The 64,920-nt window shown below is 38.3% G+C and overlaps 1 protein-coding gene across 1 annotated transcript; it reads left to right on the top strand.

The window, feature by feature from the left end:
* The first annotated feature begins 53,095 nt into the window (after window positions 1-53,095).
* LOC139123927 (C4b-binding protein-like) lies at window positions 53,096-60,360 on the top strand. Its single transcript, XM_070690075.1, has 9 exons — window positions 53,096-53,325; window positions 55,339-55,371; window positions 55,625-55,683; window positions 56,206-56,385; window positions 56,664-56,834; window positions 57,964-58,008; window positions 58,218-58,262; window positions 59,036-59,120; window positions 59,830-60,360. Exons 2-8 carry the CDS (start codon window positions 55,367-55,369, stop codon window positions 59,107-59,109), a joined length of 579 nt encoding a protein of 192 aa, XP_070546176.1. The 5' UTR covers window positions 53,096-53,325; window positions 55,339-55,366; the 3' UTR covers window positions 59,110-59,120; window positions 59,830-60,360.
* The last annotated feature ends 4,560 nt before the right edge of the window (window positions 60,361-64,920 follow it).

Genomic DNA, 64,920 nt, shown 5'->3' on the forward strand with positions numbered 1-64,920 from the left:
TGTCTGTCTTTCTGTTTTTCTATCTATCTGTCTGTCTCTGCCTGTCAATCTGTCTGGAATCGTTATTGTTTAAGATGGCGGGTACTATACGTGTGTCAATACCGAGGCACATTCCAAGGTCTATTAAATGTTATTTTTTAATTTAATTGAAATCAATTTATCAACAGTTATTTGTCGTCCTTCAGCTATTCTAACAATGGAAAGCAGTGAGTTGAAGCACACTAAAGAGGTGCAAGTAGTATAAAGACTACCAGTTCTGGACATCTTTACCCATGTTAAGCCCAAATTCAAAATAATAAGCACTTAACACTGTTTGTTGGGAGGTAACAAAGGTCCTGTACTCAAGCAAGCGATCTGGCCTCCTCCCCCTCTACTCCCATTCCCTTGCAGCGCATGACTAGCGGGGTTAAATGGACAAAAATACCCTAAATTCTTGTTTTCTTTCCACCACCCCTTGTTCTTTCCAATTAAACATCTGGTGGTAATTGATTGCCACAAATACAGCACTGTGAAAGGGAAAAACACCTGCAGGTAACCTAAATTGAGCTCTACATAGCCCTGCAGCTAGAGATGCATAGCAGAGGTTTTTTTAAATTTCATAGACACAAGCTCAGGAAAAGATTGTGCATAAAGCCTTGCTATGTGTTTGGTAAGGAGTTGATAAACCAGTTATCTCTCTGTGGTGTGTGTTTACAAAAATGATGCGTCAAAATATGGCACCGAGAGCAGAGAGCTCTCGGAAGACATCAAAGGGTATTTAAAGGAATACGCCTTGCTGATGGCAATTAAATGGCCTTGGAGGTGTGATAGCAAATGGCAATCTGTAAAGAGAATCGTGACTTATGGATCAATCTTAGTGAGAACTGCCCAGCAAGTATCGATCAACCATTTAGAGAGGGGCAGCAATGGGATGACCCACAGATAGAACAGCCAAGCAGAGATTAAACAACCATTTAAAGAGTGGCAGCAAAGGGGTTACCCATTCGTTAGCATGGTCCTCCCGCAGCCCGTGACTCCACAACCTCTCTCCGATGAAGAAGAGATTAATGGTAATGGTCTTGCCTTCCACCGCACACGTCATGCAGTTGTGAACTACCTTCAGAGCTGGAAGATGGATGTTGCTGAAAGGCATCATCTCGGAGCTGACCCCGAGCTTTCTTTGACAGTGCATCACCTCCCAATTGAAAAAAGGACCTCTACAAGTTGATGAACAACTCCATGGGGGACCTCTGCAAACGGACCCAACTGCCCAGATCTGCAAGTTCTGGCTCGTCCTCAAATGCCCCATGTATGTGGCCACGAGCATCCTGGATCTCTTAAAGCTCCTCATGTATGACTTATTCTACAACCAGATGAAAGCCCATTACGAGGGCGATGCAAGCTGTTCTTCACAGACAGTGACTCACTCCTCCTTGAAGTCCAGACACATGTCATCTACCAGGACATGACCAGGAGCTGGGCCTTCTACGACACGTCCAACTTCCCAAATGATCACTTCTACAGCCAAAAAGCGCAAGAAGGTGCTTCGCAAGATGGAGGATAAGTGTCTCAAGCACCCTATTTATAAGTAAATGGGTCTGCACCCCAAGGTGCAAACAATCTTTGGATCAGGGCACAAACATGGCCAAGGGCATCAACAATAGTGTGCCGATGCGACTCATCCACCACGAGCAGTTAAAGAGGCCCTGCTCAGCATGAGGACCTTCCACCATAGCATGGACGTGCTGCATTCTATAGGATACCATATCTACTGACAATGCTTGAAAAAGTCTCTCTGTCCCCCTTCAACAGCAAGTGCTGAATCCCCAAAATATCCCGGACAATCTAGCCCATGATCATATGAGAGCTGTCGAAGAAGCTGCCCCCAAAAAGGTGGCCACGGCCAATCAGATCCCTCAAAAAGGGGGTCACGTAAGAGGAAGTAGTGTACCTATGGCAGCTGCTTTATTTTTCCATCTGAGCAGGGACAGGGTGGAGCTATAACCACACCCTGCGGGCTTGTGCAACTCGGCAATCTGGCTGCAGACAACATAGTAGATGAGGCACACTGAACATAATGGTCTTTCAAAAGTTCAGTACTGCGACCCCAGCTTAACAGCACTTTTGGCTAGTTGCTAGTGATGACATCGAACATAATATCAATTTCATTTAATAAAATATTGATTGAACTCCGCTCGCATGCTGCTCGTGTGTTCAGGTCATGGCATGAATATTTCCATAACAACCCGTATAAATTCTTATGCACCACAAAATCAACTTGTCCATTGTTTTCTTATACTCAATTTAACTCGATGACAATTTGTTCAGTTTTGGTAAAGCTGTTATGTTTCAGCATATTTTGGCGCACTTGGCCAAGTTTGACACCGTTTTGAGCAGGGAATGACATGCAATCCGCAAGCATGCAACATAACATTGTATCTACTTCCGATTAAAGAATATTGATCGATAACATTTACTACATGATAATAGTGGAGACTGTGTGCCTATCACCTCTGTTATGTGTTATTTTTACCAATCACTGCAATTTTCATCGATCATTTTCAACCAAAGTCGTATAAAAGGCAACAATTGGACAGGTATTTGATCTGTACAACCTAAGAGACGCTTACTGATTAATATGAGTCAGTTAAGACCTATGTTCTGCATATGCAAAAGCAATCAGGTCGCCATTTTATTGAGGGCAACAATATAATTCAGTAATCGGAATGAATAGAATGCAATTAAAAAGGTTTTAAAGTTAAATTCAAAAATCTTAAACGATGAAAATTTTCATAGCCATCAAAGGATCACCATGCCATCTTTCACCATCATTGGCTAAGAATTGAGGAAGTTTATACGATGAGAAGTGTGCAATCTGCTCGGTACATTAGACGCCATTGTTTTTCATGGTGAAATCGAGCTTATTTTCCACATCATAAAATGAAAACAAATAAAGCGAGTCTCATGAAAAAATTCAATAATCTAAAACAATAGAAATTTTGTATATCAAGGAAAGGATCATCGTGCCACTTTTCACCGTCACTTGTTCAGAATTGAGGACGTTTTAGGGTGTCATCAGGCTCACATTTTCCAGCCTGATCTAGAAGATCATCCTCTTTCCATCAGCGATTATGCAGATTGAGGGTAGGGAAGGGCAGTAGCCTCTGGGAGAATGTGTTGGGCTCCATGTTATCTATCCCCAAAATGGAGCTCTTATTCAGTGCTAGGGTCTCACTGGGTGTCGGAGTCTGGTCCAGGAGGAGGAGGAGGTGGATGGGAAGACAAAGCAGAGTAGGTGTCGTCTATTATTTTTTGTCTAACAATTAGGCTGCCAACTCACTCAACTGGCCGCAAGTGTCCTGATCTTGAAAGACATAGAGAAATACAGCAAGTCCAGCATCGAGTCGACCACAAGCCAGTGACAAGCGACCAGAATTCAGCCTAAGTTCCAAATATGGCAAGTCACGGCTAATGTCTTTAAAGACAACAAGCCAGCCGCCAGCAATCTACTCGCCACAGACAAATGGAAAACACTATGTGGCTGCCAATATATATCAAATATTTATCCCGACCGCCATATCCATGTTTTGTACTCAAAGAGTGGGAACTTTCGGAATAATGCTTTTCTACTAAATCGAGTCTTCCTTTGCAACAGCCATTGCTATGGCTCCCCCAGAGTGAGGACTCTGTTCAAGGTGGGTTTCCACAGTCGCCAATCTCTGTCTTCAGTATTTTTCTACAGCCATCAAGTAGGCAATGGTCAACCCTGCCAGCAAAACTGCATTGTACAAAGTGGTGAAGAGGGTCTTGGTGTCCATAGTGCAATAAATAGGCACATGTGAAACTTGAAAGGCGATCTTTTCCCCATCGCCTCACAGGCCTATCTGCGGGGCAAAAATGATTCCATTTTGTATAGAGAATGCTGTGGAGTAGGAACAGTAGGAGGAGGAATACCCCTTGGTCCGCTGCCTGCAGCAAGTAGGCTGGAGGACGATGGCACTTAAGTTTTGTGAGTTACACGTCTAAGGCTCTCAAAGTGACTCTGGCTATCCATGCAGAAAGTAACAATCCTTGTACTACCACAGATCTGAGAGTGTGTAGCCTTCAGTGCCTCAGCCTCCCCCCCCCCAAGGAGCCGCATAATCCTAGGGGCCATTTTCCCTTGTTATTTCTGACGGCTGATTTTGGGCAACTACTTCCCCTCTCCACTCGACCAGCGCTCTTCCCGTTTGTGGAGATGTAATGTTCTTCATGTTTGCAGTGTCCACACGGTCTGCTGCCAGTGTCTCCAGTCTTCACCATTTGTAGTTCGGCAGCCCCCTGTGCATGTGTTACTTTGGCAAGGCCATCTCCGTCTATGCTAGTGTTTTTATGTCGACGTGTTTGACTGCAAGTAGGCCTGTGCTGATAATAAGCTCCTAGCGTAAGCCAAGCCCCTTCCCAGCTTATTCAGCTAACTTTTGACATGGAATTGTCGCCTAGATCCTTACAAAGGCCCTTTACGCAGTTGATTGGCAGTGGGTAGCCAAAGCCCTTACTCGTCAAAGAAACGAGTTCCTGACTTTGTTCTTGCTCATGTGGGTATGAACGCTGTCCTCAAGATGGCACAATGTTTTCTGATAAGATTGAGCTTCATTTTCTCGATTGCCTCAAGGGTGAAAGGCTTGCCAAGCAAGTGTTTCCTCTGGCCGCCCACCACCATGCAAATCAGGTGCAGCCTTTTCCTTAATATAGCCTCCAACGCTCCCTCTCCCAGAGGGGAGAGGCACGTTTTCGACCGTTGCTTCTACTCTTTGCAAAAGTATTATTGTGCAGTGATTTTTGTTTACAAGAAGCCGAAAAGGAGCCAAGGTGGCAGTATATAGGGCCGATGCTGTGAAGGGGTCAATCTCTATAGGTTGTACAGACGTATATTGCGATAAACTCTGTATGGGCATGTGAACCTGACATTCTCGTGTGCAGCTCATCAAGCAAGGACCGGACACCACCTTATTTTGCCTGTTTGGCTTCGGAGAGTATGGATCCAATAGTATCTCATGCATGTCCTCAGTTTCTTCTTTTTAGAGAGTTTGTGGGTTAGGAGAGATCAGAAGGGCTACCATCGGCATGCCCACTTACCCTACAAAGACTGGCGGTGCGAACACCACAGCTGGGACATAGATAAGGAGCAGACTGGCAGCCAATGCTCCCTTGGCTGAGTATATGCCATACTTGAGCTGACAATCTGTCTGCAAACATGCGACGATCCTGTCTCTGTATCGCCCTATAATGATGGAAACAACGCTACCAGAGCCATCGCAATGGCCAACACTCCTGTAATTTTTGCCTGATGTTTGACCTTGGGCTGTGCTGAGGAGTCATGGCCTGCAATCCCCAGGCTTGTGAGCGCAGCAGCAGGCTGCGTGAGCAATGGGCTTTTTTGTCCGATCAAAGGCTCGTGTTCTGTGAACCTGTCTGTTTTGGTGGGCTCTTCAATCTCATATGCCACGTTTATCTTCACTTCCGCGTTGATGCTGTCATTGTAGCTGAAACGCACTTTGGCGCAGGCGTACTGCAGCTCATTGTTGAACCCGTGACACCCAGTAATTATCAGCATTTGCTTGGCATCAGGAGCAGGGACAGAGAAAGCGGCGCCTTGGGACTTCTCGAGCAAAATCACATATACTTTCAGTAACAGTGCTGGGGTACTTATTCTTTTGTTTTAATTTCTGGTTCCGGAAATGATGCTGGTAGGGATTATTTGGTTTATAAAAAATGCTCCTTACGTGGGAGGATTGGAGGCTCGAATGGACGATTCCTGGGTGGTCAGTCTGCTTTTCCCTGCTGCTCTGGCTCCCAGTCGCCTAGCTTTTGTCGGCTGGCCAAGCATGTACTTTGAAAACATTCCCTAGTGTTACAAGCGGTCAGGCCATTCATTGACATAAGTGTATAGACGTAAGCAAATGAGTGACAAGGACTCCAGACTTATGAAGTGATCGGTTTATCACTAAAAAATTCTTGTCGCAGTATGATCAGAAATGAGCAAGGCATACAGCCTGGCATTGGCATAACACTACACACATCAATATGCTATACAAAATGGTCACTGATTGAGTACACAATCATGACAATACCACAAAATACTTAACCACATAACTCCTTACATAATTAAGGTTCCAAGACAAAAAAATGACCTGTTTAATCTAACAATTCTCTGGTGGTAATAAACTCAGAACCCCCGGAGGTTTTATATTTTCTAAAAGCCTAGATAAAGGGGAACATTTTGGTAACCAAAGTGTCACCATTGTTTAATAACTATCACAGGTCTGCATAACCTTTAAAAAATCGGTTTTCCCTTTGTTTGTCTCAATACTTTAAAATATCTGACTCAAACTTTCTGGAAAGCAAGCTGTCACAACGCTCATTCAAAGTGTGCCTAAGATTTTTTATATCTTTCTTATTTTTTATAGTTCACTTCTAAAGAAATCAGCTAAGGTTAAATTCACCACTCTGGAACTTGTTTTGGCATAAAAAGTGTTTATAAATTAGGAGACACTTTTTAGAAGATCCTCAGGACAGCTTGCACTCACACAAATTTCAGCCACATATCTCAAAGCATTGACAGAAAAAATTGTGAAAACCGATTTTTTAAGATTATTCAAATTACCTGCCACGTGAGAGTTATGTAAACAATGGTGATACTATGGTAACCAAAATTTGTCCCTACTTCTAGGCTTTCCGATAATGTATAATGTTTGGAGGTTCTGTGCTAACCACTAGAGAATTGTTAGCTTAAGAATGTCAAGTTCTTGTCTTGAAACCTTAATAGAAAATGTATGCAGTCATGATCCTTTACTTTACTTTAAAAAATACGTATACGTGCATCATGCTTTCGCCTTGACCCCCTTAGAATGGCACAACCTACATTCTCTGCTGTGCTGAGGAAGCACATTAGCTCACTTGGTAAAGCTATAGGCTCTTGATAAAAGGGTCGTGAGTTTGAGACATATGATGGGTGCTGCACGTTTCTCACCCAAAACACACAGACTCTCACACAAAACACATAGACCCATATTCCCATAAGAACGTTGTTAATATAGGTGTTAACATGCATGAAACGCTGTGTTTACCTGAACACCACAGTCATGTAAAACACTGTTTGCTGATTTCACACACACCTGCGTTCCTGATATAAACACAATTGCTGTGGGTGTTTAAAAGCATGGGAACACCGTTGTTTATCGTGGACATTACGTTCATCTAAGAATGGTTATTGCTGATAGGAGGACTCAAAAAGGTATAGGAGGACTCAGAAAAGCTGCAACTTGTGGTTCTCCTGAGTCCTGTACATTCGGGTCCAAGTTGAACGGGTCAAATCCAATGGCATATCCGGAAATGTCACTGGGTGATTTTAATTTAGGACTATCAGCTCTTGCCACACAGCTGTCAAGAGCCCATTAGCAGCCACTTGCTCACGTCTTCACCCGTCATCACATAAAATGTACCTTCGTCGAGCATATACAACTTAAATATAAAGTTGTTAGAGTAGTTTGTGGTCTAAAATTGATGGGGGTAGAGGGAGGGGAGAGGTCCGGACTCCTGCTTGAATTCCCCAACCCTTGCCCCTCCCACTGAAACGGTGATTAGGGACTTATTATTCCCTCACATGTGTGAACACGTGGGCTAATGCCATAGCGATCTCTGTATGTCTGTCTGTCGTGTGTGTGTGAGTGTGTGTGTCTGTCTGTCTGTTTACAAGATAACTCAAAAAAGCCTCAACGGATTCAGGTCAAATTTGGTATACAGGTACCATATGCTACTCGCAAGAACTGAATAGATTTTGGTTATTGTGGCATGCATAGTAATGAAGCTATGCAATATCGTTTTTTCCGTACAGTGGTTTCCCTATGGAGACGGTAATGACAGTGTAGACATATATCAAGAAATACTGCACAAAATTTTATGAAACTTTTCACAGATGACAATCACAGAACATTATCATGATACTGTGAGTGTCATGTCAATTATCTGCTCATTTGCATATTTAATGAACTTTTGTTATTACTGACATAACTCTGAAATTCCTGCACCAAACTTGATGATACTTGCAACAAATATTGATCTGATATATATCTAATTATACTTAGAAGCATTTGGCAGTGTCAAGTTAATAAATAGCTCATTTGCATAGTTTATGAAGTTTTGTAATTAGTCATATAACTCCGACATAACTGCACCAAATTTGATGAAATCTGCTGCAGATACTGATCCGACAGATATCTAACTGTGGTGTAAAGCATTTAGTAGTGTGAAGTTAATTAAGGGTTCATTTACATATTTAATGAACTTTGTAATTAGGTATATAACTCTGAAATTACCGCACCAAATTTGGTGAAACCTGCTACAGATATTGATCTGATAAATATTTAATTGTGCTATGAAACATTGAACAGTGTCAAGTTAATTTAGGGCTCATTTGCATATTTAATGAACTTTGTAATTAGTGATATTACTCTAAAATTACAGCATTAAATTTAATGAAACGTGCTACAAATGTTGATCTAATGGATATCTAATTGTCCCATGAAGCATTGAGCAGTGTCAAGTTAATTAACAGCTCATTTGCATATGAAATAAAGTTTTGTAATTAGTGATTAAACTCTGAGAGTACTGTGCGAAGTTGATAAAACCTGCTACATATTGTGATATAACAGATATCTGATTGTTCTGTGAAGCGTACTACTATTAATGAACCTGTTGTAAAACACGTGAGCATATTCAGTTCACATCTGGTTTTTAAATAAGGCTTAAAGTGGTCCAGAACTAGTAATCTGTATACTACTGAGCGACATATCAGCAATGTTTTGGAAGTCCATTACATTAATAAAACTTTCACTGGGACGCAATAGCGCGTCATGATACAAAGACTGTCTTTTTTTAGACATATGATTGTGAGATATTGTCGTGATGCATTCAAAAAACCTATGATTTTCTAATGTAAATAATATACGTTAATGTATTGTACTAAAGGTGCAAAATAAGATAATAAAGATGTCAGAAAATGTTCATGAAAATTTTTGAACTTACAACGGGGACAAAAATATAAGAGAATGACTGAATAAAATACAAAATGCCGAAAAAGAGCGTGTGAATCAGTGATAGCGTGAAAGGCTACTTCGAGAGGTATTCCAAAACCATGACACTTGAATATGTTGACAAGTCGTGATGCCATATTCAAATTCACTTGAGGTAGTCTTTATATGAAATGCGAAGAATCTGACTTTTGCCAAGTGTGAAAACAAACATTTTGCAAACAGACCGGTAGCTGTGACAACCTAGATTGTTGAATGACCGATAGTTATAATCTCCTTCGAATGATTGGATACTTGACTAAGATATTTATAGATTTGATGCAAAGACATTTGCAAACAAACACGCTCCTTGAAAAGAAAAAAATGACGTACAGCTACAATACGTCCAACCCCGTTCGGAAAATGCAAACACGGCCCCTCAGGTTGGAATTCTAAGTGCCATGGACCGCCCAGATTTTGAATATCACTCAGCCATTCAAGTCCTGGCGTTAAAGAATGGGAGTGGATAATGTAAAAGAAAATTGCAGATTTTAATTATATTTTCTAGTTTTGATGCAAAGATAATTAATTTTATTCAGTAATGTCTAGTTTTCGACATAAATTTATTACATATCATCAATTCTAAAATTAAGGTTGTGTACCCCAAATTTGTACCCCATTCTTCAAGTAGACTATTGCTAGCCTATACTTAAAATTCTCTGCTTTATGAAAATATAAAGGAAGCTTTCATGACAACTTTGGTAAAAACATTGTTTTCAAAAAGATATGCTTGTCAAGTACAACCGCGTCTTAAAAGCAAGCTGATACAAGGTATGTTTGTGTAGTACTCAATTTTAATTTCAAGATATTTAGGTCAATAACGTGACGGTGGCTGAACGACAGGAAGGTTATCGATGTCGGGCCTGCTCGAAATGCTGCCTTCTGAAAGGTTTTTCGGATCTTGACAAGTGACAATGAAGCCTTCTCTTTTAAATATCAAGGTTTGATATATTTTTCAAACTATGTCAAATGGATTACACCCCCATGACTGCTTTCCATTTTCAAGTTAACGGCACCCAGTCTTGTAGCAAAGACATCATAGTGAAAACCGCTTGGCTGAATCTCAACCTTTAAAATGAGTGGTCCAATAACCGAGCTAAGTTGTTACAATTTTTCTGACTATGACCTCTCCACACGCTGTAGAATTCATGAAGCGCACACGTACATACATACATACATACATACATACATACATACATACATACATACATACATACATACACACAATCACTAAAACACACACACACACACTCGCTATTACCCATAGCTCACAAAATTAATCAAAGCGATGAAGACATCGCTCAACTAGGCGAAAGACAGCTATAAGTGACAATTCTGTCCACCAGCAGAGCTACCAACCCAGAACAGTAAATTCCGGAAATTCTAGACTGGATTCGAACTCATAAGTTACCGCACCCAGTCACCAAGCGAAGACATAACAGATGAAACCTCTTTGCCAAATCCCCATTCTTAAAGACTGGTTCAATAACCGAGCTAAGTTGTTACAATTTTTCTGACTGAGTCCTCTCAAAACGCAGTAGCTCTATCCGAACGTACTGCAGATCAACCCCTTATTGATACCCCCTAACTTCTTCAATCAAACACGTAAACTTTACGTCATAGACAACATTTAATAAACAAATATAAAATTGCATAATTCTCATGTTTTCATCATGAATGTTACAAAATTAATCATCTCCTACTTTTTAAGGCAGGTTAATATTTGGGTGGACTATCCCTTAAATTTTAAGGCCTATAGGCCCAGCCCGCACAGCTGCCAAGAGCCCGTCAGCGGCCACTTGCACACGTCTTTGCCTTTCATTGCATAAGAATACCCTTCGTCAAGTATATATCTAACAGTAAACTGCACGGAATCACCATTTCAGAAATTCCATATCAAAATGGTTATGCCGTTTTAAAAAGTAAATAATAAGTTATGAGAGTGGTTTATGGTCTGAAATCGATTAGGGCGTAGAGGTAGGGGAGAGGTCAAGGCCCCTGCCTCACCCCCCTCACCTCCTCCCACAAAACGGGGCTGAGGGACTAAATATTTTGAAATAATGCTTCAAGTTGGTAAAGAGGTCCAGAACTGGTAGTCTGTATTTATGCAACATATCAGCCATATTCTGAATGTTCATCACAGTAGAAAGACTTTCACGTGGACGCATATAGCGGATCATAGTGCAAATATCATTACTTTATAAGCGAGGACTGTCTATACTTTAATGTATTGTATCGGAGGTGTCATTTGAGACGCCAAAGATGTCAGTAAACGTGGAGTAATGTTCGAAGATACAACGGGGGACAAAAATATAAGAGAATGACTGAATAAAAAAAATAAATACCGAAATAATGCTATTTCAATAGTGAAGTATTATAAAGCCATGCCACTTGAACATATGTTGACAAGTCGTGATGCCATATTCAAATTCACTTGAGATAGTCTTTATATAAAGTGCGAAGAATCGGACTTTTGCCAAGTGTGAAAACAAACATTATCAAAACAGCCTGGTAGCTTTGACAACCTGGAATTTCGACAGCCCAATAGTTATAATCCCCTTTGGATGATTCAATACTTGATCAAGAAATTTATAGACATGACGCAAAGACATTTTCAAACAAACAACAAGCTCCTTGCGCGAAGCAAATAGACATAAAGCAACAAGACGTCCAACCTCCTTTCCAAATGCAAACACGGCCCCTTGAATTCTTAGTACCATGGACCGTCAATCTTGTATATGTCACTCAGCTTTTCAACCACTGGCATTTATGTATGGGGGAGATAATGTACGGGAAACTTGCAGATTTGAACTAAATATTCTTGTTTTCATTGAGATAATTAATTTCATTCAGTATTGTATAGTTTTTGACATCAATAATTTCGTATCAGTAAGGTTGTCTACCCCGAATACATCTCTTCATTCTTCGAGTAAACTATTGCTAGCCTAAACTTAAAATTCTCTGCTTTATTAAAATATGTAGTCAAAGCGAGCTTAATGAAAACTTAGACAAAAATTAATGCTTTCAAAAATGTATTTTAGTGAAGTGCAACCACGCCTTAAAGAAACTGATACAAGGTGTGTGTAGTACTGAAACTTAATTTTCAGATATTTAGATATATGTCAGTGTCGTCACAGTGGCTGAACGACAGTAAGGTTTCCGATGTTGGTCCTGCTTCGAAGTGCTGCTAGTGTAAAAGGTTTCCGGCTCTTGACAGGTCACAAAGACGCGTTTTTTTAAATATCAGGTTTTATATATATTTTTCCAGCTATGTCAAATGGATAACACCCCAATAACTGCTTTCCTTTTCAATGTAAAGCCACTCAGTCATGTAGCGAATACATCACAATTATGCCGCTTGGCTAAATCCCCACCTCTAAGAAGAGTGGTCAAATAACCGGGCTAAGTTGTTACACAATTTTTGCAGATTACAACCTGTCCAAATGCTGTAGAATTCATGAAGCACTCACAGACACACTCGAGTATCGCTCACAAACTTTATCCAAGCTATGAATACATCGCTTAAATGGGCGAAAGACAGCCTTGGGGATGACTCTGTTAAACAGAGTGTCCGATATACGAATCAACTTATGATCGGGATGTTATGTCTATTTTTTAACTTGGGGGATTTTTCAGGGAATTTGCCGTGGGTCAAAATATTATTTTACAATGAGTCATAACAGCCCGGCACCTTTAGAGTCAATGTGATGTTGGTGTTCAGTCGGTGCAGTCAAACGTTCGTAGCTTGAATGCATTTCACATGCAAACGCTTTAATTTCATTTGTAAGTAATCTGTTCAAGGGCCCATCTGGCTATCATTCTCCTTACAAAACACCTCTATTTATCGCGATGCAATTTTTCATAGTAGAAGCACTATTTGAAATTACAAATTGCCATAACCAAAAAAAAAGAAGTAACCACAACTTGCATACATATTTTGTGAAAGACATAGCTAAATCAGTGGAAGTCTCTCGACTAGCTTCAAATTTATGAAACAGTAATTAGATACACCGGTAATTTTAAAACATGTTTTGAACGTTTAGAAATCGTTGTAGGTCAGTTTGATTAGCCACGGGTTTTTTTCAGAGACTATAGTCGGTTTACCAACTTTGAAAATAACTTTTTAAAAATACTTCCTTGTCTACCGCTTATGAAGGTTCATTTCAATGCTCGTTGGATAGATATATTTTTCACTGTCTCGTATTTTTCGAAAGCTGAAATTTCGATTTGCCCCCTTTGAGTTAACACAGTGATGGCGACCATTTTGAATTTCAAGCGTCGACATGTACAATCTTTCACATGTCAACGTCCATATAGTAATCCAATCACAGGTCTGCCTTTTGTGAGTCCATCTACTTCAATATGAACTGGTCGGCTGTCACTGTTTTCCACAGACAACGAGAAATTATCTCATTGTGAACATCCACAATGGCGATCTGCGCCGCGCGATCGAGATCTATATCGAACAAAAATACGGAGACAGATCGGGAAATCGAAGGTTCCAAACTTTTCTGAAATTTCATCTACAGAGAATGACAACCCTCTTAATCTAGCGTCGGAACAACACCGCACGCTGACATTCCCAATACCAACGGTTTCTCAACAGATGCTCACGTAAGTGATGCCGTCCGTGTACATGCTACTGACATTTGACCTTTATGCGCATTTTTCTTGAAGTCACATGATGAGCTGCTGTTCACTCTATAGTGGGGGAAGTTGACATATTGCAAACCAAACCAAACTACTTTAAATGAAAGCTCTTCTGTCTTTCTGACTGTCTTTCTGTCTGTCTCTCTGTCTTTCTCTCCATCTGACTGTCTATCTGTATGTCTATCTATCTGGTTTTCTGAGAGCTTGGCGATTTAAGAGAGGGATTGCTTTGTACGCCTTGTGTATTTGTTAATGTTAATGTATGGAATTTAACAGTATTATCTTTGCTTTCATTATTTAGCGAGCACAAAGACACTATTAAGTCGAACTGAACTTCAGATGCGCGAAGCGTCAGTAATATTTCGGTGGTACATCACTGAAGCAAACACTCACGTGGGTATAGGGAGTCTTGTTAGTAAGGTCCGCGCAAACATCATTATCATGTGATCGACAAGTCTCAGCATATTAAAAGTAAAAATTATTGCACAAATATTTGCGGCGGCTCTCTCTCAATGGGAGGTCGGCTTTTTGACAATAGTACAAAGGCAAAGGACTACTCCAGAAATAATCGAAAACAAATAAATCAGTTTGAACACTTGATAATTTCTGACAGACCCGAAGACTTTTTTCGCATCCCGTTAAATTTATGGCATGTTCTTTTTGAAATCCCACGTTGTAGAATAGGCGAGCGGCAGACACACCCATTTTTCACACTTAATGTACCCACCTTACATACGGCCACATCGTACATCATTTGAAAGCTTATTATCTCTACTTCAAGAAAATTGACGATGTGGAGCTGCCAAGTAGGGCCATAACCCCCTAATTTGCATAATTCACATGGGTACCCAATTTGCATAAATGTGATATAAAATTAGGAAATTCATTATTAACTACTCTAAACATACTTTTAAACTATTGAGTGATATATCAAATGAAAGGTATTTGCATGTAGAATACAAAATTGATATCCAAAAAGATATTTAAAATGGTTTTACTGAAATATTTTCATATTAATACTGAAAAAAATATTTAACCCTTTTGAATAACAATATCTTAAAAATTTGAACACATACAGCCACATCATACAGCCACATTATACATCATTTGAAAGCTTACTATCTCTACTTGAAGAAAATAGACAACATTTTGTTGTCAAGTACGGCCGTAGCCCCTAATTTGCATAAGTCCCACGGGTACCCAATTTGCATAAATGCGATTAATATTAGATATTTATTATTCACTACTCGAAAAATACTTTTAAACTATCGAGTGATATATCAAATGAAAGGTATTTGCATGTAGAATACTAAAAAGACATCCAAAAATATATTTAAATTCATTTTACTGAAATATTGTCATATTTATATTGAAAAAATATTTTCCCCTTTTCAATAACAATATTTAAAAAAAATAATACAAAAAGCCAAATCTTACAGCATCATCATACGTTATTTAAAAGCTTACTATCTCTACTTCAAGAAAATTGACAATGTGGAGCTGTCAGGTACGGACGTGGCCCTTAATTTGCATAATTTACATGGGTACCCTATTTGCATAAATGCGATATAAAATTAGAAATTTATTAACTACTATAAACATACTTTAAACTATCGAGTGATATATCAAATGAAAGGTATTTGCACGGAGAATACAAAATGGATATCCAAAGAGATATTAAAATGATTTTACTAAAATTTTTTCGTACTAATGTAGAACAATATACTTTCCCCTTTTTAATAACGATAATATAATAATTTTAACACATAGAACTCGCATCACACAACCACATCAAACGTTATTTGAAAACCTATTATCTCTGCCTCATGAAAAAAGACGATATGCAGCTGACAAATAGGGCTGTAATGATTAATTTGCATAATGCAAACGGGTACCTAATTTTCATGAATACAATATAAAATTACAAAAATCAATTGTAAAGTACTCTAAACTTACTTTACAACTATCAAGTGATATATCAAATGATAGGTATTTGCATGTAGAATAGAATCATGAACTCCAAACGTGTATTCAAAATATTCTTATTGAATATTTCAATTAAATCGTAAACGTTTTGACTTGTTTATAATATTCAAAATATTGTGTACTAATAACGAATAATGCTAAAGTTTTGGGGATAAATATCTGAATTTGTTTTGCAATTGATTTTTTGTTTATTAAGGATACGAAAACTGGAACATTTTCCTGTCTAATTCCCATATAGCTAACAACAAGAATACATAAAACCAATTGGAACTAATTTGGGATAATTGGGTCTTCATATTTTGCAAATTTTCTAAAGCGTGTTTTGTGCTTTATAGTTGAGTGTTGAAATATAACAAGTTACTTTCAAAAACATCACAAGTAAAAAGAAAAGCAGATGAGCTTAAATTTGCAAATTAAACCGACATTACTTCACCATCCAATTATCCCAAATTAGTTCCAATCTTGTTATAAATAGCTGTGTTTTGAATGACCCTTTTGTATTATTGATGTCATTTTTGTTTCAATTTCTCTAGAAATCTTGTTTGATGGAGACATCATTGGCTACTACATCTGTGTTACATCTGTATTTTCAGTTCAGTTATGTGGAATATGTAGACGGAAGGCACCATATTTCATTTATCGTATTTATTGTCAACACACCGTTCATATCTTCGTTGTTTACATTTTGTGTATGATATTGTGTATATTGTCAGTTTATATTATGTTTGGCTGTTTTATATAAAGTGTTAATTAGCCATGGCGGTTATTCTAGTTAAGAGTAAAACACTAGCACCACTTACAAGTTGGTACCTTATGCTAAAAATACAAGTGAACAAAATGACGCCCACGAGGAAAGTTCGTTGGCCGCCCAATTATAAGTGGTTGATGCAGTCCAACCTTTCACAGATCAACATTCATTGACTATTTTCTCAATAAATCGTGAAGAAATAAACAACATACATCAAAGATATGACTGATTTTACACGGAAAATTGAGACAATAAAAGTTCCGGCCAATGCGACATTGGTAACACTAGACATTGTTTCAATGTACACTAATACAACGCACAATGAACCAATGGAATCAGTCGACAGAGCATTAAATCAGGAAAGATCATCAAATGATTGCATAATCAAACAACCAACAACAAAATACATGATAGCTATGCTGAAAATAATCTTGAAAAACAACACTTTCAAGTCAACAGTGAATTTTACCGTCATGTATTTGGGTGCGGTACGAGATCTCCAGTTTTACCAGAAATTCCCGACATTACATTTCACAAGACAAAATGAGAATAATTCAGCAACACACAGAACAAATATCGCTCTGACTGAGATTCAGAAACGATGTATGATTCTCATTGGAACTGAATACGAGCTTAATGAATTCATATCAAACATGAAAAAATGCATCATACTTTCAAATTTTCGAAAGCTCTTCTCAAGAAATCATATCGTTAGACCTCATTATCTATAAAGGTCATCGGTGGAACAAAGAGGACATTCTTGACTGCAAAAACACACACAAAACCAACAGATACATTGCGGTTCACGAAACCAAACGGCAACATTCAAGGGCCTTGTTAAACGCGAAACATTACGATACATTAGAACAATCATGCAACAACAAGGCAATAGAGAATACAAGATATTTTCGAGATAAAAGTAATGAAATGCGACCAAACGATTCTAAATCTTGTTAAATTATTACTAACTTTGGACAATCGGATGACATTTAAATGTTATTTTATTAAATTTTCATTTGAATCGTAAATAGTAAAAGGGAACCAAAACATTTTCAGGTCCCCTATATGCAGATCAAAATCTCCAAGTACCCCTCTACAATCTCCCAAAATTTTCGAATCTAACCCGAATTCCTCTGCCTCTCACCGTTATTTGTGAGCGTAGCCTAATCACATACATAAGAAACGGAAATACAAGCGTTACGATGATGCCAAACTTCACAAAACCTACAACAGTCCGATCTCCGATTCAAATGAGCGTACACAAATACAGCCTGAACGAACAGTAGACATCCTAGCTTCCGTACTTGAACAAACTGAACTTTCAGTGGAACAACTCGATTGGTAACACCTACAATCATTCAATCAGTGCAAATGTTCCACCAAAAAAAATGAAGGACTGATGAAGACAACTCTACTCTTGAAAGGTAGCATCAAAGGATCGCAGTGTCACATTAGTCTTGCCACTTCATAGGACAGGACACGTAGATAAGGGCTACTTCCCGCCATGGCAAATCAACACTATACATAAAACGGCCAAACATAACATAATATACACTTACAATATACACATGTACCGTACACAAAATTCAAACAACTAAGATATGAACGATTTGCGGAGCTGCTTTCTCTTATTACATGTCACCAATTGTGTCTGTTGTCGAATTAATCTTCCCTGCACAGACCTTTGTTCCTGCCAAGGCAGCGATAACTGTGGCAACCCTTTTACTCATGACACGCTGGTGAAGAAGAGGATGATGAATTCCTACAATTACTAGATTTACTGGAAATGACATGAATGATTTGGATCATGAATCATGCCATTACTTTGACTGTAGCTTACTCTGACACATTGTTTCAGCTACAAAGCTACATTTCAACAACTACAATAGTGTCTTTCGTGTGGATCTTTTTGTTGCATTGATACTTAAATTAATTTTTTTAAATACCATTATTAAAAAGAAGAAATATTTATTTCGACAGAAATATGAAAATATTTCCGTAAATTAATTTAAATATCACTTTTGATATCAATTTTGTGTTTTACATGCAAATACCATCACCACAGACCATATATCACTCGATAGTGTGAAAGTGTGTTTAGAATAGTTAACAATGAATTTTCTAATTTCATATCTCATTTCTGCAAATTGCTTACCAGTGTAATTTATGGACATAAAGGGGTACGGCCTTCCTTGATAGCTCCACATTGTCAATTTTCTTCAAGTAGATATAATAAGCTTTCAAATGACGTATGATGTGGCTGTATGATAGGACTCTATGTGTTAACATTTTTAAAATATTGTTATTCTAAAGGGGAAAATATTTTTTCCATATAAATATGAAAATATTTCAGTGAAATCCATTTAAATATCTCTTTGAATATTCATTTTGTATTCTACATGTAACTACCTTTCATTTGATATATCACTCGATAGTTTAAAACGTATGTTTAGAAAAGTTAACTATAAATTTATAATACTATATCGCATTTATGCAAATTGGTGTGCGTGTTTATTATGCAAATTAGGGGGTTATGGCCCAATTTGGTAACTCCAAATTGTCAATTTTCGTGAAGCAGAGATAATAAGCTTTCAAATGACGTATGGTGAGGCTGTGTGTTGTTGCTGTATGTGTTAAAATTTTTAAAATATTGTTATTCAATAGGGGAAAATATTGTTTTCCATATAAACATGAAAATATTTCAGTATAATCAATTTCATAATCTCTTTGAATATTTATTTTGTATCCTAATTGAAAATACCTTTTATTTGATATATCACTTGATAGTTTAAACGTATCGTTAGAGAAGTTAACAATAAACTTCAAATATTATATCGCATTTATGCAAATTGGGTACCCTTGTTAATTATGCAAATTAGGAGGTTATGGCCCTACTTGGCAGCTCCACATCGTCAATTTTCTTAAAGTAGAGACAATAAGCTTTCAAATGACGTATGATGTGGCCGTATGTAAGGTGGGTACATTAAACTCCTAAAATAAGGCCCTTTTTGTGGATTCGCCGCTCGCCTATATAGCTGAACGTAAATTTACACTTGTCTTATTTTGTACTACCTATATCAGTCTATATTTATTTTTTTCCAAGAGACGGCGTTGTCTTCAATGTCAATATGAACCCGTTAGAATGTACAGACAATTGCAAAAAAGTGGGAAAGCATCGAGTCTTCATTTTAATTATTTGAAAAAAGTATCCCTGACGTAAATTTAGTCTCAATAACATATGTCAATGTTCTCCAGAGCGTGTCAGTCCGAACTTATTGAACAAAAACCCACGTCCGTACAGTCGAAACCAGAATTTCGCCGTCAGTTAGTGACAAGGTGATATTAAATTAGTTTGAATCATTCATCAGAGAACTGAAGTCGCATCGTCGTTTTTTTCTTGACTCTGTGGTCGAACACATAGTTAAAAACCACTGCTCCTTGAAGTTGGAAATGATATATCCGGTATCTGTGCCGATATAGTGACAGGAAAATTGTTGAGTTCTTGATTGGTACTAAATACAAAATGGTGTTCCATTTGCGACACAGAACACGGAAAGCTTACCTCATATGGCAAGGGAACATGGGAAGAATTTGTTTTCATATAAAAGGTTATAAAAGGTTATTTTTGCAGGATATTTCGATGGTTTAACGAGTGTGTTCATGGGAGACAAGTAGACTGGAAATTAATTTAAATCTCACAAAATACTCTCAAGACAGATCAGCAGTTTCTCGACGCATTCCTATTTTTCTAATTTTTTATGAGCATTGCAGCGAACTTAAAATTAACTTAAAAATCGAGAGTGATATTTTAACCTTGTTGCTTCGTTTCATAATCAGTCTTGGAAATTTCCAGCATCCGAAAACAGACGACAGAATATTGGAGTAGATTTATATAATGAAATTTAGAAGGGCGCCCTCATCAGTGGCTCGATTGAGGGCACATATTTCACTGTGCACTCTTACACCTACACCATGCCGACACCGTTGCAATCGGGGAATTTGCACATCCGGCTGGTCGGTTGAAAGTAAACAAGTACCATAATGAGAAATGAATAAACTGGTGAACGGTTAGGCAGATGTTTTGAACGGGAAACATGAAACATTGAAAATATATATTTGATAAAAATATCTTTGGTTCCCCTTCCTCAGTTTTTTCCCAAATATCGTAAAGCGAGTATTTGAAAGCGAGTAAAAACCTGTATAGTAAACGCTGTTCTATATTGCCATGCATACGTTTTGATCGCGATTTCTAGGCCCAAAGTATGATATAAAGCCGTCGCCTACAGAGAACTTCACGCTGTAGCATTACGTGTTCCTGTCATCACATTGTTAGGTCGCCTTTCTTGGTCCCTATTTTTCATTAGTTTTTCTAAAGTTGGAGTTTTAAATTCAGGCAAGTCATTAAATGGTTGATACAACACTGACGATTATGGACCCTAATCGTACACATTCTATTTTTTCATCTTAAGAGTTTTTCGTTCTTATTTTTCCTGCGTAAGACTATCTTAAATTACAGCCTTGGTTGTTTAGGAGAAACTGACTTGTCTACAAGAAATCGTTTTCTATAACTACGACAGATAAGAGTGACTTTACATAACAGAGTTCATAGAACGCATTTTTAGAAACACGAAAGTTTGAGAGGACTGTAAAAAGTTGGAACGATGAATAGATCATACAAACTGTATTACACGTGCATTGGAATAGAACTAGGAAGTGAACATAATTGGCGTTGAAAAGGAGATAACATATGAGTAAATTGGCCAAGTGGGAGCTTTTAAAAAGTTGCTTTTGTATGAATAATCCTGCAAGCGGGAATGAGATCTCCACAAGAAATCAACTAGAAAACTGCGACTTGGCAAAAAAACCCCTACCTCAAATGCTGTCCCGCTGGGGCCTGGGGGTCAGTCGTCTCTTTGTCCGTCAGAGCGCTGTAAGCTGGCACGAAGCTAGATCGTGGTCCGAGAACCGACCTTGGTTGATCACGATGTGAAGGTTAGGTGTAACGCGCAGGAATTCACAGACCACACACTTTAGCATCCGAATTCTCTGCATTCGTTGAAACTCACCTCGCACCACGATGCTGTCAACACCGAGTGTTATGAGAATTGACTGCTTCTCTCCCTCACTCAGAGTCATATAATTTCACACGTGTCCAAATAATTTGCATGATAATTGATCGTTTCCCCTTTATCTTATCTTAAGCAGCCTATCCCACCCAGGCAAAGTTTTTTTTGTCGAATATGTGACTTTCATATCGGGTCATCTGGGGTCATTTCCGAGTCTTGTTGATTAAATGGGTTAGATATCTTTCCCTAGACCCACCGACTAAATGGAACACTTGACTGTCTGAACGATAATTTAGGTCACCAACGACATTTCATACCTTCTCTGCATAATTTGGTCTGATGGGCAATGACTGCAAGCATGCACGTCTTGCTTCTCCTGTCTGTGATTGAATTTATAATTAAGGCAGTTTGCTCATTTATACAAAATCATGCTTGTCAAAGAATAATCATCGCGGCGGCGGGGGAAAGGTTTGCTCTATGATGAATGATATTTTGCGCAAGTTCGAGAATTTTATGTCACTGTTACGCTGGACATAGAATCTTGTTCATGCATTAAATACGATCACGTTCTGTTTAGATTTAGCAACGTTGTCTTTCAAAAGCCTCCAAAAATTTCAAAGTCAAACTTATTTCTTTAAGCAATGTAACGTCTTAGAAGTTCAACTTCTAATTTGCTGTCGTATTTTCAAACCTCAAAGCTTTAGGGGATGTTTTTATGTTTGGCGATTTGAGGTCAAACGTCAGGCGTTCCGCTGATCAGATGATTAGCAATGGCCCCTCACTATAGTGAGTGAAAAGAAATGAAGAAAGAGCTTACAAAGACTAAATAGACAACAAGAAATAATTGTAGCGATTGAGATGTTGACTGTTCCTTGATCACACAGAGCGCCCTCAAATATGCATGAAACTATGATTGTTACTATAGACACCTTTCTCATTTTGCCGCTTGCTGCGCTGTTCCTTAGCTTTGGATCAGGTGAAGATTAATAAAGATTGTGATTATGAATATGAAGTACAACACTACTATGCTGGTATCGTCATATCTTGGCACATTGTGGCAATTGAGTTATTCTACTGAGAGCACCACTGCTGCTCAGAATGCGAGTCTTAACAGTAATGGTATTGACTTTTGAACCATGACCCCTACGCAGGAATGACGTCATGTCGGGATTTCCCCTAGTTTTCTAGAACGGTGGTGTAGAATCGCTGGTCGTATTGCAAATTAGTGGCATCCGCTTATCTATGGTACGTTACATTTTGATTAAACGTCACAGCTCCTTACTAAAATATCTTTTACTCAATGAAAAAGGCAGTACTATAGAAAATTTCTCCATGTACACGATGCTTTGACAACCGGTGACACATTTTTAAGGTACCTGGTTTTGTTCCTGTTTGCTTTTGCCGATCCAAACAGGAAGGGGTCAAGACTGACCTTGAGGTCAGCCACGTGTCAGCAGCCAGTTTTTTTTGAATTTTGACAAGAGAAACGCTCCTTACCCGTACGATATCCTTGAATTTTGCAAATGATGCACAAAAAATCCACATTACCAAAACTTTTGGTTCTGAGCTCAATCTTGATGTGAAGAAATTGCGAGGATATTGGTTTTATCGATATGACATCTAAAGGTATTCGTGTTGTGACGACATCGTAGTGATTTTCAGCGTATGGCAGTTTTTAACAGATATAGTAAAACTTTGAACCCATCAGCTCATAATAACGACGTTCCCTTTCTTTCGACAGGATGAGACAAAGCATATAAATGCTGTTAATTCAGGGCAGATGATATACATTATCTTGGTTTGCATAAACAGCAATGTACGTGAACTGTTATCATTAGAAGTAAACCTGATACTACAAATATCACCCGTTGAACATGTCATCAAAACCTGATACTGCAAATATCGCCCGTTGAAAATGTCATCTATACCTGATACTGCAAATATCACCCGTTGAAAATACCATCAAAATCTGATACTGCAAATATCACCCGTTAAAAATGTCATCAAAACCTGATACTGCAAATATCACCCGTTAAAAATGTCATCAAAACCTGATACTGCAAATATCGCCCGTTGAAAATGTCATCTATACCTGATACTGCAAATATCAAAAAAGTCAATAAAATAACCTTGGAACGTTAGTCCGTCGGAATGAGATCGTGATGTCACGTCTACATTACAAAGCCGACCTGGGGTTGGAGGAATGTGAGGGATCACTCGACTAATTTAAAGCTACAAGGGTTGCTCAAAATGTGGAGAGAAAGAAGAGGGTTACTCAATTTTTGGTGCAAAATGAATTGAAACACCTCTTAGATTGCACCTTTTAACACATCACTTTTTCTCAAAATTTTCGATGCGAGCCCCCTCTCCAAATTTGGGTGTTGTAACAGTTCTAACAGCTTTATTCAGTAAAAATACAAATTTAAAACACCTCTCATATTACACAATACTGCATCATTGCACATATCAGTTTCTCAAATTTTTCCTGCGTGTTCTACCCCCTGTTCTTTCAAATCCTGGCGTGTCAGATATCGTAGTGAAAACCTAGTCATGATACCCATTCAAAGTAAACAATACTATATAGTTGGATACTGGTTATAGCGTTGGCTGTTACATATACATTTTTTGTGACTTTGAATTTCATTTTACTCATTTCACCTTTTTCAACTGCTTGAGATAATCGATAATAATCTAGCAGGATATGGAAGGTCTGTACTATTGCTATATTTTTGTAAATATTACAAATGTCTTGATTTTTAATTCTAAATTTCTAAGTGCAAGGGTTTCCGTCGACCTTTTAGTGGTAGAGAGGGGGGTACACAAATTCATTAGGGTTGGCAGAGGGGTTACTCGAAATTTCAGAGTTTCCGTTGAATTTCCCCGACCCCCCAGGCCATAGATAATGACTGCTCCCTAATTACCCTGCCTGATACACAGAAACCAAGTATAAAAACAAACACTGTCCAAACAGACTACTAGCTGTGACAACCTGGAATGTTGACAGTCCCATAGTTATAATCCCCTTTGTATGATTTAATACTTGATCAAGTAATTTATATATTTGACACGAAAACATTAAAAAACGAACAAGCTCCTTGAACAAGAAACAATCAAATGACGTAAAGCTACTACACACCCCACTTCATATCGAAATGCAAACACGGCCCCTGGAATTCTCAGTACCATGGATCGCCAATATTTTGATGTCACTTAGCCTTTTAACCCCCTGGCATTAAGAATGGAGTAGATAATGTGAAAGAAAATGCATTCTAGTTTTGCATGAGATAACAATTATTTTTTTAAGTAGTGTCTAGTTTTTGATATAAATTACTTATAATCATTTAAGCCAAAATTAAAGTTGTCTACCACAAATACGTACCCTTCATTCTTCGAGTAAACTATTACTAGCCTAAACTTAAGATTTTTCTGCTTTATGAAAATATGAAGTCAAAGCGAGTTTTCATGACAAGATTGTTTTATAAAGATATGTTGGTGAAGTACAACCCCACCTTACGAGCAAACTGATACAAAGTGTGTTTATGTAGTGCTCAAACTAAATTTCAAGATATTTAGATATGTCAATGTCGTGACAGTGGCTAGACGAGAGTAAGGTTTCCGATGACTGGCCGGCTTGACGTGCCACTTGTCTGAAAAGTTTTCCGGTCTGCTCTTAGATGTGGCCGACAGGTGACAAAAAGGGTTTTAATATCATTTTGATATGTTTTTCCAGCTATGTCAAATGGATTACACCACTTGACTTCTCTTCGTTTTCAGTATACTATAGGTAAATTCCGGAAATTCTCGAAAGGATTCGAAGTCACAACTTACGGCACCAAGTAACATAGCGAAGACATCACAGTCAAAACTGCTAAATCCCTCCGCTGTAGAATTGATGAAGTACACACACACTACTCGGTATCATGCACCGCTCACAAACTTTATCAAAGCAATGGATACATCGCTCAACTGGGCGAAAGACTGCCTTGGGGGACAATTCTGTCCACCAGGAGAGCTACCAACCCAGAGCAGTGAATTCCGGAAATTCTCCATTCGCAGCAAACTCGCAACGTGATCACCCAGTAACCTAGCATATACATCACACTCAAACAACATGGCTAAATCCAAACCCAAAATAAGAGCTGGTGATTCAATTACCGAACAAAGTTGTTACAATTGTTCAGACTGTGACTCCTCCACTCGCTGTAGAATTCATGAAGTACCCGCATACACATACACACACTCCTATCAAGCATCGCTCACAAGCTCGACCAAAGCAATGAATACAACACCTTACCGGGCGAGAGGCAGCCCCGGGAACAATTCTGGAAAACATGCTGTGCAGTGTACTTCTTAACGAATAAAGTTATGATCAAGGCGGTACGTCTATTTTAACCGTTAGGAGGGGAATTTGACCGCATGCCAAACATATTTTACTAGGCATCATTATAGCCTGATACCTTAAAAAATAAAGTTATTATTCAGTCAGAGCAGTCAACTGTTCCAGGCAGGGAGTTGAACTGCTGGCATTGTAGTGTGAACATTCAAATAAAGGAACTTCTAATAATGTGATCAAGGGGAATTAAATCTATCGTCCTCGGTACTAAACAACTGTATGTTTCGCGATACATTGTTTGTATTGCAGAAGCAGTTTGAAATTAAAAATTATCATAACCAAAAAACAAGACAAAAATACAAATTTAGTCGGAAACCTCTCGACCAGCTAAAAATTTATAAAACAGTAATATGGGTAAACCGGTGATTATGTGCTTTGAACATTTAGAAATCGTTGTCGGTGAGTTTGATGTGCCACATTTTTTTCCAGTGACTATCATCGATTCATTTCAAATTACAATCTTCAAGGTAAAGATGCGAGCAGAGTTGGTGGGTCCCTAGCTGTTGCCATGGTTGAAAGTACTTGCAATAATGATACTATGTGTAAAACTTAAATTTGAGCTAAAATTTCTTTTGGTTCTTATAAAGAAGAATTTCGAATATCATCTCCTGGTTATTGTTGTCTTTTTGTGAGATCCAATAGGCTGCCAAACCAGATGATCAAGAAATGCTTTTCACAGACTTGATGCTGTGGATAATAGAAGTTAAAGATTAAGTGAAATGGTGCATCGGTTCTGGAGAAGAGTTTAAAAGATTAAATTTGAACTTTTTGAAAATACAATATGGCCGCCTAACCACGTGACCGATCAAAATTCCCTTCCCAAACATGATAGTACGCAAATTGAGGATGATACGAGTAAAATTTCAATTCAATCGGTGTGTTGGCTCAGGAGAAGAAGATTATAAAGATTAAATTGGCAATTTTGGAACATCCAATATGGCCGCCATACCACTTGACCAATTAATATGCCTTTTACAAACATACAAAGGTCACATAACAGCTATCGATTTCGTTAGCAAATTTTAAAGAGGAGAGAATATGCTTGCTACACACCAAATTTCAAATTTCAATTGATCAGACCCCTATTCACCAAGAGAAGCCACCTTTAGGTTTTAATAAATCAAATATGGCCGCCAACTCACGTGATAAATTACAAATTCAAGGTGCAAGGATATGTGCACCACCTCTCATTTGGCCTGATCACTGTGCCAAGTTTGTAAGTCTACGTGCAGCGGTTAGGCTGGTAAAGAATTGACAAGAGAAGAAGAAGAAAGAAAAAGAAGAAATTAAAGCTGCAAGCAGCGTTGGCGGGGCCCAAGCAGTTAATCTTGTGACCGATAAAAATGTCTAATACAAACGTGAAAGACAACAGCCTAAGGATGACATGAGTAACATTTCAGCTCAACCGGTGTATGGTGTCCAATCCATGCCAAAATTACTACTTTGATTTTACAACACAACATGCCATTCCGGATTCTGTTTTACAATCCAACATGCTATTTCACAACACAACATGCACTTCCAAATCCTATTTTACAACTCAACATGCTATTTCACAACACAACATGCACTTCCAAATCCTATTTTACACTCCACATGCTCTTCCCAATTTCATTTGACAACACATCATGCACTTCCAAATCCTATTTTACAACTCAACATGCTATTTCACAACACAACATGCACTTCCAAATCCTATTTTACAACTCAACATGCTCTTCCCAATTTCATTTGACAACACATCATGCACTTCCAAATCCTATTTTACAACTCAACATGCTCTTCCCAATTTCATTTGACAACACATCATGCACTTCCAAATCCTATTTTACAACTCAACATGCTCTTCCCAATTTTATTTGACAACACATCATGCACTTCCAAATCCTATTTTACAACTCAACATGCTCTTCCCAATTTCATTTGACAACACATCATGCACTTCCAAATCCTATTTCACAATTCAACATCCCATTCTAAAGCTAGCTCTGCGGAGCAGGGCAGTGTTACTGGCTATCGAACAAGATTCAAAATGGCGGACGCGAAATGGTCCCCTCGCACAGAGAGAGAAATGCGAACTTTGCACAAGTCTAAAAACGCAGCTTAGCACATTGTGTATCTAAACAAAATGAGCGTGCTCGAAAACTAGGATCAATCACGATTATAAATTAAAAATTGGCTGTTTTTGGAAAAGAAACTGCGCGCTGCAATCAGCAGTTTTGTCTATTGTGCACCGTGCGTGGGAGGCTTATCGTGAAAGACCGAGATTTACTATATGGCGCATCTGATACGGATATGGTCCCATCGCATAGAGAGATGAAAATAGGCTTTGTGTAAGTTCAAAAGCACAGCTTAGCTCATCGTGCATCTAGACAAGTTGAGCGTGCTCAAAATAGGAGATCGATCACGATTTTGGGTGAAAAAACCGAGTTTTCGGTGGAGAAACTGCGCGTTGCAACCAGTGGTTGGTTTTGCCTATGGCGGTCAGCAGGGCTGTGGTGGGAGGCCTTTAGCCGGCAAGGGGTGGACCATTGGGGAGTGGAAAATTTTCAAAAAAAAATTCCCCACGAATTTCAATAAAAATAATCAGCCAAAGAAACTTGAGAAAAACAGATTACGCACTTAGGTAAAAGGAAAAAAATCCGTCAAAAGTTACTTTCTGAAACATTTTTATTTTAGTCTGCATCAGATATACTATGATTCTTTGGCCAAGAAGGGGGGGGGGGAGGGGAGATCTGAAAGGTATGATCGTGGCCAGTAAATGAAGTAACTTTTTTATTTTATAACTTTTTGTTCTGTTTATCATATTTTTTCTTTCACTGAAGTTTGGCATCGTAAAGTAATTCGAGATATAAGATAATGTAAAAATCATATCTGTGATATCGATTGTTAACAACTGTATTGTGGGTCTTTACACTATGATTAATTAACAAGAATTCAACAATTCAGGCAGCTTGCATCGGTACATAAAATGGGAAATATTCACCAACCATATGACAAACAATCACTTTCTTTGTATTTCAATATTCAACCAAACTGATTTCCATTGTAATGTTCTAAACTTTATTTTACAATTAAACATTACAAATCCGTATTTTTCTTTTCAAAATTTCATTTGTACACTTGTCTTGACGGTTGAATACCGTGCGTGTGAAATGCAATAGTGCAGAAGAATACGGATAGCGACATTACAGCCATGACAACTGACAACTAAGCCTCAGCAAGCGGAGATGTGAAATACGAATATTGGGCCAGACAAGGGTCAAAGCTCTGTTGGAACGGACTTCGCGAGAAAGACTGTGTGGATAACAACCGATAGAGGTCGCTGTAATGTCGCTATCCGTATTCTTCTGCACTATTGCATTTCACACGCACGGTATTCAACCGTCAAGACAAGTGTACAAATGAAATTTTGAAAGAAAAATACGGATTTGTAATGTTTAATTGTAAAATAAAGTTTAAACATTACAATGGAAATCAGTTTCGTTGAATAGTGAAATACAAAGAAAGTGATTGTTTGTCATATGGTTGGTGAATATTTCCCTTTTATGTACCGATGCAAGCTGCCTGAATTGTTGAATTCTTGTTAATTAATCATAGTGTAAAGACCCACAATACAGTTGTTAACAATCGATATCACAGATATGATTTTTAAATTATCTTTTATCTCGAATTACTTTACGATGCCAAACTTCAGTGAAAGAAAAAATATGATAAACAGAACAAAAAGTTATGAAATAAAAAAGTTACTTTATTTACTGGCCACGATTATACCCTTCAGATCTCCCCTCCCCCCCCCCTCTTGGCAAAGAATCATAGTATAGACCTATCTGATGCAGACTAAAATAAAAATGTTTCAGAAAGTAACTTTTGACGGATTTTTTTTCCTTTTACCTAAGTGCGTCATCTGTTTTTCTCAAGTTTCTTTGGCTGATTATTTTTATTGAAATTTGTGGGGAATTTTTTTTTCAAAAATTTTCCACTCCCCAATGGTCCACCCCTTGCGGCTAAAGGCCTCCCACCACAGCCCTGCTGACCGCCATAGGCAAAACCAACCACTGGTTGCAACGTGCAGTTTCTCCACCGAAAACTCGTTTTTTTTTCACCCAAAATCGTGATCGATCTCCTATTTTGAGCACGCTCAACTTGTCTAGATGCACGATGAGCTAAGCTGTGCTTTTGAACTTACACAAAGCCCACTGTCATCTCTCTATGCGATGGGACCATATCCGTATCAGATGCGCCATATAGTAAATCTCGGTCTTTCACGATAAGCCTCCCACGCACGGTGCACAATAGACAAACTGCTGATTGTAGCGCGCAGTTTCTTTTCCAAAAACAGCCAATTTTTAATTTATAATCGTGATCGATCCTAGTTTTCGAGCACGCTCATTTTGTTTAGATACACAATGTGCTAAGCTGCGTTTTTAGACTTGTGCAAAGTTCGCATTTCTCTCTCTGTGCGAGGGGACCATTTCGCGTCCGCCATTTTGAATCTTGTTCGATAGCCAGTAACACTGCCCTGCTCCGCAGAGCTAGCTTAGAATGGGATGTTAAATTGTGAAATAGGATTTGGAAGTGCATGATGTGTTGTCAAATGAAATTGGGAAGAGCATGTTGAGTTGTAAAATAGGATTTGGAAGTGCATGATGTGTTGTCAAATGAAATTGGGAAGAGCATGTTGAGTTGTAAAATAGGATTTGGAAGTGCATGATGTGTTGTCAAATGAATTGGGAAGAGCATGTTGAGTTGTAAAATAGGATTTGGAAGTGCATGATGTGTTGTCAAATGAAATTGGGAAGAGCATGTTGAGTTGTAAAATAGGATTTGGAAGTGCATGATGTGTTGTCAAATGAAATTGGGAAGAGCATGTTGAGTTGTAAAATAGGATTTGGAAGTGCATGATGTGTTGTCAAATGAAATTGGGAAGAGCATGTTGAGTTGTAAAATAGGATTTGGAAGTGCATGATGTGTTGTCAAATGAAATTGGGAAGAGCATGTTGAGTTGTAAAATAGGATTTGGAAGTGCATGATGTGTTGTCAAATGAAATTGGGAATAGCATGTTGAGTTGTAAAATAGGATTTGGAAGTGCATGTTGTGTTGTGAAATAGCATGTTGAGTTGTAAAATAGGATTTGGAAGTGCATGTTGTGTTGTGAAATAGCATGTTGAATTGTAAAATAGAATTCGGAATGGCATGTTGTGTTGTAAAATCAAAGTAGTAATTTTGGCATGGATTGGACACCATAACCGGTGTTTTACTTCTGGAGAAGAAGATTTTGAAAGATTAAGTTGGCATTTCTCGAAAATCCAATACGACGGCCAAATCATGTGACCGATCCAAATATCTTTTACAAACTGGAAATTGATCAGCCTAAGAATGACATGAGAAAATTTAGCCCAACTTGTGTTTAACTTCTGGAGAAGAAGATTTTTGAAGATTAAATTATTATTTTTGGAAAATCAAATATGGCGGCCAAATCAGGTGACCGATCCAAATGCCTTTCACAAACTTGAAAGATATCACGCTGAGAATGACATGAGCAAAGTTTCAGGTCAATCGGTGTTTTAGTTTTGGAGAAGAAGATTTTTAAAGATGAAATTGGTATTTTCCGAGAATCCAATATGGCGGCGAAATCACTTGACCGATCCAAACGTCTATCGCAATCTTAAAAGATATCACTCTAAGGATGACATGAGCAAAATTTCAGCTCAATCGGTGTGTTGGTTCTGGAGAAGTAGATTTTTAAAGATTAAAATGGTATTTTTCGAAAATCCAATATGGCGGCTAAGGTCACGTGACCGCATGCAATTTTATTTATCAGCTCTTAAGAACTTTAGCCATTTTTGCTACACAAAAAAATTCAAACTGACTAGACTCCTAGGTCAGCAGAAAAAGCCATTTTTGGGTTTTCGGAAAATCCAATATGGCCGCCAGGTCACATGACCAATCAAAATTTTAAGGATAATATGCACGAGTACCTATAAGTAGCTATAAGCTCTGCAAGTTTGACATGTTTATGTCAAGCGGTTTCTGAGATCAAGAGTGATAAATAAGTGACAGTAGAAGAAGAAGATGAGGAAGAAGAAGAATATTGAACTCCAGAAAAACCAATAGGGGCCCAAGCCTTGCGGCTTGGGCCCCTAAAATCAACGAAACAAATAGGGAACCAGCCGAGAGGCTTGGGCCCCTAATTACAAGACCAAACGTGCACGACAGGCTTAGAAAGCATAAAGTTTTAAATACATTAATCAAGTCACAGCTTGCCTCTCGTTGGCTGTCACTAATTTCCACAGACAACGATAAAATACTCCAAGACGTTCACAATTGCGATCTGTACCATGCGATTGTGGTCTTTATGCACAAATATATAGAGAAAGAAAGATCGGATATCGAAGATTGCAACTTTGCTGAAAACTGCTCTTTAATAATGACAACCCTCTTACTGCAGCTTAGGCGAAATACCACACAGTGACATTCCCTTTAGTGGTTGTACAACAAATACTTACTAAAGTGATGCTGACAGTGTGCATGGTTCCGTCATTTGACTCATTTATTGGCATTTTCTTGAAGTCTTAAAGAGCTGCTATTCACTCTTAAGTGAGGGAAGTTGACATAGTATTAAGGATGCAAACCTCGGTGAAAATAACTCTTAGAAAGGTGTAGATTTGACAAGAAGACTTTGAATTAAAGCTCGTCGGCTAAAGTGACTACGGTTCGCCCATTGGTCTTAGAACAAATTTTAAAAGTCCTGTCCATCGGTGACATCACCTGTCTTTCTTTCTGTCTGTCTGTCTGTCTGTCTGTCTATCTGTCTGTGTATTTGTATGTCTATCTGACTTTCTGAATACTTGGCGATTTAAGAGAGGGAGAGAGCGATTGCTCCGCACGCCTTGTACATTTGTCAATTCTGAGGTCCATTCCTAGTCCGTTAAGTAACGTTTTACATAGTAAGAAATTTAACAGTATTATTTAATTGATTAACGAGCACTTAATTGCCGTCCTTAAGAAAATGGACAACAGTGAGTCGAACCGCACTTCAGAAGTGCGACACAGTAATACCGCTCAAGCAAACATCAAAAACAAATAAAGCAGTTTCTAGTCCTGATACTTTCTGACAGACCCGAAGCCTTTCTGATACTGTGCTGTACTCGCCACGTGTTTATGCTATTTTCTTTATGAAATCCAACCTTATAAAATCTCTGAATGTAAAATTGCACTTGCCTTGTTTTACAGATCGATCAATATGACATGTCGTCAATGCAAATATCAACTCTTTGAATGTGAAGAGAATGCCAAAAGTGGGAACACATTTCTTCTTCGTTTTTATTATTTTACAATTTATCGTTTCAATAACATATGTCAATGTTCTCCTGAGCGTGTCAGTCCAAATTAATTGGACAATAATCTACTTCCATGTACTAAAAACACAATGTCGAAGACGTTGAATGATCTGACGAGCATTGTGGTCGGTTTGTGAATAACACTATGATCTTAAATAATTTTGAATCTTTCATCAGATAAATAATAAGTCACACAAAGCTTAAAACAGCTGGAAGTATCACACGTTTGTTTTTCTTGACTCTGTAGTAAAAATACCACTGCGTGCTCTTGTCTCGTCCGAAAAACCTCATTTTACGTACACTTGTTTAGACTAGATTGTATTGGTCCTGAGAGTATTTAAGTCGGAGCGTGCTTTCGAATTCAGCTATGGTGTGAAACAATGGACATGGAAAGCACATTCAAAAATTAGAAAACATGTATTATCAAGAATATGCAAATTCAGATAAATATCAAATTGAAAATTTGAGAGATTGCGCAAAAACTGGTACTCCTGGAAGATGGTTATGATATATCTGATGTCTGTGTTGATAGTTCCGGGAAAATGTTGATTCCTTGATTCCTACCCGATACAAAATGGTGGTACATTTGTGACACACTAGAACACGGAGAGCTTACCTCAAAGGATCATGGGAAGGATTTGTTTTCATATGAAAAGTTATTTTTGCACGATATTTCGCTTTAGTTATACATATTGATGGTTTAACGAGTGTGTCCATGCCAGATAAGTAGACTGGAAATTAATTTAAATCTAACAAAATGCTCTCAAGACAGATCAGCAGTTTGTCAACGCATTGCTATTTTTCTCATTTTTATCTGGGAAATGCAGCGAACTTAAAAAAATCAACTTAAAAGTCGAGAGTGATATTTTAGCCTTGATTCACCGTTTCATAATCAGTCTTGGAAATTGTTCAGGGCCGAAAACAGAACGACAGAATATTGGAATAGAACGGCGCCCTCATAAGTGCTCATTGAGGTCACGGCTTTCACTGTGCACTCTTACACCTCAACCATGCAATCGAGGAGACTGCACACCCGGCTAGTCGTTAGAAAGTAAACAAGTACTAGAATGAAAAGAATGAATTTACAGGTGAACAGTAAGACAGATGTATTGGACGGGAAACATGTAGCATTAAAATGTATATTTGAAAATATTGTCCGTTCCCCTTCCTCCGTTGCTTTGCCTAATATCGTGAAGCGAGTACTTGAGTGCGAGTAAACATCTGCAGATTGAACGCTGTTCCATATTGCCAGGAATACGTTTGATCGCGATTTCTAGGCCAAAAGTATGCTATAAAGCCGGCGCCTACATAGAGCGTCATGCTATAGCTCAACGTGTTCATCCCATGACATTGTTTCTCAGTCCTATTTTTTATTAGTTTTCATAACGTTGGCGTTTTAAATTCAGGCAAGTCATTAAATAGTAAATACAACACTGACGATTATGGAACCCTAATCGTACACGTTCTATTTTTTGTTTATCTTAAGAGTTTTCCGTTCTTATTTTTCCTGCGTAAGACTATAATTAAATTACAGCCTTGGTTGTTTAGGAGAAACTGACTTGTCTACAAGAAATCGTTTTCTATAACTACGACAGTTACGAGTGACTTTACATAACAGAGTTCATAAAACGCATTTTTAGAAACACGAAAGATTGAGAGGATTTTGCTACGGTGAAACGATGAATAGATCATGCAAACTGTATTACACGTGCCATGGAATAGAACTAGAAAGTGAACGAAGTTGGCGTTGAAAAGGAGATTACATATGAATAAATTGGCCAAGTGGTAGCTTCAAAGGGTTACGTTTATATGAATAACCCTTCACGCGGCAATAAGATCTCCACAAAAAATCAACGAGAAAACTGCGACATTGCAAAAACACCACTTACCTCAAATGCTGCTGTCCCGCTGGAGTCAGTCGTGTCTCGTGCGTGCGAGCGCTTTAAGATTTGCACGAAGCCAGGAGTCGTGGTCGGAGAACCAACCTTGGTGTATCACGCTGTGAAGGTGAGGTGTTTTAGCACGTTCTTTAACGCACCGGGTTTCACAGACCACACACTTTAGCACCGGAATTCTCTGCATTCGTTGAAACTCACCTCGCACCACGATGATGTCAACACCAAGTGTTACGAGAAATGACTGCTTCTCTCCCTCACTCAGAGTCATATGTTTTCACACGTGCCCAACGGGTTTGCGTGATAACTGGTCGTTTCACTTTACCTTAAGCAGCCTTAAGATCTTATCTTAAGATTTTTGTTGACTATGTCACTTTCATATCGGGTCATCAAAGGTCATTTCCGAGTCTTGTTGATTAAGTCGGCTAGATATCATTCCCTAGACCCACTGCCTAAGTGGAACACTTGACTGCCTGGACGATAATTTAGGTCACCAACGACATGTCATCCCTTCTCTGCATAATTTGGTCTGATGGGAAATGAATGCATGCGTGCACGTCTTGCTTCTACTACTATCTGTGATTGTACTTATGATTAAGGCAGTTTGCTCATTAAAACAAAATCGTGCTTGACAAAGAATAATCATCGCGGCGGCGGGGGAAAGGTTTGCTCTATAATGAATGATATTTTGCGCAAGTTCACAAGAATTTTGTGTCACTGTTACGCTAAACGTAGAACCTCGTTCATGCGTTAAATTCGATCACCTTCTGTTTAGTTTTCAATAGCAACGTTATCTTTCAAAAGCCTCCTAAAATTTCATAGTCAAAATTATTTCTTAAAACAATGTAACGTCTTAGGTGAAATTTAACTCCTAATTTGCTGTCGTATTTTCAAACCTCAAAACTTGAGGAGGGTTGTTTGTTTGTTTGTCGATTTGAGGTCAAACGTCAGGCGTTCCGCTGATCAAATGATAATCATTGGTCCCTCAGTGTAGTTAGCGAAAAGTAATGAAGAAAGAGCTTACAAAGACTAAATAGACAACCTGACATAATTGTGGAGATTGAGTTGTTGACTGTTCCTTGGACACACAGGGCGCCCTCAAATATACGCGAAGCTATGATTGTTACTATAGACACCTCTCTCATTCTGCCGCTTGCTGCGCTGTTCCTTAGCTTTGGATCAGGTGAAGATTAATAAAGATTAAGATTATGAATATTAAATACAATGCTACTATGCTGGTAGGTTGGATCAAATTTACATTGTTAGTCATTGTGTATCAGGCGTTTACACGACATACTCGACAAACTGCAGTGTGTGAGGAGAGCACGACTTTGGCAAGAAGATTTACCCCAAATTAGACACTGAGTCGCAATTAACATATATTTGGATCCTGTGCAGTCGGTCCGTGATATAAATATCGAATTATTGCCTGCAATCTTGCTTTTCAGCTGTGTATGACCGTAAATTGCCATGGTGTAACAACGTTAATGTTGGCGTACAGTAGCCCTGAGTATATCTGCATAAATTCACTGAGGATAGGAAAATGTTTGCCAAACTAGAAGAGATAGAGATTTTATGTACATGCGTATCCCCTTGCATGGTGCTTCATTTGAAGTACAAACACAATTATTGTGAATTTAAATGAGTATCTCCCGATAATAATTCGTCATATCTTGGCACATTGTAGCAAATGAGTTATTTTACTGAGATCACCGCTGCTGCTCAGAATGCGAGTCTTAACAATGGTGTTGTTGACTTTTGAACCATGACCCCCAACGCACGAATAACGTCATGTCGGGATTTCCCCCTAGGTTTCCGGAACGGCGGTGCAGAGATAGGCTGGTCGTACTGCTAATTAGTGACATCCGCTTATCTATGGTACGTTACATTTTGACTAAACGTCACAGCTCTTAACTAAATTATATTTTACTCAAAGAAAAAGGCAATACTATAGAAAAAGTGGTAAAGATTCTGTACTACCGTCTGAGAATCACGGGGTTTTCTTTATGTACACGATGCTTTGACAACTCGGTGACACATTTTTAAGGTACCTGGTTTTGTTCCTGTATGCTTTTGCCAATCCAAACAGGAGGGGGGGGGGGTCAAGACAGACCTTGAGGTCAGCCGCGTGTCGGCAGCTAGATTTTTGAATTTTGACAGGAGAAACGTTCCTTACCCGTACGATATCCTTGCATTTTGAAAATGATGCACAAAAAATCCACATTACCGAAACTTTTTGTTCTGAGTTCAAACTAGATGCGAAGAAATTGCGACGGCATTGGCTTTGTGGATCTAACATCTAAAGGTATTCGTGTTGTGACGACATCGTAGTGAATTTCATAGTATGGCAGTTTTGAACAGGTACAGTAAAGCTTTGAACCGTATAATTCAAATGATTTATAACACATCTCATCCGCAGTCTCTGTTCTAATTCGCCAATTGATAGTCACATTTAATGGGTTCTTTTTGTGCTGATCCACGTAAACGACGTCATCAGGCATCGATTCCGATAGCTGATGCCGCTGACGTCAAAAAAAAACAAACATTGGCGCATGCGCGAACCGGAATGTAAACAAAGATGTCGGCTGCGGCCGAGCGAAACGATAGTCGAGATAGTAGCATACACTTTAACGCCGAGGGACTGTGAGTCACCCCCAAAAACAGACTGTTTCCCGAGGCCGAAGGCTGAGGGAAACAGTCCGTTTTTGGGGGTGACTCACAGTCCCTCGATTACAGACGTATGCTGTTGCCCTCATGGCCAGCCAATATGTGTACATTGAAACATCTCTCAGGTTACATCATTTCACACATCAGTCCCTCTGAATTTTCGATGAGAGAGGGTGTACACCCCTTCTTGCGATCTCCCCTTGGGGTGTTCTAACAGTTTTACTCAGTAAAAATACAAATTGAAAACACCTCTCATATTGCACCACACTGCATCATTGCACACATCGATTTCTCAAATTTTCCCCACAAGAGAGGATGCAGCCTCCTCTGACACTTTGCTCCTGAGCCTCCTGCGTGTTCCCCCTCACTGTTCTTTCAAATTCTGCCCTGTCAGATATCTTGGTGAAAACCTTGCCATGATATCCATCCAAGGTTAACAATGCTATATGGATGGATACTGGTTATAGCGTGAGCTGTTACACCTACATTTTATTGCGACTTTCAATTTCATTTTGCTGATGTCACCTTTTTTCAACCGTCATGAGATAACGGATGATAATCTAGCAGGATATGAAAATTTAGTGCTATTGCTGGTTTTTGTAAATTTTACAAATACATGTACTGATATTAAACTTTTCTAAGTGCGTGAGGGGGGGGGAAGTCGAACTTTCTGTGTTAGAGAGGTGGTACTCAAATTCATTAGGGTAAGGGGTTACTCGAATTCCTCCGACCCCCTTGGCCGTAAATAATGACTGCTCCCTAATTCGCCTGTCCGATACACAAAAGCAAATGTATACACACAACACACACTCTCGCCCTGTCTCTCTCCGTGCTTCTCTGTCTGTCTGTCTGTCTGTCTGTCTGTCTCTGTCTCTGTCTGTCTGTCTCTGTCTGTCTGTCTGTCTGTCTGTCTGTCTGTCACTCTCTCTCTCCGTCTGTCTGTCTGTCTGTCTGTCTCTCTGTCTCTCTCTCTCTCTCTCTCTCTCTCTCTCTCTCTCTCTCTCTCTCTCTCTCTCTCTCTCTCTCTCTCTCTCCTCTCTCTCTCTCTCTCTCTCTCTCTCTCTACACTAGTTTAGTGGAACACTCACGTGCTGTTGTGTGGCATTTTTTCTATGTATTCAGCGCACTGTAAACCGTCAATGGAGATCCTTAATCTATCGAATAAACTAGAAATTACTTTTAGGAGTCGGGGGGGGGGCGTTTTGCAGTAAACCAACAAAAGAGATGTAGTAGAATGCACTGTTTGACTTAAAACATGCATTTGAACAAAGTGAATGAAAATGAAAGTGTTACATTTTTTGCAAAAAAGGCGAGAGCTTAAAGGTGAAAACATCTGTGTCATCGAAATCACATGATGAAATCCGCAAATTCATGGATTTTCCCTAAGTTGAACAGTTATCAGAAACGAGGAGTTCTTTCAATGATGCAATACTTATGTTGGCCAGGTAGGTGTAAGAATCAATGGTTCAAGTATCAAAAGTATGATCCTAATATGCCAAACTTGCATACAATTGTTCACTGATAGAAAAGACATCAGGATATCTCAGTGGCAATTGTGACACTAAGCCTACCTGAACGGTATATAAAGCTCTATTCTAAGAATTCCAACTATATACAAGAAATGAGATGCGCTAGGAAGTGAACTAGTAAAGTATCTGCGAGTAAGCAGTTGTCAACCCCCATTTAGTGTCTCCTTCTTTCTAAGATTCCAAGCCCTCATTCCTAACTCTTACCCCCAAAATAATTTATCGCCCCTTTTAGAACGTAACCTTTGACCTCATTTCCATAAGTACGCACATCTTTGACGTCATCAGTTTGTGGCTATACCACTTGTAAAATGGTGCCCATATTTATATATTTCCGGTATTTCGCCCAACTTTCGCGCGTTTTTAGCTGAGTGTCCAGTTTCGATAGACCAGACCTTTTCGAAGAGCGTAGGTTTCTATGGACGCCACAGTAAAACTTGCGTAGATGTGATTGAGCATGCGCGGTGGTGTGATATATTTCGTTTCATGTGTCAACAAAGCCCGACTTCTGGTCCGGTCAAGCAGTCATTTTTCACTCCTTTTACTGTTAATCGTACACGTTTGTGAGGCGGGCTGGCCATGAAAACCACGCGATTCTTTATTAATTATGGTCTACTTTCACATACTGAGGATGTCGTTTTTATCAAAAATTTGAAAAAAAAATTGTTAAAAGTTAGAAATACTAGGGCTTTAATGACGTTGGGCCAGAGTCTTATTTGTGTGTTTGTTTTCAATGCTTTAAACACGGTCCAGCTTTCTTGCAAATGCAGGCGACAGTAGAATTCAGAGCATTGTGTCCCAGTGGGCGATTGGTATACCAATAGGGTGCAGTTGAATTCGTAGTAGGATACAGATAGGAAGCATTGGCAGGCCGACTTGGAGGGCTAAAACAAAGTGTAGATAACTTACTGTGAAGAAACCACTGACAGTATAGATATAAGGTCAGGACTGTATTTTTGCTTGAATACGTATCGGTTATCAAACATGTGTAACGAGGAAAACAGTTCTCACTAGTACCGCTGGCACGACATTATCATTATTCGACGCACAATCACAATTAAGTTTTCTAACGAAAAATATGCCAACGTTATACTCATTCCTGTGCTAATGTCATCACCTGTGGTGGCCTTTTAAACCTAGTAGATGACAAGAAATGATTGTAGTGACGGAACGGAGTTCAGATTTTCAGCAGTGATGGCACTGCAAAGGGGTTTTAATCAGAGCCACTAAATTACCTGACATAACAAAGCAGCATAAATATAGTCTTGTTCCCTGGCCCGTTTCTACCGCTGGCTGCGCTGCTAACGAAAATAATGTGAGGTATTGGCTAATGTTTCAGTCAGAATTTTGACTGCATATTAACGAGTACAGTCACCTGACAAGATCATGTGACCAGCACATTTTTACAGTGGCAAGCTCGGAAAGTAGATCTTATTAGAAACATCGAACGTTGAAGTTGTTTGCACGGCTTCACTTTTAAGTCTCCGACTCTGTTCTTCTATGATGGTATTTAGTGGTGAAATGATGATATCGTCAATGATTTTTTCTTAGACTTGACCTGGTGACCAAGGTTACCTTTGGCATGTACTGCAATGACTCAAAAATAAATGATTTCCAGTTTTTCATTCAATGTCAACATACTGACATTGGTTCTGAAAATTTGGGAGGCAAGTTGACTCAGTGGGCATATGAAATCTAAATTCGAAGGAAGCATCAAGTTTGAAATAAATTTATCGCAATCACTGCACTCGTACTACTTCCAATGACAGCCATGCTTACAATAGCCTTTACCTGACCCTATTTTCGTTAGCATGCTAGCAGCGCAGCCAGCGGTAAAAATGGGTCAGGGAACCAGACTAGCATAAATATTGACATTGAGTTCGCTACTTAGAGGTCAGGAGTAATCAATAACGTTAATGTTAAATTAAGATGTCTTACCTTTTTTTTAATTTTTTCAATACTTACCTCGCATAAAATTTTAATGTGGCTACGTACATTTAGCAAAGACAACTTTTGTATAGACATTCGCTGCCCAGCCAATTCCACTTAATATCATATGTACATGCCTTCAAATTAAAAAAGCTAGTTTCGAAATTTACTTAATTGATCATGAGACTAACCAAACAAAAATATCGCTTGCAGTATTGAAGTTGGAGAAAAAATCGTATCACGTACATTAGTTATCCTTTCAGTCTGTTCCCAGCGGAGGCGGTCCCCAGCAGATGGTGGCGCTTTATCCACAGCTCACACCACTGTCACATGGAATTATTATGACGAAGGCGTTTGACTGTGTCATACGCCGGAAAAAAGACAGACTTCAGGTCATGTAACGGTGTCAGGTCATTCATATCAATATTAAATTTCGGTGTTTCCTCCGCTTTTTCGCTATCTCTGCAACATGTAAAAGATTTTATTTGAATCAATGGTAGTGAGAGTGGGGCATATTTGAGTAAAATAATTTATCATATTTAATATTGACGTATTCCACCACTTCAGCGTCACTTCACAGGGTAAAAAACTGGATTCATAAACCTGGAAAAATAGCTTTGTGGGATGAAAATAATAATATAGACCAAACTTTATAATCATATTTGCGTTGCTTTTTTCAGTGTCTATGCAAGCAAAAACCACCCTAAATTTGAAAATACAATATTCTGATAATGTCTTTCGGCATCCTGTGCAACATGAGAGAATTATCAGAGATTGGCAACTGTTGCAGCGTGATATAACATTTTTGTCGTATGGAATATGATATCGATCACCTTAACCGTGATGGTGTGCTGTCAACGCAGTGAATGAGATGCTATTTGTGAGAAAATGTTAGACATCCTCGGAATGGATTAAGCAAAATTTTGATTGTCCCTCCGTGAAAATATTATACATCGTCAAGAGGTTACGTTGATAAAGCTTAATTGTTGCTGTCAAAATTGAGAAATGGCGCCACCAGCCGGAGAGCAGCAATACAGAGCCCCATGCGTCATTTTCTGCCTTCTCTCGTCAACACTAGTCACTAGTGAAGCGTGTTTATTACGTATGTTAACTTAACATACGTGATAAACACGCTTCAGTTGTTGTTTATATTTTAGAACATGCTTGTCATTATCAAGATAACTAACCGTTATTATCATTATATTGTCTTTATCAGTCTTTACATCTTCTTACTAAACACACCACGGTCTATGTATCCTTTGTTGGAGCTCTCATCGTAGGAAAGTTGATTATAAGGAAATACACTCTACTTTTAAAAAGGGTCAATACGATAAATGCATCTGAGATAGATACTAGCATGACAACCTTTAGCTGGTTGTTGTTAAGAAGCGCCCTCTCTCTTGTATTTGTTGCACGTCTTATTCAGATTCTGAAAATTTCACTTTCAACACGTTACTCATCGTATCTGTCAATTCTCATCATGTCTAGACACTGTATTTCACCTGTCATTGACACTTTAGTCATTAAAAGATAATGGGAAACCTTCAGTCCAAGTGTGTAGGTCGCAAGCAAGCTTTTGACACGGCGCAGTGTGGCTAGGCAACAACACAGAAGCAAAACATGCTCAGAGTTCGGTTGTTTGAAGTTCTCCCGCGTATTGATTTCATGTCAATCAGGAGTCTGAGAAACATCGTCTCAGCACGTAACTCTTCAGCGCCTGCCAACTTTCATTGTATAAATCTAATATTTATCGTATAAAAGGGATTAGATCCTGCCTCATGCAATCATGACTCACACAACAAGTGTTTGATACATTTGGAAAACGCCCATTGATATGTTCTTCTTAGGATTACACAATTTTCGGCAGTTCTAAATTTGGCGCCAACTATTCGGTTGCCATGCATGACAAATTTTGTATGTCAACTTCGCCTTCGTCGAAGGTATAATGCGAAAGCATCCGCGATGAATATTTATCATATAGTCCGTGAGTGTACCTGTTAATGCCAATTTTTCAATATTTCTTGAAAACACAAACTTTGTACAAGAGATCTGTCAACATCGAAAAGTCACGACGAAAAGCGTCGGCTCTTTACAAGTGTACATGATTGATAGCAGCTCTCAGGTCGTGGCTAAACACGACGTGAAAAGTGATATTAAATGAATGGTACTGCCTTGAACGAAAGCCTCCTTTCCGGCCCAAAATTAATCCCCGCTTCACCAAATTAAAAAAACACTTAGAGATATGAAATGCTCGGGTGCTTGCCAGATCATGGCGTCGCGTATGATCTCTGTCTATGTATCACAAGAATAATTTTTTTTTGGAAATTTACGTTTCCATCTTCTCTCTAGAGACCAGAGTTTATTCGCTCAGGTACCATTTCTATCCAACTCTTTGCAGTTAAATTTTCCAAATGACATACATCATCCATTAAAGGTGTGTACAAACTGTCGTTGATATTATCATGAACCATTTAAAGCCGATGTGTAACACATTGACAAGATACTTTCCCTGAACTATGTTGTACTCCCACTACTTCTGAAATATTAATGCGTTGACACAGTAACCGAATGTCCTGTACAATTAAGCCCTCATGTAAATTACCTCTGGCCATTGACCTCACAACAAGTGTTTAACTTTCTCTTTGCCATGTAATACCAGCTTTAGCAAATAGCAAAAAGTCATTATCGCCCTCATTACCATGAAAACATCCATAGTAAAATTTAGCATTCTAAACGATACGTTTTTTGTTATATATCTGTGATCTGAAAGATATCTTGCTGTGACAGCGCGTTTTCGATTAGGTAGAGGCCCATAAACGTACTCGTGATAGGTAAACAATCATTTTTGACGTGGGTTCGTATCCATGGAAACAAAACATACCGCCCAATAAGCCTGAGCTATACTCCCACTAAATATATCAAACAAATGCTGCAAGGAGGTGTTTTATTAGATTTTGGAGAGAGAGAGATGGACAGAAAAAACTTCTAAAAGGATAAAAACTTAATATACAAGGCGACATGGATATAATTTAAAAAAGACAACGTCTTTGGTCGGCCTGAATACATACGAAGGGACTGGAGTTTGGCAAACACGACACGTCCCCTAAGTATGTAAGTGAAATTTTAATTGAACTCTCAGAAATTGTCTATCAGGGATTAAAGGGCTGGCAGTAGCCCACTGTGTTTTCTAGGAACGCGATGCCTTGGAAAGACGACCAAAAAAAATGTCACGGAAGCAGTATCTTTGATGACCTTATTTCGTGACCCAGAAGAAAATGTTTAAAGCCTCCCTTCAGTTTGTCGCCGGTAACAGCGATCAGCGCAACAAATATTTATTTGACCTGGATAACGTTCTCTCTAACCAGCCGCTTTTGTGTACGTAGTGATTATATATATGGCAGATCTGGAAATCGTCTTATCGCAGCACATAGAAGGCAAACTTTGCTTACTTATTGCCCCGGAGTCAGGCGGCGATCTCAGAGCGCTTCGTTGTAAACATCCTTCGGAGTCACAAAAGTAGAAGACCGCATTAAAATCGCCGAAAATGATAGAATTCAACTTATAAACTTCCACCGATAGTCGAAAGTCGTCTATGTGCGTATATACCTTTATTTAAACTATGATGGGCAGCTAACATGGCGCTCACATGTAAACGGACAAGTTTCCTTATCACAAATAAACGTGCAGGCATATAGTAGCTTTTTCTAAAACGACGACAGTTCCTATGCATTAAACTACAGTCCCTACACACCGAGGGGCTGCGCTTGTACGCATCTGTAAGCCTTGTACTTCTCTCAACGATCTTAGTGTGCCTCTTACACTCCCTAGTTGGCTCTATTTAGACAGTAAGGCTGAGACCCGATCTACTGGGTTGGGATTTTTGACAAATCCTAGTCACCTCCAAAATGTACATTTAAACTTTAAAAACAATTTTATTTTTATGCTTTAAGGCGACGATAGCATGGAGATATTTGTCATGCAGCACGTATCTAGACGAGGGATGCAAATTTATGGAATTTATTGCATGGAGTTTCAAATTAATGAAATTATTTTCTTGCATTTTCCTTCATAGAGGACATCGAATATTTTATGTTTCTCCACAGTTTTAAGGACAACAAAGACTTAGAAAGACTGTGAAACTCAAAAAAAATATATAGGAAAATAAGATTATATCCCAAACACGCTCCGCCTTCACGTGTTAGAGATACAATCTTATTTTCCTATATTTCACGGCGGACAATGAAATTGCAAATGCTTGAGAAATAAGCGGTGAAGTAAATATAGTGAAGTACGACATACAATGTAAACTGCTTCTATCTCTGTTCAATATTACACAGATCAATAATCTCTTAAACGTTTCCAGACTGTAAACCGTATTTCATAATCCCATCATAATACTATCATAATCCCCTGTCGCTGTGTTATTAGAACGGCGGAACCGTAGTTTTAAACACCATGTCATTATGTTTGCCATTTCGCTGCACCTGGTTAAATACACACGCTCAGATTTGTGTCAATTTTCTCACCAGACACTGACCGTTATTATATCACAGACCTTGTGCGGAGAATGCTCATAACTGGGGCGGGGTCACTTCAGTTGGTCGCTATTGATTTGAACCGGAAGTATGATCCAATCTTGCCTTGTGCACACTCAATGCGTAAAAAGTCGGAGAGTATTCACTTTTTCACAGTGTCCTACTTTAAGCCAGACTGCAGAGTGAACTGCCATTGATAAATCAAGTGTTTGACCTACTCTGTTTATAAGGGAAGGTCATTTGAAAACGTTGTTCATCATTGTAATAAGCCAAACATAGCGAAACGATTGGCCGGCGATAGGTTTTTTGCGCAATAGATAAATGTATAAATTTAGGTTTTATAATAACTGCATGTATAGCATCCCTTCGCCTCTACCGTATAATTAAGTGGAATAGGTGATGATACCTGCGTGCCTGCCCCTCCCTCCCTGCCTCTTCCTGCCTCCCTCTCTCTCTCTCTCTCTCTCTCTCCTCTCCCTCTCTCTCTCTCTCTCTCTCTCTCTCTCTCTCCCTTCTCTGCGATTCAAATGTAGAAATCCGTCTTAATCTATGAGATTGAAACTCTACATGGTGTCGGAAGTACTTGCGTCAACAAACTGGCATTTGTTTACATCTGCGCTTGTTTGAAGGACAACGGCAGGAAAGCTATCGCTCGTGGAGATAAGGCGCGAAAACAAACAAACACACCAAGATAAGGGTCCTAGAATTCACTTCAGTGCAGTTAGAACGCTAATACTGATCAGTTTGATATATAAAGGTCCGGGGCAAGCAGAATTATTGCGTGTTGGAATTATTGGTTAGATTTCACATCAGTTTAAGAGGAAACTTACACGGATTACTAGCACCTTATGTTCACTGTCACAGACCTGCAATCAACTTGAACACCCTATATAGTATTGGATGATAATTGTTGTAATAATAGCCCAAAGTAAGTATACAGTTTTCAATCTCAGTACTCCTTAATTGCTCAGCAGGTATCAGTGAATATACTAGACTGATAACATATCATTTTTTGACAGACTTTTTTTTTCCCTTAGTGTTTTTATTCATTCTGGCAACGCAGATTCAGTAAAGAAAGTTTGTACATGTGCTCTTTGATAAAAAAACCTGACAACTATATACTGTTTTATTCTAACTCGGTCCATTTGGGCAGTACTTTGCTAATCGTGACAAAACAAATGTGGCGAAAAGTTGAAATTTTATGAAAGGATTTCACTCTTTCATTTGGTCAAGAGTCACAATATATCCTGTCACTGGGAAACAATGGTGAAATTATGAAATATTTTATGCCGTTTTGAAACTTTCAAATGTGGTAGGATTTTTGTTTGTTCTTTATTTCAAGTCCAATCCGACGTAATTTTGGGTCCCTATCTGCTCGAGAGTACTCATTTGGATATTGTCAGCCACCACCTGTTGCATTTTGTTGGCAAACGTCAAACATATTTTTGGATTTATCATAGTCATAACAACAGCATCTGAAACATAGTTCAACTTTTGAATTTACATTTTCACAGTGAATTTCAAAATAGCTTGGAATTACTATGTGCGTTGGTGATTAGATTAGAAAAACGTTTCTGGCGATAGAAAATAACGCCAACTGAATTCATTGCAAACGTTCTCCTTTTGTAGATTTGCAACAATTTAGCCCAATGTGAGGTACACTGTTTTCACTTACGGAACAGCGTTCTGTGTAGGAAACACCATTGAAACTACCCGTACACACTGTACCAAAAAACTGTGCAGTTTCAACGACGGGAAAATTTGATAAAGGCAATATAAGAGTGTTCAAGCAATCAGTATACGTCTAAGTTGTTCATAGCATGCACAATACGGTGTCTTCAATCGGGTTCGAACTCACAACATACGGCATCCAGTCACCTGGCAGAGAAGCAACAGACAGAACCGCTCGGCCAAATCCCCACTCTCAAAAAAGAGTGGTTCAATAACCGGCTAAGTTGTTACATTTTTCTGACTGCGACTTCTCAACACGTTGTAGAGTTCAGAAGCACTCACGCTCGCACCCTCACCATCAGGGTGACCCTATTATTTTTTGTTTCTTATCTCCAGAGGAATACTCAAGCAGGGCGGGCGGGCGAAATAGAAAAAAAAACATATACCAAAAAGAAATTCCAAACTGTATTTGTATTAGTTAATGTTCTATCCATTTAGTCTCTACAATTTTTAAGTACAAAAAATGTGTATTTGTTTTAGTTCCGATGTTCTGTCCGTTCAGTCAGTGCAATTTTTTGTCTTTCAGTTCAGCTTTCTCTCTTTTATTCTCTACAATTCTTAAGTACATGCTAGGATGATCGCCTCAGAGGCGTCACAAATAAAAAAGATTTTTTTTTTTCATATCGGAGCTGAAATTTACGGTCGGAGAAACGCCAACATTAAAAATGTCGCCCTCACACATCGCACACAAACTTTATAAAATAAATAAAAAATAAAAAAATAAAATAAAAAAATAAAAAATAAAAATAAAAAATATTCATCGGTTAAACGGGCGAAAGACAGCCTCGGGGACATTTCTGTCCACCAGTAGAGCTATCAACCAAAAATCAAAATATGGCACAGGGATAGCTGTCAAGATTTGCATGTATGAGAATTGACTAATCTCACGGGCATATTTTAGTTTTATAGCAGAACAACTACTCTCGAACTGACGAAATACTAATGGACGATTCATTCAGATATCCTACTTCGAATATTATGCAGCCGTCTCCCCTTCCTCTACGACTTAAGCACCTTGAAATTTTGTTTGTAAAAATGTACCAGTAATGTTGATGGCAAATCATGCACAGTTAAAACATTCGTACAAATGATAAGCCCTAAAGAAGCTCTGACACCACCCTACGGTACAGATCTGAGTCAGCAAAGACGTCACATGTCTGTAACAAGGGCTGATAAACAGATCCTGAAGTGTCGCATGGGCATGGCTGCTCGTACAGTGCTGTGATCACAGCGATGTGACAGATCTACTATTTCTATTTTTCTTAGCACCTCTGTCTATCAGACTATGAATTGCTGTAGTATGAAATGTTTGACCTAAGTCAAGCCGATGTACACAACTTTTATATTTGGCGAAGTTGTGATATTCAGGCATTTCAGATATTTCAGGTCCTAGGCCTGGTTTTATTTATATCACTCTGAAGTTATTTCCGTTGTCAATCATTTGCTCCTGAGGAATGCATTCATTTTAAATTTTGATTCATATCGAGTGTGATTAAACAAGCCAACTTGAAGTTGGAACGTTCTTGGGTTTCAACATTTAGTATCTAGCAACATTAGTGATGTCAGAACGAGCCGACAGTATTGAACCGGTCGTCGCAAATTTGAAGGAGTATCACAGGGGCAGCGTAATAAGGTGTATCGAAGATGTTTACAAGCTGACGGGGTGACTGTTTCTTTTATCGGGAAATGGTGCACGTTTAGTAACGGTGATGGAATTTCTGACCATATTCTATGAAGTACATTCACGACTATAATATGGATTGAGGAGTCTTTAGGACCTGTTGCAGGGTTCGAAAAATTGAAAAGTTCCTAATTTTGAGGGCTATTTACTCCAGCTGAAAGCAGGTGTAAGATTGAATGGCAAAGCTTTTCACAGTATGAAGATGCGGTGATACAGGCAGGAATTTCAGACACAATAACGTCACAGTGATCATAGAACTGAATAGAGTCATGCCGTCGCAACGCTTGATACACATCAGTTCCATTTTACAACTACTTGACGTCTTTGTTGACAGAGACCTGTATCAAAGGTTTGTGCCAGAGCTTGCATAAGGCCTGTCACAGGAAATCATATTTATTTTGCTGTGTATTACTTTCCACCCACATTCCTAGGTACATTTTACAAAGGTGGCAATGTCGTAGGATGGGGAGTCAGCGGCATAACACTCAAAGTTGGATAGCGGATCCTACCTTGCAGTGGTATTTATTTATTTTGAGATAAGTTCTTAAATATACCGGGCCGGTTATGGGAATAGTCCATTGTCGCTGCTTACTCTTCCTCAAAAGCAATGTTGCAAAAAATACAGTTTTTATAGCTCCTTTTTATTATGCAACCTGGTAACCGATGGAAGAGTCGGGTGGGGAGTCGTTCATCAATTGGAGCCTAAATTATTTCATATCTAGCAATTTATGTCATCCATAGCACCGTCACTAACCTCGGTTGTCGTGGTTGCAACACCATGTGACAAGGTAAACAAATGCTGGTCAAACAGATCAAATAGTAACTGATCTTTTAAAGGCATCGTTCAGGCGTCAGATTGTCTTGCAAGGAAACTTTTAAGTTCCTAGATTACAATTTCTATGGAAAACAAAAGGCTATGACACCTTCATAATCCTCTTACAGACTTGAACAAACTCGATCCCGGGGATTTATTCCACTACTAGACCATCGGAAATCGACAGGGATATCAACAAACATCATGATGAACATTACCCTTGGCGAAATTTACCACACTAGCAAACGGCATGTTTAGTATATGTTATCAATTTTTTTTCCAGGAATTAAATCAGATAAACTTGCATCTCTAATTGAAATAAGCATGAAAGCTTAACGTTTTACAGATTTTTATATTCACGTCATATCTGATATAGGACCCTTAATAATTAATTCACGATCTATATTTTACCACTATATTTCCACACGACCCTTAAATCCTCGGCCAATGAAAATCGAACATTCATGGTCCATTTCTTTTCAACCAATGACTGACAGCCAAAGCCAGAGTGGTTGCCATGCAAAGTGTATAAAGCATGCTTCCATATGCAATGTTTGTACCATTAGCTAATAGGGCGAGGCCGACAGAAGCTACTCCAGAAAACATCAAGTACAGTTACTTGCAGGTGAGCATTCGAAATGTTCGGCTATGACTTAACGCAACATTGGAGAGTACCTCTGAGATGATGAACATTTACAACTGTAGAAAAATTGCTTTACTCCAGTAATTAACGCAGCTCAGCGTTAAGTTTGAATGCGCCTCCATGAAATATACTCTGACTTTTTACAGCACTTTAATGATCTATCGCTTGTGTGGGCTCGTTTTGAAGGTCATGGAGTAAGAATGCTTTTCACCGGCTTATTACTTTTTTGAAATTCGAAAGTATTTGATTTTTTCATAGTGTAAACATAAGAATGGAGGCTATTTTGAAATTCAAATACATCTGATATACTGTATCGGTAAATGTTTCTCTAATTCCAAACTTTGCACAGTGACCTCCGATTTTCCCCCTAGATTTGGCAAGAGAACGGTTCAAAGTTTCATTCAGCTAATTTTTAGCAAAAGTCTTTCAGTCTATTGGTGCGTATTACCTAAATGATCATGTGTTTTGTAGGAAGCAAAATAGTTTTAATTGTGTACGGTACAAAAAATGAGGTGAATATTACCATGAATGGCGTTTCACTCACATTCCTTCGGAAAAACTTTCTTTCTATACAGCAACATTAGAATAGTAAAAAATGCCAGAGGAAAACTGTAGTGAGGTCGAAAAAAATATAGAAGCGTTTCTCGGATTCAATTTGACGCTACAGTGATGTTTGATTTTTATTAGAACATTCTCTTCCTACAGAGAACACAGGAATGTGGCCATTTTGAATTTCAAATATCGGCAAATGCTAGTTTGTTTTGTGGGTTTTTTTGGGGGTTTTTTTGTACCAAACTTTGCACAGTGACTCTTGAATTTTATTCTTAATTTGGCAACTTGTAGAGAAGAGTTGAAAGTTTCAGTGAGGAAAGATTGAGAAAAAGTTTTTAAGTCACTTACGAGTCTCATACTTAAAACGGGCGCTACACCCAATACAGCGTTCATTGCTAAAAATCACTTTTTTGAAAATATTCATTCAATTTTAATTAATTTGTCTACCCAAAATTGAAATATTTGTTCGGCTCACCTTTTAGCTTTTCCAGCAGTCGTAAGTTGCGTGAAACAGAAGTTTTAATTTTATGCAAATGTGTGTAAATCGCCTGATTTCTAAGCTTCTCTTCCTTAATTCCATTCTGGCTTGGTCAAATTTTCTGAAATTTTCACATTATGTTCTTTAAATGGTATAAAATAGAACGACTATTTTGTTTGGCAATAAAAGTCTTATATTTTGAATAAGAGGCATTTTAATTTTGCTAATTATGTTTTTAATCACTTTTTGAGTGTCGATCTTTCAACCCATGCCATTTTAGAATGGGGATAGATAATGCAAAATTAAATCGTTGTTTTCTACATATACTCTTGTTTCAAGTGAAATATTAAATTTCAGAAAATCGTTGAAGTTTTTGACTTAAAATTAATTTTTATCATTAATACCAAAATTAAGTTTTTTACGCTAAATACATGCATACACCCCCTTCATTCACCGAGTAATTTATTGATATCACACTAAATTTATATTCTCAGCTTTTTGAAAATATTTAGTATGAGGGGGTTTCCTTGTCATCTTTGATGAGAAATATTCCTTTCTTAAACTTCCACTGACATTGCTAAAACTGTACTCGAGTTTAATCATTATTGTAACGCACATTTATATTGAATGTTTATTTCAAATTGACCAGTGTCATTCATTTAACCATACACTTCCTAGGAATACATATTCCAGGGTACAAACTACGGTTCCCGAGAGTCACTTCTCTATGACACGAGTGATGTAATGTCGATAGAAGGACCAACGGCTTCTTTCACCTTATTTTCAGATTGTTTTGGCTAATTGACATTTCTTGACTCAACATGACTCTGATACGTATAGTCAGTTTTTCTGTTTTAGCATTTTTTATCAGTATAAACTTCAATCACAAAACTGCATGAAAAAACTCTGGTAAGACCAACAACAGGCAATGGGATTGATAGAAACTATTCTGTTATTAAAATCATGTGCTATCAAAATTTGACATTCTTAGATATTAACCACATATGAATTTTTGCTCGATGCAGGGATGTTGGTAAATCCTTATCGTACAATCCTTGCGAAAAAAGTAGTAGTTAGGGAATTTGAACCGATGAAACGTTTTTCAAACATAAATCACCAAGTTGTGGTTTTTATTCTGAAGTAAGCTACATGAAATGAGTTTGGACAAGTTGAAAAGAAATACTGGATACATCAACAAACCGGCAATGATCAAATAACGAACTTACTTTATAGTGTTAAGAAGGCTGCGCAGTGACGCTCGCTTAACGACGCCTCCGGATCCCCTAAATACATGGACGCCTCCCTGAAAGACCTGGCAAGCTACACAAATTTTCGGGTTACGGCTACATAGGTAGTCAGCATATAAATGTCTGACTCTTTCTGTTGGAATTGAAACTTGAATAATGCATTTAGCCCAACTTGTTTTTTTTATTAGGCAATTGTAAGCTGTATTGTGTTTCTTCGTCGGCCAAGATATGGTGTTGCAGGCTTTGGGCCGGAGACTGGTCTTGTCAGTTCGTGCGAATTTGTCTCGTAGGGATGATCAATCACTCTACTAAAAATAATGAGTTCAAGTTGATCATTACCATAGCAACAAGGTGGTATTACAATTTGTTTAGTATATAAAGGGATAATAAATAATGTCCAAAGATGGGGGAACCTCATGAAAAATACTCTACGTCTATCCACAGAACATTGTAAACATATTTGTATATCCTTGTATATATTTGTTTATCACATACATAGACCCATTTATCCCTACAGTATGACGTCACACTATAGGTATATGACTACGATGAATCCATATTCCACATGTGGTGGATATGGGACCCGGACTACTTTTAAAACGTAAACAAAAAATCAGCTGTTCAGAACTTATTTTCAAATCTCTGAAATGCAAACGTGGGAGGGTAATGAAGAATAAGGGAATATGGAGTATTAAAATACATGTGTTAAATACAAAATACCGTCGATACTAGAATTTTTATGAATTTGTGTTTCTTCGTCGTTGATTTGCAATTGAAACATTTGATTTCCACACCACTGACATTTAATACGCTATGTTACCGGCATTATGTGTTTTCTACCTCGTCAAAAGAGCCCCTGTCGATGTCCATCAAACAACATAAAAAAAACATAGCCGATAACCCAAGACACGTACCAATCATCCCTGCAGCAGTAAGAATGTTTTCTGAAGCAACATTGACGGGTTTCAAGTTCAACATCACGATCAATGCTGCCGCGGCAGTCAACGAGTCGAGCCCCCGGGTCGAGCCGAGGAAGCGAAGGGCGTTCATCATTTCTGACATCAATGACGATACTCCGGACTTGAGACTCATCAGAAGAAACACTATTTTATTTTTCAAGAGCGACGAGTTCACGAGGTTATCAGTGCATTTAAAGGTGCAAGCTATTGCTTTGTCTATGCATATTGTGCATCACGTTGTATTGTACCGTGTTGTTGAACTTCCGTCGTCTCGCGTCTGAGCTCAGACGACTCGTTGCTCGTAGTCTTACCGATTGAGTCGGAGCCGAACACTGTTCTTCATTATATTTAAACAAGCTCATTTTATTCGTAAAATATTAAACATACAATTGATAATTTCGTAAAACATAATACTTGGTAATTTTGAAAAATTTCATACAAACTTTGCAAAACAGAATTCTTTGAACGATGTTCGAATATTGACAAAAATAACCCGTTCTCGGTAGCCGGATAGCTGCGGCTGAGTGTCGCCACGTCCCGCTCCTAGCGCTTGCACGTCCAATAATTTTATGAATGAATTTTCACTCACATTGATGTTATAGTAAGTACCAAATAAATACCTTGTATTAAAAATCCATAGTCTTTCCTATTTCCGCTTGATTCGCACAGAAAAAGCCCTACGTGAGATATTATTCGTAGAAGCAGCTTCGGCGTGCTTGAACCTCGACGTGTACAGCTGAGCGCAGTCAAGTCAGCTGTGACCCAGCGACGACCGCATAACACAAGCGTATGAATTCTTGTAAAATACTCCCTCTCCTTATTTCCCATTAATTATCATTCCTGAAAGGTTTATTCACGGAAAACTGGGTCTATGTATGTGATAAATATATAATCCCCCCGTATTCCTCACTCGTGTGTCTGCGTCGCGGACTCGTGATTCCCCGTGTTGCGGCCGTATCCCCCCTCGCCTACGGCTCGGAGGGATACGGCCGCTACACGGGGAATCACTCGTCCGCGACGCAGCCACACTCGTTCGGAATACGGGGGGATTATATGTATATATTCATTGTCGCTGAATTCCTGAAATAAACACGATTAGAACTAATTTGGGATAATTTGATGGTGAAGTAATGCCGATTTAATCTGCAAATGTAATCTTATCTGCTTTTCCTTTTTACATTATACACTTGTTTTTTATGAGTAATTTGTATTATTGCAACATTCAAATATTTGGCACCTAACACTTTTGAGAAATTTAAAAATCCGATTATCCCAAATTTCTCCCATTCGTGTTAATGTATCAATCCACTATAAACCGATCATAATGGTATAGAGTGTTATGCTTAATAATTACAGAGGTTTGTGTATACAAATAGTATGATAAGTTTTGTTGTTCTTTTTCAAGGTCACTGTCGTAACCCTGTCTTCACAAGATGAGGTTAGTCAATAGAGTACTTTTAACATTAGGCAACTCGAGCTAGAGCAATAGCTACGTTTCTGTAGATTTTTTGAACGTTCTGCTGCACCTACCTTGACAGGCTAGTGATTTAGATTATCCTCTTGATCAAATGTCTTTGAAAAAAGTTTAAAGTAGTAAAATCAGCTTTATATTTGCTGAAAACCTGCATTATTTGTTATCATTTACTGTTTAGTTTCGCAGTGCGAAATTAACTCTTTTCTTTTTCTCACAGACATCAATCGTTGCTACTTTTGTCTATCTCCTTGTATTTGAATTTTGACGTAACCGACGGTAAGATATTCTTTCTTAACAAATCCCTAACGAATAGCAAAATAAAACTTCCTTGGTCAATGAAAACAACATTGAAAGAAAAGAATGAGAAACGCGTCCAAATGCCTTGTGACAGGCATTTGAAAATGCCACACAGAAAATCTAGCAACAATTGATCCAGTGAACAACCTTCAGTATATAGGCAGTTGTGCGCAAAAGACCGAGAAAGTAAATACATATATTTACACGAGAAATCTGTAGTGTAATGCGTACATGCATTGTAATGCGTACATTAGAAATTAGGAATAAAAACATAAAATATCCGAAAACCGGTTAAATGTTTCTAGACTACCGATTGTAACACATGTATTTCGCACAATACCATATTCATGTGCTTATATTTACCCTTTTCCTGTTTTCAATGTCCCTTCAGGCCACCTTGTAGTATTCTCTATTGAAATTCATTAAATCTGCATTTTTCATTCTCCATAAGGTTACGCGGAATACATATGATTAACTTTCCTCCTATTTCTATTTTGTCAGGACAATGTTCAGTACCAAATCTTAATGAGCCTCTACAATGGGCTACTGGCAGTGCACCGACATCTGAAATCACCAATGGCGGCACTGCCGATGTTGTGTGTGACACTGGGTACACACTCGTTGGCACAGCTACTTTAACATGTTCAGACTCAACATTAAGCGACTTACCAACATGTGAAGGTTAGAATATGTATTTTTACACATTAGCATCATGCTGCCAATATTTCCAAAAAGACCTTCCTGATAATATTTGATTCATATTACCATACAGTGGGAAACCTCATGTATTGAGAAATGTATTTTGGAAATCTTTAAGTCAATTCCTCCATCAAAGATTATTGATAACTTGCTTTACAACCAGTTACCCGGATTCAAAACCAATGCCAAAACTTCATATAATTAGTTGACAGGCCCAAAGATACGTTCCTTGACTCGTCGACATTTATTTATTTCTACAGCGGACTGTGATGATCTTGGTACAGCGCCGACTAACGGTCGGAAAGATGGTGATGACTACTCACATGAATCAACAGTGACTTATACTTGTGATGACGGCTACACATTGAGTGGTCCTGGTGAACTGACCTGTACATCAGGTTCATGGGATCACACTGTCCCAACCTGCACCGGTAGGACTTATTAATATTTGACTTGTTGACCAAAGTAATATGCTGCTTATCTCCGTCGTCTTGTAAAAGATTGAGTACTTAAAGGTTTGTGCCAAAGGGAGGTATGATCGCGAAGAATAAATGAAAAGCAGCGTAGTTTTGTGTTGAGTTAGTCTCTTAATGCTGACACTAGAAAACTTTCAAATGGTAACAGGTGTAAATAATTGCATGAAATTCGAAATCGAGAAAACTCTACATAACTGGTAGTTCTTAAAAGGTAGATTGATTTTCTCGGCGATCGATATTCTGAGTCTAAACTTTAATACAATCATGTTTCGTCCTCTAAGAGAGGGGCCTCATTTTTCAACTATTAAAAATATTGTTGTAAAAATTAAAACTTTGATTTTACCAAAAGAATTCAAACAGTAACGGCCATTTCGAGTTTCTGGAGCAACTTGTGGTTATTTATTTTCCTAGTAACAAATTGTCAACGGTAAACATATCTATATGTTGCCATGATGGGTAATTAAGGTCGTTATAGTCGTTATATCGCGAATAGAGACGAGTTACAGGTGTTTTGTAACACACCATATGCTCATCATGCTGTTTTATGTTATTACTTTTAATATGCTCCTATGTATAGGAATTGTATCAATGCATTTTGAGAAGTTTACTGGGTTATGCTCAGTAGAGGTAACAGCAGTGCCGATTCCTTCACAAACAGGAATTAAAAAAGGTCACTGGCATGCAACATAACGTCCTTTGTTTCACTGGAATATTTGTTATCAATGAAGTTTTTTAAAAATCCTACGCTGTTGGAATTGAATCGTGTTGTTTTAATGGTCAGAGGTTCCTCGCTGATCCGGGGCGCTCTTTGTACTCTAGTCACCCGACATTGCTTCAAAGCTGCTGACTGCACTAGAGTTAGGGTCAGGTAACAAATGTTCGAATATTATCTCCGTAGGGAAATATCGTTGAAATGATATTTTCTGACATTATTTTTTCTAACAACCTAGCTGGGACAGAACGTATCTTTTTTCTCGTCACGTGATAAGTTCTGGTGATTCTCGACACGCAACCAGCATGTGGTTTGTGACAATATATAATATGCATCAATATATCCAATTTATCTCTGTCGTATTTTTTTCAGAGGACACAGCTACTACAGAAGCCGCACCAACTGAGACCAACTCAGGTTCGAATACTATCTCAATAGGGAAATATCGTTGAAATCATATCCTCTGACGTTATTTTCTCAATCCAGCAGGGACTAGACGTATCTATTTTCTCGTAATTTAATTAGTTTAGTGAATTGCGATACGCAATCAGCATGTGGTGTGTTATAATATTTAATATGCATCTTTATATCAAATTTATCTGTGTCGTGTTTTGTTTTGTTTTCAGAGGGGACGGCTACCAATGAAACCACAACAACTGACGCTGACTCAGGTAGGTTTTGTTGCTTTTGTCAATTTGATTTTTAACGCAATAATGGAAATCAATAGTTTAATAATAATTTATTTCACCATAAGAAATCTTTAACATTTCATGAAAATGACTGTATGTACAATTGGTGGGGACCATGAAATATAGTTCAGCAGAACTAATCTTCCTTCATGGCCCCAACAAAATATATGAAATAAATAATTTTTATATAATGAAGGTATTTAGATATGCAAAAATATTATACATGTAGAACAAAATAGGTGCATACTCTAATACTAAGTACATAAAGAAATAACTTCAAAAAATATTATATCGGAATTGGTGGGGTCACAATTTAGGAAAAGGGATGAAATCAGGAAAAAAAAGAAACAGTACAACAACATTTATAACTGAAAAATACTTGTTGAAAAGAAATGAAGTCTGACAAATTACGAAGGAAGAAAAACTAAATCAATCAACCATAGAACGGAGGAGGTTTTGTTTCAACTCCTTTTTAAATTTTTGTCTTGATGTTGTCTGTTTAATTGAGGAGGGAAGTGAGTTCCAATGTTTTGCAGCAGCGAACGTAATTTGATTTTGTGTGAGTGTGAGATTATGTTTTGGGATACAAATGGATGGTTTGAATGCTGTCTGATGCTTCGTCTGAATAAATGTGAAAGAATGCATCGACAAAAAATTGCGTATTTTGCCAACAACACTAATTCATACATTCGTTGAATATGCATTGGATCGATTATATCACAGTTAATCCATATTCATATTTATTTCGTTGTCAGAAAATGGAGCCGGAGTTGCAACGTTTGGTTATTTGATGATTCCTGCTGTAATCTTGGCCCTAATCAGCAATTAGGAAGTTTAGATGTAAGTATTTTACACATGGCGTCTCTCTTTCGGAAGCGTTTACCTCCTAAGCTTGAGAATGTAGATAATGATTGTGGCAGTAACAGAATGGGACAGTTTAGAAAATAGATATATTTTTATCTGATCTAGGATCTCGACTACTTATTATAGTGACACCGATTTCTTTTGTTTTTATCTCAAATTTAAATTTGTTTTATACGCTCAAAGGGTTTCTTTAGCTTTCTCTCTCAATGTTATCATGAATCACAGTAGATAGTTTCAGATTTAAGCCTAAAGTGGATGCACGATTATTCTGAGCATAGTAAGACAAGCTAATCAAACTCGTTAATGGAATACATGTAATGGTAGTTATCACAAGCACAACCCAAGTTTGTCATCTCTGAACAGAAAATACCGGCCGGGGGTTTATTCTCTGGTCGTTCTACGTCATGACAACCCGCGTGTATGTTTTTATTTTCTGGTGTGAAGAACCTTTTTTGCGTCGATCTTGTGAAAGTAATATGATATTCCCTAATGTTTTCTTCGTTCAACTCGGAAAATACTCGTGACGTAATATTCGTGTCACCACGAGTCAAGGACTTGTGGTGACACGGTCATTACGTCACTCGTGTGTTCCTTCGCTGAACAAATAAAATATTAGAGAATAAAATCTAATTATTTATTGTTTGATGATCTGTATCTTGTATTCCTGTATTTCTTTCTTTTACAGAGCCTGGCAGAGTACACAAATGCATTGTACAGTAGCTTGAAAGGTACATCAGGATAACTGTTGCGGGTTTGAAACCTGTTAACGCGATCACTCTTGTGGATTTTTGACAGTACTATGGATGACGTAAAACGAGGATTCTTCACGTCAAGGATTCCTTAGTTTGTAGAATGACTCCGTACTTGAGATTTACACTGGTCTATTAGATAGGTTTTGACGCACCAAGTTTCTAGCATGGGATAACATTCCAGTTTTCCAATATTGCAAGTTGAAGCAATTTAAAGCTATGAAGCAAACAGTATTGGCAACACTGATGGTTTCAATACTGGGCCTTCAATTGCCACTGAACACAGTGAAGAAAATTGTCTTTCCAGTTGCTTCGGTTGTCTTAGTATTGCATCATCGTAATTTGTTAAATGTTGATTGTGTGATGGATTAGGAAATATTATGACATGTTAAAGATTTGGTTAGTTTCTCCGCATGTTCTAGGAATGATTTTGGTTTCAATAGAATAAAGAATGTTTTAAGCTCTAATTTGATCAAATTGAATCGATTGTTTTTTTTCCCTGAATTTAAAGAAATTAAAAATATCAGTTTTGCACGAGGAAATGGCTCCTTTGAAATTGATACTTGTTTACAACCATGTCTGTTATGACATTCTTGCACTGACGCGACGATACACCCTCTCTACAATTTCAATTCTTCTCTACTCTCAGCGGGCAGGCTTTGAAGTGAATGGACAGTTCATTTCGTGAAACTGGAGTATTGTATCTTATAGACGGGTTAACACTAATAGCGACGGTACTTTAATACCTTTGGAAATTTTGGCGAAGGTTAAAATCCCAGTGTCTGTCTTGAGAAACCGCATTTTTCCCGAAATTGTTAAAGGAAACAAGATGAGAGATAGGATCAAAGTCCTGTACTACTTTCAAATTGGAAGACGTGTCAAAGGTTAAAAGCAGTGACAAGTGGGTTAAAGTCAAGTCCTTCTGACATTTATGTTTACAAGTAAAATGAGACAGTAAATTTGGTGAATTTAGATTTTGTAACTAGGGAAGAGAGATGGCTAAATACATGCTTTTAGTAATGTAAAGTGTGCACTTAACTCACATTACTGGCGACATGCGGTCTCAGCACTGTTTGAATTATAGTTTACCGCAGTCAAAAAAGACAGTGTCCGCCAACGCAGGTTAACTTCAGTGACACAAGAGAGGTTATCTCCCTCACAAAGACGCACTTTTTGATACCCTATTTTGAGATTTAATTTCTGGTATTTGTTCCCGAGCCAGTAAAAGGGCTTACACGTTGCTGCGAAACTGAAGGTGTGGACATACGTTTTCATTCTTCTAAACAAATCAACAGTGTCATCTGTACGCGTTACAGTGATACGTTCACCTACCGATCAAGGAAGACAACATTTTTAAAGCCATTTTTTAACCTGAAGGCACATCTCCCTATTAATTTATGGGTATTTATCACATCCGCCTTTTTAAGAGGTTTTGTTTTGGCTCAAAAGCACGTTTGTTTTTAATTCGCGGAGCTAATTGATCAATGAGTGGCACAAAAATCCTTTATTTCAAATTTTAAAGAAAAACCAACAAATAAAAATCAAACACGTCTGGCTTACCACGATCAATGCAAAACCTAATCAGATCATAGAAACTCACTTCCACCTGAGGCTGATCCGACTTTGACTGCATGGAGTCTATCCTTCATTCAGAACAGATCTAATTTAGCTTGCGCTGACTGTAGTCTTATTGTTGTTTTCAGAAGGCATGTCAAAGGTTAAACCCGGTGACACGTTGAGTTATAGTCAATGTTCTTCAGGAACGTGATTTTGTTTAAATTGAATGGGGGTAGATTACAAACAGAGAAGGCAAATACATGCATACAATACTGTGAAGAGGTTGCCCTTAACGCACAGTACTGGTAACCTGCAGTCTCAGCACAGTTTGAAGTAAAGTTTACTTAAGAAAAGACAGTGTCCGTCAGCGCAGCTTAACTTCCGTGACCGCGACCCAAGACGGGATATCAACCTCACAAAGGCGCACCTTTTGATGTCCCATTTTTAGATTTAATTTCTGGTGTATAATCCTCGAGGTAGTCAAATGTCTCAAACACTGTATCGCTAAGGAGTTGCAGTGTTCTACGGTGGCGGGCGGCTGTTTTACTGAGGTTTTCGTCACCCGCGTAATGCGATCCAATGCGACCAAGAAACATTACTTTAGCGAACACCAAATGGTCTGCTTGATATTTTTACATCTCCCTTCGCTTAGGAGTGAGAGGGAAATTTCATTGCACACAACCAAAGATAATTATGATCCATGATAGGCCACATTAATTAAGAACACTGCAAAGCGAAGAAATCGTCTCCTTTTGTGCGAGACAAGTGAGGTACTGCTGGGGTTGTTTCGTTTACCAAAACGAAAGAAATACAGTGATGAATGTTGGGTGAAAATGTAGTTACCATTAATGCACAGTGACAGTCTAATCCTCTGACCCGTTTCTACCGCTGGCTGCGCTGATCACGAAATAGGATCAGGCATGAATCAGAATTTTGACTGCATATCACCTGACAAGATCATGTGATCAGCACATCAGTGCTATGGCAAGCCTGGGAATTTGATGACGAAACATCGAAAGTTTAAGTTATTTGCATGGATTCACTTTTAAGTCTCCGACTCTGTTGTTCTATGATCATCGTATTTAGTGAAGAAATGACGATTATCCACTATGGTTTAGACTCTGACGTGAGAAATGATCAGTCCTTTCCCAAGTGCGGTAGTGACTCAAACATAAGTGTTTTTTGTCTTCTTTTCAAATCTATTTCGTCAGAGCATGTTTGGTTCGGCAAACCATCGATGTAAAAGTGACTCTCATAGGCATACGAAATGTAATTTTGAAGGTAGCTCTATGTTGCAAATGCATTAATCACTGGTCTCGTACTATTTACTAGTGACTGCTATAATTACAAAAGCCCATACCAAACCCTATTTCCGTGAGCAGAGCAGCCAGCAGTAGAAATGGGCAGGGGACCAGACTATGCACACCACTTGAGAGTGCAAGGTTCCTCATAAGTACAGGACGAGAATTTTGGCTTCGACTTACTATACATTGTAAAACTATGTGCTCTGACTTTTCTCACTAAATAATACACTTACAGCAAGATATCAATTTATGAAAATTATTGAAATTGCAATATATGAATCACTGAAGGGGTATGGATTTTGTTAAGGTGTTTTATTTTCTGTTGTTATTTTTGTAAATGTTTCTAAATTATTAATGAACCAATTCTCAACTAGATGAAATGAGGCGTCCGATTTTGTAGAGTTATGTCAAAATGCGTTCATTCTTTTAATCAAGCCTTCCGAATTTCAAAACAAGGTGATATAAACTCGACAGTGGTCACACATCGTAGAATTTGCAAAGGCAACAAAACGTGACCGTTAACTAACCCTAAGTCTTACCGCTTTAAATGTCGATCGCATGTACGCCTTTATCAAGCTTGTTACCTGTTGCAGTACTGATACGGGCCTCATTCAGAGCGCCATCAACGTTGAGACTTTGCAGTGCCTCAACCAGACTGAGGTAAAGTATAATGTAATTTATAACATTTGTGTTTGTGTCAAATGTCAAAGAGTAATATACAAATATTTTAATTTTTGGACCAATTTCATAGAACAGGGAAGATAAACGTTTTAGCTGTTCTAATTTACGGTCATGTCGATTTTATAAAAAAGGGGAACGAACGCATGTTTACCTGTACTGAGTGACATTAACACTTGATACAAGGTAATAATCACAGATAGCTTGAAAGTTCAAAACACGTCATGTCAGTGAATTTACATAATAATCGAAACTCCTGACGACTTGGCACTGAATATAGAGGGATATCCACGAGATTCAATACACCAATTCAAATTCATCCGATGGAATACGGTGAAAATATCGTCAAAGCGCCGCCGCTGCCTGAATCTGGGTCAGTTCTCTACAAACATTAATTCTCTGCTCTATTTCTGTCGTTGGGTGCGTTGGAGTCATTACGAACGCATTTGGTCTGGTATTTTCTGTTTTATCTATCCATGACAGCCAGCTTCATCGAGTAATCAGAAAGATGCAGTGTATTCTTAAGAGATACAAGTTTATAGATCACAAGGTGGACTTTGGCGACGTCTCAACTTTGTTCGCCGACCAGTATCTTTGGCAGAATTGCTTTCACATATATGTGTACATACAGGACCTTTGTTGGGATCACGGCGCAGACACTGCCAAAACAGAGCGGGAACCACACTGAACAAACGGCGACTGCGCCACAGTCGCCTTAGCCATTGATATAGGCTCACCCACATTTCAAGATATTTAACATAAGAAAGGTACATGGATATTTCTACTATGCATTACGTCAGTATGTTTTCCCATTGGAAGACTGTGGCCGAAAGAAGAAAATATTTTTCTCGTTTTTACTGGTAAACCTGCAGACCCTGAGGGCGATATCAATTTAGGAACAACTAAAATCTTCCTTAAATGACATTGTGGACTGGCTCCCAGTTGCTGGGTTTTTCTCGGTAACAGTTATTGACTGCTGCACATGGGCAGACGCGTTCACCCTACGATACACGCAGCAGCCTACCACTTACTCGAAGTCTGCTAATTAAGTTTCTTCTCTCAATTTACTCTGTACTGACTTGAAGCAAGTCTAGTTACCCTGTTAATGATGCCACCGAGATCAGATTTAACAAACTAGAGAGACTATAGCCGACAACACTAACACACTTGAGGAAGTACATAGCTTTAACCCCTACAATTCTATGCCAAATCAAAATACAAACCACTATAAAATGTTTTTCGAATATTTTTTTTTATGTTGGATACAATAAGAATCATCTTGTCAATTACCATATCAATCCGATTCCTTGTTTTACGATACAGCGTACATCACCAAAATTTTGCAAATTTTGGCAGTGATGTAAGCCTGAAGCTTCGATGTAGCGCAGTCGCCCGGAGAGAGGGTTAAATATACCATCCTAAACGATTTTTTTTTGCAAATTAAAAACGACATCGTTACGTCTTACCATCAGATAAAGTTGATGAATA

Source organism: Ptychodera flava (assembly GCF_041260155.1).
Source record: "Ptychodera flava strain L36383 chromosome 23 unlocalized genomic scaffold, AS_Pfla_20210202 Scaffold_23__1_contigs__length_28996876_pilon, whole genome shotgun sequence".
Taxonomy (NCBI): Eukaryota; Metazoa; Hemichordata; class Enteropneusta; family Ptychoderidae; genus Ptychodera; species Ptychodera flava.

Excerpts from the sequence above, each read along its gene's own strand:
- LOC139123927 (XM_070690075.1), top strand. Across the intron at positions 55,684-56,205 it reads GAATTTTGACGTAACCGACG|GACAATGTTCAGTACCAAAT; the intron begins GTAAGATATTCT and ends CTATTTTGTCAG. Across the intron at positions 58,263-59,035 it reads AACAACTGACGCTGACTCAG|AAAATGGAGCCGGAGTTGCA; the intron begins GTAGGTTTTGTT and ends TTTCGTTGTCAG.